This window comes from Impatiens glandulifera, chromosome 1 (assembly GCF_907164915.1).
Source record: "Impatiens glandulifera chromosome 1, dImpGla2.1, whole genome shotgun sequence".
Taxonomy (NCBI): Eukaryota; Viridiplantae; Streptophyta; class Magnoliopsida; order Ericales; family Balsaminaceae; genus Impatiens; species Impatiens glandulifera.
The window spans coordinates 49,204,803-49,276,891 of record NC_061862.1 but is presented as its reverse complement, the minus strand read 5'-3'; the positions used below and the strand labels follow the sequence as shown (position 1 = coordinate 49,276,891).

General features: G+C 35.3%; 4 protein-coding genes across 4 annotated transcripts in view; 3 read left to right on the top strand and 1 right to left on the bottom strand.

Annotated features, from left to right (window-relative positions):
• LOC124922380 (receptor-like serine/threonine-protein kinase SD1-7) overlaps positions 1-1,104 on the top strand; it is a 4,616-nt gene extending 3,512 nt beyond the window's left edge. The window contains 7 exon segments of the mRNA XM_047463116.1: positions 1-60; positions 63-147; positions 222-267; positions 269-349; positions 351-374; positions 681-752; positions 754-1,104. The exon segment at positions 1-60 is cut by the window's left edge and continues 6 nt beyond it. Of these exon segments, the coding sequence (XP_047319072.1) occupies positions 1-60; positions 63-147; positions 222-267; positions 269-349; positions 351-374; positions 681-752; positions 754-858 (473 nt within the window). The 3' untranslated portion in view covers positions 859-1,104.
• A 13,000-nt stretch (positions 1,105-14,104) lies between these two features.
• On the top strand, positions 14,105-16,167 carry LOC124922369 (G-type lectin S-receptor-like serine/threonine-protein kinase SD1-1). The gene is made up of 7 exons (XM_047463105.1): positions 14,105-14,336; positions 14,433-14,578; positions 14,667-14,824; positions 14,925-15,135; positions 15,216-15,453; positions 15,536-15,686; positions 15,765-16,167. The coding sequence occupies exons 2-7, from the start codon at positions 14,476-14,478 to the stop codon at positions 16,080-16,082; spliced, it is 1,179 nt and encodes a 392-aa protein (XP_047319061.1). The 5' UTR covers positions 14,105-14,336; positions 14,433-14,475; the 3' UTR covers positions 16,083-16,167.
• Positions 16,168-49,313: 33,146 nt separating this feature from the next.
• Positions 49,314-49,688, bottom strand: LOC124927274. The gene has a single exon (XM_047467668.1). The coding sequence runs from the start codon at positions 49,686-49,688 to the stop codon at positions 49,314-49,316; it is 375 nt and encodes a 124-aa protein (XP_047323624.1).
• Positions 49,689-64,481: 14,793 nt separating this feature from the next.
• LOC124927264 lies at positions 64,482-65,515 on the top strand. The gene is made up of 2 exons (XM_047467657.1): positions 64,482-65,049; positions 65,442-65,515. The coding sequence occupies exons 1-2, from the start codon at positions 64,482-64,484 to the stop codon at positions 65,513-65,515; spliced, it is 642 nt and encodes a 213-aa protein (XP_047323613.1).
• Positions 65,516-72,089: the final 6,574 nt, after the last annotated feature.

The window sequence follows — 72,089 nt, the reverse complement described above, 5'->3', positions numbered from 1 at the left end:
CGCGGTTTAGGATTATCCATAGAGATTTGAAAGCAAGTAATGTATTGCTTGATAAAGATATGAACCGAAAATATCAGACTTTGGCATGGCAAGAATCTTTGGCACTGATCAAACTGAGGCAAATACTAGGAGAGTCGTGGGGACATAGTATGTATATTAACCTCCCCAATAATATTATTTAGTATTAATCAATCTTATATCGTGCCTTTATGAAACTGCAGCGGTTATATGTCTCCAGAATATGCGATGGATGGACTCTTCTCAGTAAAAATCTGATGTTTTTAGTTTCGGTGTTCTTGTGCTGGAGATACTAAGTGGGAAGAAGAATAGAGGATTCTACTATGAAAATCAGCAACTTATTACTCCTTGGACATGTAAGTATCACTCTTTGTTGAGATTGGTGTTATTTGAATCATCTCTAAATAACTCACATTCTTTTCTTAATTATTATGATTAAATCATTCAAATCAAATAACTTATATTTCTTTTCCTTTTAAATTATCTGTATACATTATATCTTTCAAATCTTTTACTCAAATAACTCAATTTTTCATACCCTCAAATGAACAAGGATTGAGGGAAAACTGTAGTATTAAATAAAGTACAAAGAACAAAAAAACAGATGTGATAGTGTTAGCTTAATTTCTCCAGTATTGTTAATATTGTGTGGAAAAATGCAGGCTTGGAGGCTATGGAGAGAAGGGAAGGCGATGGAACTGGTGGATTCTTCAGGTCCGAGATTCTTATTTGGAACAAGAGCTAACGCTAATGCGATGTATACAGGTCGGGTTACTTTGCGTGCAGGAACGAGCAGAAGATAGGCCAACCATTGGCAAACGTGGTCCTTATGTTGAGTAGCGAACAACGTTGTTGCCTCAGCCAAAACAACCCGGCTTTTGCCTTGGAAGACAATACAACCAGGGTCAAGCCGAAACTTCTTCGAGTATGATGGAGGAATCATGTAGTTGTCAATCATGTTACAGTTACAATCCTAGATGGCAGATAGTTAGTTAGTTGTCAATTAAGTTATATAAAATGTTATAGTAAAACACAATTTTTTTTGTTGTTTGTACATTAATTCATAGTGTCTTGTTGTTTGCTCTTTATGTTTCTTACTAATGAAATTAATTTTTTTGTGACCCCAAAATTGCATATCTTGGTCCTATTTGAAAGCTTTTGTGTACTTCTATTTTTTTTATTAATTTGATTCTTAGATTGTGATTAGAAAGTTGTATGTGAATATAGATTGGACAGAAATAGATGATGATTAATTACAATCTAGGTTACGAAATCGTCCATTCACCTCTCAAAGGTGATAATGATTAAAAAAGTAAAAAAATATCACATTTTTATATGGGCATGTGACTAGATTCAATATGCAGGGACAAGCTACGGGTTGAGGTGGACTTAAGCCTACCATACCTCATTATATATATAAAAAAAATTATATACATACAATTTAGAGGGGAGGCTGTTGAGTTACCTATGCAATGAGCAATTAGATGTTCTTAAGCAGTGTTGGAAAGAGGGAAAGAGAAGAGAGTTATATATTATATATATATATTGTTTTATTTGAATGATTATTTAAATTTTAATTATATTTTAAAATTTATTTAGATGAGTTGTAGTATTTTTATAATTCATGGTATTTTTTATTTTTTAAATTTATTTATTTATTTATATTCAAATCATATTTATAATAAATAATTATTTTATTAAATAATTAATAGTAAAGTAATATATTTCAATCTTATAAAAATAATACTAATATTATTATTTACATAGCTACTCTGAATTTTTTTCCTACTTTGGAGTTTTTTTTATTATATGTTAGGATTTTTTTTAATTAGATATTATTTATTTATTTTTTTTTTTGAGTAATTCTAAATATTATTTTTTATTTTTCTATAAATCCGTCCTAATGATATATGTATGAACTCGACGTTTAATAAAAACATAGGTAAGAAGTTTTTTCAACTAAAAATTAATTATTTTTGTGATAATTAATTATTATTTTATTCATTAATATTTAATAAACAAATGTCTTGTTATAATTATATTTAAAAGGTGGGTACGTAGTCAGCTTTAGTTAAAATATAGAAAATTTAATTAAAATTTTACTTTATTAAATTTATTTGGATTTTATAACCTATATTATTTGATAAGTTGTAGACATTTTATTATTATTATTTTACCGGTTATAAATTAAATTTGAAATATTTTTATTATATTAATTATATAAAACTTAATTAAAAAAAAACGTTTATTAAATTTATTTCAATTTCATAACATATATTTTTTAATATTCTTTATATGAATAATTCTCTATGAGTTTAACCAAACAAAATAAATACTTTTTTTATAGTAGAAAAGGGACATAGTTATTAAATTATTTATTTATTTATTATTTTCTTTTAAAAATCTAAAAAGGCTAAATTCATGTTCAATCCTAATTAAATTTATAATTTTCCTCATTGTTTTAGTCAGCCTCATCAAAAAAAATTAAATCCATTTTAATTTTTTTTTAAGTATACCTTAACCGTAATTTTTTTCCCTTCCGTCAATATGGCAATAACTACTTGAAAATAATTGAAGTAATTCATCACTGCACTATATAAGGGTCAGGAGTTATTGTGAAACATCATGAAAAGCTTAGATCGGCCCATTTTATTTTGTATTTTTTCTATTTGGTCAAGGAACGAAACTAGAAATTAGAAGTAGGAGAGTTTAAACTAATTTAATAAAAAAAAAAAATCTAAAATGGGCTTGAAACGTAAAAGTAATTTCTAAAATAAAAATGCCCTAAGAAAAAATTGAACACAGGCTTAACCTGTAACTTAGTGTAAAAGAAATTTCAAAATAAAATTTTGATGTAGACAGATTTTTTATTTATTTTTTGGGTTCTCCTACATATATCTGTCATTGATTTGGTCAATGTATTTGTTCTATTATTATTATTATTATTATTATTTTTTTTTTTTCGTTTTTGCTAAGGAAATTGTTTTGAATGAAATGAACATTTGCTTAAAAAATTACAATCACTTAAATTCAGTTTAAGCATAATTTATGTAAAATAAAGGGCAGATGCCTGGTAATATGAAGAAGTAAGCCATACAAAAAAAAAAAAAATTCAACTCATACTGGACATACCCTATTATTTTTTCCTCTTTCCCAATCATAACTAAATTCCACTATAATTGAACATAGAACTCCAAATTTGTTGCATTCTAGACCATTATTTTTTCCAGAAAACTATGTTCCTTTTTTAATATAATAAATATATATTAAACATGTAAAAGGGAGGATTTTACCTAGACTATCTTTTCCAAGGCTTTCACAAGGGCCAGTGTTGATGACTGATTAGTTAGGATATGGCCCATAAGTCATCCCTTCTAGAAAGACTTCATTTTTTCTATACAGATTTTCCACAAACTGTAAATAGATATATGTAATGACTTGAAAATAAGTTTTTCCCCATTTTATAAAGAAAAATCAATAACCATCATTTGCAATTTCCAGACCTTAAAGTAGTCACATGGTATATTTTCTTTATTTTTTGGATTTTTAATATTTCTTTTGGACTATTTTGGAAGTGACAGGTAAGAGTGTGGACTCAAACATCCTATATACTATTTTGTTGCAATTGTTTAGGCCACATGTAGCCAAATAAATGTACTAGTAGTATTGCTTAAAGAATAGAAAAATGAAGCCAAAAAATGTACTAGTACAGTGTTCAAAGACTAAGAAAAAATGGGAGTATAGATTAAATAAACTTAAATTAAGAGTTTTGTTTTTTTATGTTTAGTATTTCTAGAAAAATATTATTGTTTAGGGGTTGAATGAGAAAATTAAGAGATTTGGATGGAAAACCTATTTAATATGCATAATAATTTATTTTGACATTTGAAGAGTCAAATACTCATGCCTATAAGATTTGTAACAATCCATTGAGATAAATAAAAGAAATATTTTGTCCTCATTGTTACAACAAATTGGTATTAGAGTCATTGTGTGTGAGGTGAGCATGAGAGAACCTGCCAGCCTAAAAAAAAAGAATACCCCGATGTGCGTTGACCGAGAGAGAAAAATGAGTGACCGGGAGCTTTATGAGGTGTGTGTTAAGTGTAACATTTAAGAAAAATGGCAGGTCTAACCAATGACATCCCGTTACCCAAGTTGACAAAAGACGTCAACTACGACAATTGGAAGGTACAAATGAATTTTCAGCTCCAAGATAACAGGGATGTGGTCGAGACTGGGTATGAGGAACCAACAAACACAAATGGGTATTCAAAATGCCCAGTTGAACGCGTTGAAAGCCGTTCGAGCTAAAACAAGACAACCTTGTATCTACTATATTGATTCGTCGACGAATCTGGCTATGAGAAGATAGAGACGCAAAATCCTCCAATGTAGCATGGGATGCCTTGAAATAGAAAACAAAGGAGACGAAAGGGTGAAGCAAGTCCAACTTCAAACCCTTAGGGGGGACCCTAGAAACATGAGGATGAAAGATTCTGAAAGCGTATCTAAGTTCATTACTCGAGTGAAGACTGTGGTGAACAAGCTGAATCGGAATGGTGAAAATCTTTCATCAAACTGAATTGTTGAAAAGATGTTGAAGTCATTGACAATTAATTTTGAAAATATCATGTGCACATAGAGGAATCCAATGACCTATCAACCCTCACCCTTGAAGAGTTTGTTGAGTTCATAGAAGTGCATGAGTAGAGAAGGAAAATAAGAAAGGGGAGTCCCTTGAATATGTTCTCCAGGCAATGTGACAATAAAAGAAGAGAACATGCTTTATGCTTAGAGTACCAAAGGTAAAAGAAGTGACAAAGGCCTATGTGGTAGAGGAAGAGGAGGACGAGAAAGTGAGCAAGTCGGCCAACAAAACTAGCATGGACGAGGTAAAGCTCGGGATGGTCAGACAAACACAAACAACAATATTTAATGTTATAACTGCGGGAAGTATGTATATGTTGCCAATGATTGTTACTCGATAAAATGCTACAACTGTGGAAAACTTGTTATATTTCCAAATATTGTAGGTCCAAGAAGAAAAAGGAGGAATTAACAAACTTCTTTGCTAAGAAAGAAGAGGAAGAATTGTTGCTGGTGACAAAAATTTAAGAAATCGAGATCAAACCGATTTTTTCTAATAACTCGTTTTGGTACATTGGACACTGGTGCAAAGTACCACATGTGTGGTGACAAGAGGTTATTCAAAATACTCTTAAATGTGGAGTATGTTGTGATCGGGATTAATAATAGAGACGGGGGTCTAACTATGTTGAACGCTTACACACATTTCGTTTGATATTAACTCTGTTAGAAGTTAATATTTGTTTCTATTCTACACAAGTCTTCACAACTCTTGAACCAAGTTCAAGTGCGGAATAGTTTGTTTAGACTTGAAGCATATATGAATGAGATTGAAAGAAATGAATACACGAGACAAAGGATTTTATGGATGTTCAGAGTACAAAGCTCCCACGCCACCCCTTTTCTCAACTTTGAGAAGGATATTCATTAAAAGACTTGGTTTAAATACAACACTTGTACAAACCAATCGAACAACCAGGACTTAGTTAGTGCCTATTTTCGAACTCCTAACACAATCACTCTATTGAACAGAAACAAATTTTGTCAACTTACAACATTGAATACTCACACAAAATAGGCAGTATGTAATACAACTTTAATACTCTAGAAAACTTGAAGGCTTTTAGGACTTTTAGAGCTTGAGAGAGTTGTGAATACAATTGGTATTTTTGCTTGTAAAATTGATGATGGAGTTGATAAAGCTTGGTGAACACCCTTGTAAAGCAATTGTCTTATGTCTTCTTAGTATGCAGCTATAACGGACAATGTAACAATCATATTTTCTTCATAGGACCCTAGTCCTTGTTTGATTAGCTGAGTTCCAGAATGGTACATCAATGAGGATCTTTTTTTGATCTACTTGGGATGATAATGAGCCAAGAATTTATTAATGGAGCCTGTTGTACCTAGGAACATTTAGCTTATCCGATTACCGATTTGAAAGTACCTGAGTCATTAATTACTGATCTCATTAAATAATGAAGTCATTTAATATCGGATACACCCTTGCAAACTACCAGACTCACACATAATACCCGATGTGCCATTGCAAACTACTAGACTCGCCTACGTGCCCTTGTAAAGCAAATTGTCTTCTTTCTTCTTAAGTATGCAAGCTATAACGAACATGTAACGATCATATTTCTTCATAGGACACTAGTCCTTGTTTGATTGGATGAGTTCCAGAATAGTACATCAATGATGATCTTTTTTGATCTTGTATGTACTTGGATGATAATGAGCCAAGAATTCATTAATGGAGCCTGTTGTACTAGGAACATTTAGCTTATCCAGATTACCGATTTGAAAGTACCTGAGTCATTAATACCGATCTCATTAAATAATGAAGTCATTTAATATCGGATACGCCCTTGCAAACTACCAGACTCCCACATAATACCCGATGTGCCATTGCAAACTACTGGACTCGCCTACGTGCCCCTTGTAAAGAAAATTGTCTCTTTCTTCTTAGTATGCAAGCTATAATGAACATGTAATGATCATATTTCTCATAGGACACTAGTCCTTAATTGATTGGCTGAGTTCCAGAATAGTACATCAATGATGATCTTTTTTGATCTTGTATGTACTTGGATGATAATGAGCCAAGAATTCATTAATGGAGCCTGTTGTACTAGGAACGTTCAACTTATCTAGATTACCGATTTGAGAAAGTACCGGAGTCATTTAATACCATCTCATCAAATACTGAAGTCATTTAATATCGGATACGCCCTTGCAAACTAACAGACTCACACATAATACCGGATGCGCCATTGCAAACTACGGGACTCGCCTACGTGGCAATTTTGGTATTTGCTCAGCTTTCCCTAAATAATAAAACTCCAATTATTATTTGCGCTTGGTGAGATTCAAATCCGGGTCACCCGTGTGACAGGCGGGAGTACTTACCATTATACTACAACACCTTATTGTTATATTTAAATATATTAATATACTTGATATGACTTAGCAATTATATAATATAATTTAACTTAGTTTTATCCATTCATTATCCAAACCATTTCATAAATTATAATCTAACAATTTCTCCCTTTTTGATTATTTAAACTAAAATTATCATACCAGTGACTTCGTTCTAACAAGTTAGTATCCATTTCTTTCGGAGATGCTTCAAAGTAGTCGGTAAAGGTCGAGGACGATCTGATATCAATAGAGAAATGAGGAATTAAAGATTAAAGATGTTTACTATGTACCTGATCTCAAAGCACATACTAAACATGTGACATTTGATGGAGAAATGATACTCGACTTTGATGAAGGACCGAGAACTACAACTAAAGGATAACTCAAGAGGATCTTTTCCTAGGTAGAAATGAAGAAAAAATCACATGCAAACTTGAGCTTAAAATAGTTCAAGATAATGTATGCAACTTGATTCTAGAGGATGAGGCCATGAAGTGACATTATAGGTTCAGTCATCTTCATCTTGGGGGGTTGACCAAACTGTTAAAAAAATAGATAGTGTTTGGACTGCCTAATATTAAATTCGAAAAGAGGTTATGTGAAGAATGTGTGATCGGGAAGCAAGCGATGACTTCTTTCCTAAGAAGTTCTGAATACCGAGCAAAGGAGCAACTCAAACTGATCCATACCAATTTGTGTGGGGCGATAACTCTAGAACCATTCAATGGTTAAGAGATACTTTGTCTCTTTAATGGATGATTCTCAAGGAAGACTGTATTTATTTTCTGAAGGAGAAGTCAGAAGTGTTTAAAACCTTCAAAATTCAAAGTGATGGTGGAGAAATAAATAAGTAAAGTCATCAAAGTAATCCAATCTGACAGAGGAGGTGAGTTCACTTATGATGAGTCCAACAATTACTACGAGGAACATGGGATCAAGCATTTCTTGACAGCGGCCATAGTTCTTCGAAAGCAAAATGGTGTAGCAGAACGAAAGAACCAAACTATTCTCGATATGGTTCAATCTATGTTGAAAGGAAAGAATATGCCGAAAAAGTTTTGGGAAGAGCGGTGCAGTGCACAGTCTATGTGAAAAATAGACGTCCACATGCAAAGTTAGGTGAGAAGATGGCCTCAAGAGATTTGGAGTGGTATAAAAGCTGAGTGTCCTTTCATCTAAAGGTGCTCGTAGCGTGACCTATGGGCAAGTACCAAGTTAGCACATGACCAAATTAGAAGATCAATCAAGAAGTACATATTTATCGGGTATGATGAAAAATATAAGGAATATAAATTGTTTGATCTTATTAACAAGAAAGTGGTGGTGAGCCGAGATGTTCACATGAAGGAATTAATGACATTGAACTAGAGTAACCCCGGTTGAGGAAGAAACAAATTCGAAGGTTGTTATGCCTTTGATATTAATAACCACCGAGCTTTCAAAAGATGAATTTGAGCATCAACAACCCATAATGAGAAGTCTGTGGGAGATATATGACACTACAAATGAAGTCCATGTTGTATGTCTCATAGTCGACTAAAATTTATTTTTTTGAGAAAGTTGTACAAGATTAGAAAATGGAGATCAATTATGGATGAATAAATCAAGGTAATTGAATGCAGAAAAACTTGGGAGTTGGCCGACCTTCCCGAATGATCTCATCCATTGAAGTAAAATGATGTACAAAAAAAGATGAATGTTGAGGGGAGAAGTTGAGTGTTATAAGCCTCTACTTGTGGTGAAAGGTTATAGACAAAACGAGGGAATCAATTATGATGAAGTCTTTGCTCAATGTCACGAGAATAGAATCAATTTGACTTTTGAATCTCGTTAGCTACTTAGAACCAATGACCGATTCTACGATGGATGTGAAGTCAGCCTTTCTAAATGGGAGTGCTAAAGGAGGAGGTGTAAATCGAGCAACCACTCTAGTATATGAAGAGAGGGGATGAGAAAAATGTGTTGAGATTGAGAAAAGTTCTCTACGGCTGAAGTAGGCTCCTTGTGCCTAGAATGAGAGAATTGACGAATATTTCAATAAAAACGGTTACGAGCAATGTCCGTACGAGCATGCCTTGTACACAAAGAAATTAGAAAATGATATGATGTAGTCTCTCTTTTTGTGACAAACTCATATTCACCAGAAGCAACACAAAACTAATTAAGGAGTTCAAGGAGGTAATGAAGAAAGAGTTCAAGATGACAGACTTATGTTTGATGAAATATTTTCTTGTCCTACAAGTGAAACAATTGGAAGAAGGGATTTTTATATCCCAAGAAATGTACGTGCTTGAAATCTTAAAGAAGTTTAAAATGGAGGACTGAAACCCAATTTCCACTCCAACGTAACCAAGCATTAAACTCGCAAAGTTTAATGGAGGAGAACGAACTTATGTTAAGAGATATCGAAGCTTAATCGGAAGTCTAAGATATCTTACAAGAACGAGACCCGACCTAATGTTGAGTGTTGGGATAACAAGCAGACTCATGGAGGATCCAAGTTATACACATTGGAAGGCCTTGAATAGAATTCTAAGATATGTTCGAGAAGCCCTTTCACTTTGTCTTTTCTATTAAAAATCAGATGACTACCGATTGGTGGATTACTTGGATAGTGATTGGTGTGGCTATGTTGATGACTGGAAAAGTACTTCAGGTTATGTATTCCTACTCGGGAATACGACTTTTACTTGGCTGTCAAAGAAGTAGCCTATTATAACTCTATCGACCTACGAGGCAGAGTATGTGATGGCCTCTTGGAGCGTGTGTCATTCAGTCTAACTTTCAAATTTACTAAGACATTTGGGAGGGATCCGAGACAAATGAACTGTGTTCCGAGTTGATAACAAGTCGGCGATCGAGTTGGTAAAGAACTTAGTTAATCACGGAAGGAGTAAGCACATCGACGTCCGATTTCATTTCATCCAAGAACAAGTTAGAGAAGGAAATGCCGAGATGAAGCATGTTGAAAGTCAACCTCAAATCACAGACGTATTCACCATGCCATTGCCGACCACACTACTGGAGAGTTGTAAAAGGCTAATTAAAATTAGAGATATGAAGAGTATTTAAATTTAAGGGGGAATTTGTTGAATAAACTTAAATTAAGAAGTTTTGTTTTCATGTTAGTATTCCTATAATAATATTAATGATTTTAGAGCATCCCCATCCTTGTACTCATACATAGGTACAAATATGTGTGCCACATCACAAATAAATTATACCTCTCAATTTATACCTCTATTCCCCATCCATCTCAAGTACACAATTGTGGTCCCACCATCCACATCATCTAATTCATACAATATTTTTTAATTCAAGTAATCTTGTTTTATTTTTAATTATATTAATTTGTTTAAATTAATAAAACTAATATTTATAAATTATATTAAAAAATAAAAAAAAAATCAATAATTTTTTTAAATAAAAAATTAAAAAAAAGCACATGTTAACTTTTTAGAAAAAACGGTCATATTTATTTTTAAATGTTTATTTTTTAAAAATTTTAAATGTTTATTTTTTTTGCATAAAAAAGTGGGGTGAGAACCACTTTTTTTTGGCTTTTTCTTATTTGTACCCGGTAGCAAAACTTTGATACTCATCTTTCTCTCTCCAGATTTGTACCCATCTTCCCATTAGTGTACCCATGTACAAATTCTGTCCACATCAGATTTGTACTTACCGATGAGGATGCTCTTAGGGGTGAGTGGAATAACCAAGAGACTTGGGTGGAAGACTTATTTAATATGCATCATAATTTATTTTGGCATTTGAAAATGTGAATTGTCAAATACTCTACCTATAAAGATTTGTAACAATTCATTTAAGATGAATAAAAAGAAATATTGTTTCTTCGTGTTACCAACATTATATCTATAAATTGATTCTAACACACTAAATGCAAAGTCACAAAACAAAAAAAAAAATCAAATGAAGAAGTGAGACAATTGATCAATGGTTGTGGGGGGAAAGAACTGAAAACACGCCTAATAATTATAAAGTCTTATTAACTTAGTTGGTTAAATTATTTTACTTATTTTATCTCTTCTTCTAGTCTAGCGACAAAAAATGGGTAGATATTTTTAGCCTTCCCGAGGAGAAGCGGAACATAACGTTCACAAAAAAATCGCACTAAAAGGTTTTTGTCTTTTCTTAAAAGAATTATCATTAAATCATTTTTTCTATGAAAATTCATCCTTTAAAAAAATTGGAAGTGTACACTAATGGTATTGATTCTGAAAGATCGTGGTCAAATGTCTTGTCATGAATGGTTAAAGCGATAAATTAAAGATTGTGATATCTATAATTGTATAACATTTATCAAAGGTTGACAAATTTATTATGCACTATGACAACTACCTAGTTCTTAGAGAGAGTTGTCTCTCTGCCTTAAGACATAGTGCTCGAGTCTTTATGACTCCAATAGGCAAGGAGACCAACTTTTGGACTGACAGCTTAGCTACTCTTACTATTCCTATTTGAGCAACTCTCGTATTCTATAGATTCCTCTTTACTAGTAATTGCTATATCTATGGATTGAGTCAGGGAAGTTATGTTAGATATTGACCGAGGAAAGATGTTTTATATCTAATTAATTGTCTTTCAGCTGGCTCTAACAAAAAAAAAAATACCATTTATTTTTGTAAACTCAATTGAAAAAGGCTTAAAATAATGTTCATTGAGAATTCATCATATTTGTGAGGAGACATATGGGCATGCCAGAAAAATGGATTAGTTGAGATTTTATATAATTTTTTCTGTCAAAATATAGTTAATGTTTCCACCACTAGCTTCTTTGAAAATCCAAGAATCTTTCGGGATCTTTGTCTAGTCAATTATTTGTGAAAGCAAAGGCAAGTGGGTTAATTAGACTCACTTTGTATGTTCAAGGCAATTAGGATTTAGGAATGGTATGAAGAATATGATGGACATTCTTAATATTTTCTTTAAAACGTCTTCAAGTTTGAAGATTAACAAAGAATAGTCTAAACATCCTTACTTCAATTTATCACCCAAGGTATTGATTCAATATAGAACATGAAGTTCCAACTCAAACCAGCATATATATATATATATATATATATTAGGATTTTGAAATGCTAATATTTCTTTGAATTAATTGGATCAAATCATACACAAGGAGTCAAAAGATGTTATCTAAAAGAAAATGAGGCATTATGTATCAAATACTTTAAGGAGGTCCCCCATAAGGCTTTGTTATCTAAAAGATAAAATATGTTGAAATTTTTTCATTATGAGGCATTGTTTCCTTACAAAAAAAAAGGGTTTAAAAATGGTTATTAGCATGAAAACATATATTATGAATGGGTTTTAATTAAAATATCAATAAGATAAGAGTAGAAAAACATGTAAAATGGGGAAGATAGAGAGAAAATGGGGATTGAGTGCAAAAGTAGGTAATGATGAAAAAAAGTCTTTTTGCATAAAAGAAGGAGACCGACAGATCCATCCATTACACAAAAATAGAAATTTAAATAAAAATAGAAGGCCATTAAAAAGTAGCCGTGGAAAAAAGATGGATTAATAGTCCAACCTTGCTGGCTGCATCTGCACGCATGAGCTTCTCTTGTTTTAAACAAATTATATAAAATTAATAGGGATCTGTGGTTGTAAGTTGTAACATTTTTCCCTATTAAATGTTGATCTTTCTCTTTTCCAAAACAAAATTAAATTTATAAATTATAATAATATAAAATATAATCTAGATTATAATTCAAAAAAATTATCATTTATTCTTTCCTGATTTTGGTAACTGATTTTTTTTCTTATTTAATTTATGATAAATAAATAAAATCAACATTATGTTTATTAAAATTATAATAATTTAGAAAATAATTTGATTGGTACTATAATTTATCATAATTTGACACTATTTAGAGATTTCAGATTACATTATTGTAATCTATATTATAGTCAATACAATCAAAGGAAAAAATCCACTTCCAATTATTGTTTTGATGAGTGTCCCTAATTGTATCGATCATAATAAACTTTCCATTTATCGATCATAATAAACTTTCCAAATATTGTTTTGATGAGTGTCCCTAATTGTATATATCATAATGTAATTTAGAAAATAATTTGATTGGTATTATAATTTATCATAATTTGACACTATTTAGAGATTTCAGATTACATTATTGTAATCTAGATTATAGTCAATACAATCAAAGAAAAAAATCCACTTCCAATTATTGGTTTGATGAGTGTCCTAATTGTATCGATCATAATAAAATTTCCATTTATGCTTCCTCGTCTTCTCATTTTCTTTTTATCATAATCTTTTAAGCTAGTAGAATTAAAATTTGTAAGTTCTCTTCCAAATATCCTTAAAAAAACAAAATCAATAAATCATTTTAAACTATTGTGAGGAGAGAAAATTTGAAAATTCACTAGCATGAATTTTATTTGACAGTGATCTTAGATTCCATAAATAAAAGTCACTATTAACATTGTGAGGTAATTTAAATAATAGAAATCTAATCTAAACAATAAAAAATATATTTTTTTTCACTAATAACACTTGAGTTGATTAAATACCTTAAAAAAAGTGAAAAAAATAATATAAAGATGTTTTAGTATATTAATCCCAAAATACTAGTTTTAAATTTTTTTTATCAACCCAGTTTTTTAAAAACCCAAAAAACCATTCATCGAAAGAGCTCTAAATTCAAAAATAAAATTAAAGATTATACAAAGTAACTAGTATAAAGTAGTTTCATACCAACCACCCATTTATTACCATCATTCAATAAGCTTGATTCTATCATCAAAAATTTTAATTAACTTACAAGTTCATTAATTATACATCAATAAATTCATCGATTAATTACTATTTTGCATGGAGAACATGCAATTTTAATATTATATAAACTATTATGCATATGAAATCGCATGATTGACGGAAATTGATTGGAGTGCTGGCCTTTCACATTTTTACCCTCATAAATACTAGTAAATACGATCATACCCCTGCTTCTTTTCAATCTAACGATTAACTGTGAAAGTCTTCATCAGTCGCTTTTGTTTATTTTACAGAGAAAGAAAGTCCCTTTTTCAACAACCCACACCCATTTTTCCATTTTACTGACCACCACCCAAATCTCTCTACTCCCTTCCCGGCGACCATCTCCTTCGCCGCCCATGGAAGACCATCCATTTTTCAATTGCTTGACTTGTTCATAAGTTGTATTTGTATATCTACTGTTTTGTTTCATTGGATTTGATCATTAGCTGGAAACACTGATTGAAGTTTCTGGGCTGTGGTTGGATTTTTGTGGGTATGTCACATTTTTTTGTTTGCAGACAGTAGCAGGACATACTAAGAACCCTAAATCATAATCTCTTTGAGTAATTTTGTTTTATTGGTAACCCAGAACTCTTTTGCGGATGCTAAGGTACGAATAAAGGAAGCGGGTAATGGCTATGATTGTGATAATCATTGTCGTGACTATTTTTGGTATGATCTTATCTGGTTTGGCTGGCTATTATGTTTGTCAATTGAGGAAGGCGGCTGTTAGAGGTATGTGTTATATAAGAGCGATTTCAATTCAAATGGGTTTGTTTTTTTGTTTGATTGATTAAATAAAACAAGTTCTTTGATCAAACAGCTCGTTTACAAAGCAAATCATTTCATGATTCGAGTGGTGTTTGTCAAAGTGATGATCTTGAATCACGTCTTTTCGATCTGAGCACGATTATTTCAGCTACCCAGAAATTTTCTTCTGTAAATAAGATTGGACAAGGTGGTTTTGGCCCTGTGTACAAGGTAGAAATCTGATGGGCATGTTTTGATTTATGTCTTGTTTTTGTTTTCCTTTGTTGATTGGTTTTCTGTATTTGTTTGTTTTGCCGAAACTTATGAACAGGGTGAATTGGCTGATGGAAAAGAAATTGCAGTGAAGAGGCTTTCACAAGGTTCTGGACAAGGTCTTGAGGAGTTTAAGAATGAAGTTGTTTTGATTGCTAAGCTTCAACACCGCAATCTTGTATGCCTTCTCGGATGCTGCATTGAAGGAGATGAAAGGATGTTAATCTATGAATACTTACAAAACAGAAGTTTGGATCACTTCATCTTCGGTTTGTGTTGAATCATTTGTCTTTTTTCAAAGTTTCTTTTTTCGGGTTTGAAGTAAAAATGCTGATATTTGAATTTGCAGATAAAACGAAAAGGAAACTTCTTTCGTGGAAGAAACGGTTCGATATCATAATGGGCATTGCTAGAGGATTGCTTTATCTTCATGAAGATTCTAAACTTAGAATCATTCATAGGGATCTCAAAGCAAGTAATATTTTGCTTGATGATCAAATGTCCCCCAAAATATCAGACTTTGGCATAGCTAGAATTTTCGGAGGGGAGCAAACAGAGGAAATGACGAAAAGAGTGATGGGAACTTTGTATGTTTCGAATCCATTATCCTCTGTCTTTTCATTTCCTTTCCTTTTCCCCATTTTTCTTATATTACATTCTACAATGCAGCGGTTACATGTCTCCAGAGTATGCCATGAGCGGTCACTTTTCAGTTAAGTCTGATGTATTCAGTTTTGGTGTTCTAATATTAGAGATAATCAGTGGGAAGAAGAATTGGGGATTCTATCACCCCGACCACGACCTTAATTTGATCGGACATGTAAGAAAAGAATAAATGGTTTTCTTTTTCTTTCTTTTTCTAGTGTTGTCTCATTTGTATTGTATTGAATGAAATCAGGCATGGAAAGAATGGAATGAAGAGAAGCCATTTGAATTGGTGGATAAAGAGATAATTTTGGAGGATTTGTCTAAATCGGAGGCAATTAAATGTGTACAAGTCGGGCTATTATGCGTGCAGCAGAGGCCAGAGGATCGGCCTGCAATGTCGTCTGTTGTGTTCATGCTTAGTCACGAAAACGCGAATTTGACAAATCCTAAAGAACCCGGGTTCTGTGTGGAAAATTTCTCGATTAAGATTGATCAATCGTCGACTTCAACGGGAGAAACATCGAACACATCTAATCATGTTACCATCACTGCCTTGGCTGGACGATAACAAATTGTGATGTTTTGTTTATGTTTTCTACTAGGATGAAGATTTTTTTTAATATGAAAATAAAATTTGGTGTATTAAATTTGGTGCAATCTGTTGGAATAAATTTGAAAAAAAAAAGAAGTGGGATAATGATACAAAAGATTGTTCTTTTGGGTTTGATTATGTTAGTCAAAGGAAAAGGGTGCTCATGCTTGTATATTTTCTTTATATAGATTTCTTTTTTTTTTGTCTTGTTGAATCAAATTTTCAAACAAATTATATTCAATCATCTCATTTAATAATTCATTTTGAAATCATGCTTTTATTTTATGACAAGACTAATTTTTTTTTTTTTAAAAAAACATACGTCAAACAAGCTATAATTAATTTAACACATTACTATAACTTAAAATAAGAAAATAATATATAAAAGATATGTTGAGTCATGGTTCTAGATTATGATATAAAAAATAGAATCCAAAACTAGATATAAAATACAAAATTGCAAATATGAGGTGTCTATAAGATGTCCAAACCTAAGCATGTGCATTTTCTCAAGCCACACACACTTGTTTGATTTTAAAATTCTAAGTAAATAATAATAATAATAATTTTTAAGAATAACATAAACTTAACCTATTAATTTAGTAATGTTAATAAATGATAAATGACATTTTTTTTTTAATAAAAATAGTTCTCATTTAATTAAAAGAGTTACATATATAAATTTAATTTATAAATAATATTTAAAAAACAAAAATTTAAACGTTAAATTTTTTGACAGATTTATAAAAAAAAAAAAATTTAATATTCTTATAATTTCTGATGGTAACCCCAAAATAAACTCTTTTATTATTTCTGTAACATTGTGTGAATTAAGTAAATTGAACAAATCATATAGGAAAAGATGTACGATCAAAATTGATTCTCAAAGAAAATGAGATTTTTTTTAACTGCTCTTTATTTATGTAATTGAATAAGGAACCAAATACCCTATGTTTTGGAACACATATGAATACTTTTCCAGATTAAATTATTTCTTTTTAATCTGATTTTTTTCATTCAAATTGCACACGTGTTTTTGATATATGTGTTACATTGTGAATAATGCAAACATAAATGATAAAAAAAATGATAATGGTGACAGAAATAAACTCTTATATATTAAACTGAATTATTTAAGTCTATAAACACACTTAAAGATGCAAATAAACTCTATGCTACAATAATTTAGAGAAAAAACTGAATGTTGTAAATAATAATAATAAATTGAATCAAGTTATTCCAAAAATAGTTGTTAGTGGACATTTGAATAAAAAGCCACCAACCGGCTTAAAATATCATCTTCATTGACTGAGGCAAAAGGACCATTACAAGTGGCAAAAGGACCACAAAATAATATATATATATATATATATGATTAGTGTGGACTTAATTCTTTGACTAATCACATTCAATTAAATAGAAAGAAATACTCTCGGTTAAGAGATGTCTAATTTCTTTTTTAAATTAAGATTCCTGAATTCATTTTTTGAAATACTATAATTTATCGTTATATATGTTGGGATTAATCAGTTTAATGAGAATAAAAGGTGACATGATATAAACGGTCAGGTAATAAAGTGTCCTACGGTTATATATATATATATATATATATATATATATATATATATATATATATATATATATATATATATATATATATATATGTATATATATATATATATGTCTTAGACTTTTAAGTTAAGTAAATGGATCATTAATAATTATATAAATTAATATTAAAATTTAAATTCATATAAATCAAGGTTGTTGTGTTCCGTTGGCCTACCATGATGAAATTTTCTTATTTGGTTATACAATTTTCTTATATGAATTCATTTATGTTTTCGGCACCGTCAATAATTGGAAACATCTTAATTTATGGTGTTGCCCTTGTCACATCAAATTAAAATATATATTTATCACTTTTGTCCAAATTTTAACTAGAATGTAGATCTAGATTAGCCCAAGTTTGGTAGGATTTGCATTGTAAGTTTAGTTAAAAAAAAAAATACAATCATACAAAATTGAAATCTGTTAAAATAAAAAATCTTAAAAACTCATGTAATGCATTTGAGTTGTTACAAATAAGTGACTTAGATTTATTATAACCTTAATCTATCTCTTTTTATTTATAAATTTTATAATAATAAAAATACATGTTTTATCAAGACAAAATTTGTGATTTTCTATTATCATAGTTAATTAAATAAAGATTTATTGAGAACTGATTCCCAATATTATAATTATGGTATGTTAATAAAATAAAAGTAGAATATTAAATAAAGAAAATTATATTATATTTTTTATGTATAATATTGACACACAAAAATAAAATTAAAATAAAATAAAATAAAATATTTTGTTAGGTTAATATAATTAGGAAAATACAGTGACCAAATTTTGGACAACATATTTGTTTGTATTAATATAATTGAAACTTATATAAACATGCAAATGATCATTTTAAAAAGTTAAATTTTTTGTTTTAGAGTTGTGTATGAGCTTAATTGTAGGAAATATAGTAATAGTTGAATAATATTCTTCATAACAGAAACTAGCTATTTTTTGTGTGTGTTTGGAAGGTGAATATTGTAGGTCTTTTTCTTTGTTAACCATTATTTTGTTGATTTTTATTTTGAATTCCTTATTGTTTTTTTTTTTGAATTATATTATCTCCTATTATTCCAGTAATATTTAAGAGTAAAAAATTCATTGATTTGGATTAGAATGTTCAATTCAGAAAGTGTTTTTTTTATAAGATTAAAAGTATTTTAATAACATTATATCATTTTATACATTTGATAAATAAGTTTGGCCCTATTATATTTAAAAAAATTGAGCTTAAATTAGAAAAACAAATTACTACAAATAATTATTTATTTATTGAAAAAATTAATAATATATAATCAACTAAATAAATAATTAATTTGATTATAAATATTATTTATATTAAAAGAGAAATGTGTTCTTAATAAATAATTTATTAATATATACAGGTGCATAATTTTATGTTGAAACAAAATTATATATTAATAAAATATATATTATTTTATACAATTATCATATTTTAGAAGATGTCTGAAGGGAAATTTGACGAAATGACCCTAAAAATTGAGATATTTGACCTCGTGGTCATTCGATAATTTAAATTGCTCTCGTGGTCACTTTTATTGTTTTGGACGAAATTACCCTTGGAATTTTTTTTTATATAAATCTAAATTTTTTTCATTTTGTTATTTTCTTTCTCTCTCTTCCTTCTTCTCGCGACGGCGGAACCACGACAGCAAAACCCTAAACGAACATATTATACAGATCGACGACGACGAAACCGTTCTAATATCAGGTGATTGGATTGATTTAGGTTCTTATTTTCATTATTTTCATCTTCAAAACCCTAAACCATGAGATTTTCTTATGTTCATCTTGGTTGTTGATCTTGGTTGTTCACCTTGTCAATGATGAAGTTGATGATGCTCTAATTCGGTTCCGTTTCAGAGAAGATTCATTTGATTCTCGCGACTTCACGTTTCGCGAAGGGCTTCACGTTTCGCGAAGGGACTTCATGTTTAGCGAAGCGGCATGATCGGCACGCGAAGCGGCACGGTCGACACGCGAAACAACACGGTCGTCACGTGAAGGCACATCGCGTTATGCGAAACGACACATAGTTGTAATTAGATTTGTGTAAAACATCAAATTCTTAATAATACTGCTCTGAATTTTTGTTCCACTCTTGCAAAATATATTATATATGTATGAGAAAATTTTTAATGATATTGCTCTGAATTTTTGTCTAAATCAAAACCTTGGACTTCCTTGGTGTAGAAATTTTTTTTATAGAAGTTCAATCAATTTTTCTTACCAGATAAAAAGGTAAAGATAAAGAGATCTTCCATTCAAAGTGGTCAATAAAAGTGGTTTCTTGATTGATGTGAGATTAAAGATAAAGAGATCTTCCATTCAAAATGATCAATAACAAACAAGTCTATGTAAAATCAGTATCTTCTTTATAAATGGTATCCAAGATCTGATTCATAAAGAAAATCTTCTTATTTTTCTCAATTGCATGACCATTTAATAAAAAAAAATCAAGTGTTTTAAACTTAACTTTTCACTTAGATTTCTAATCAACTAAGCTTTAGCTTACAAACACAAATATCATCTTTAATCAAACTTGCATTCATTACTCACACCTTAGAGAAATAATAATAGTACAAGAAAGGAAAATACATCTGCGATATACTAAGAAATAAAGATACCCACACCAGTAGGAATCAAATTTTATGTTTTACACAAATATAAGTACAACCCTGTGCCGTTTCGCGTAACGCGATGTGCCTTCGCGTGACGACTGTGCCGCTTCGCGTGTCGACCGTGCCGCTTCGCGTGCCGATCGTGCCGCTTCGCAAAACGTGAAGGCTCTTCGCGAAACGTGAAGCCCTTCGCAAAACGTGAAGTCGGGAGAATCAAATGAATCTTCCCTGAAACGGAACTGAATCAGAGCATCATCAACTTCATTATTGACAAGATAAACATCCACGATCAACATCCACGATCAACAACCAAGATGAACATAAGAAAATCTCATGGTTTAGGTTTGAAGATGAAAATAAGAACATAAATCGATCCAATCACCTGATATTAGAACAGTTTTCGTCGTCGATCTGTATAATATGTTCGTTTAGGATTCCGCCGCCGTCATCGCGAGAAGAGAGGGAAGAGAGAGAAAGAAAATAACAAACTGAAACAATTTGAAAATTTATATAAAAAAAATTCCCTTCGCGAAACGCAAAGTCCCTTCGCGTTACGCAAAAAATGTAATTTCGTCCAAAAAAATAAAAATGACCACGAGAGCAATTTAAACTATAGGGTGACCACGAGATCAAATACCTCGATCTTTAGGGTCATCTCATCAAATTAGACCATTTAAGACATTTTACAAGTTAACAGAGATATTTTAACTAAAGAAGTCTGTTAATAACAAGCCTCATATATTAAGAAAATTCTTGTAAAGCATCATTAGTCAATTTCATTTAATCATATATATATATATATATATATATTTTGAGGAGGGTGAGTTTCGCTTTATTTTTGAGTGCGACTAATTTCTGTGGGTTAAGCACACATATTCCACAAACACACTTAACTATACACAAAATTTATTGCCTAATATGCTCGAACCTAAGACTTTAAAGAGGTCAGTGATATCCAAATTTTGTTATTTTGTTATTGCTAAGATAGACGAGGAAACGTGTTGTTTACTTGAGTTGATCATTATTGTCACTTAAATATCTTGATCAGTTATTGAAAATAATTTCTAGACCTAGAAAAAACTTGGCTTTATCTTAGATATTTTGATAAGTTAATTAAGAAATCATGAAAGTAATATTATGACTTAACAGAACTGCAATAATCAAGTTCAATCATGCAAAATACATATAGGATTGGTTCTCTGATGGCACCATAATATAGGGAGTAGAAATCTATATATTGACCGAACTATAAAATTTATTAATTCAGTATATTAACAAAATGTATTTTTTTTTATTTAAAATAAATATTTATTATAATATCATTAAATATATATAATAAAATTCCTATATTATAATTTGGTTATTAATTAAATTATATTTATAATTAATAGTATAAAATAATAAATTAATTTGGTAAACTTGGTTAGTACAGTTATCATTATAAATGAACTTAAAAAAAATTATATTTTAATAAATAACATGCAAATATATATTATAAATATTTTTATTTATTTAAAATGTAATAATTAAAAGTACTAAATAATAATAATATAGTATATAATGTAAATAAATTCTAAAAATAATAATAAAAATTTAAAGATTAAATTCAATTAAACTACTAAAATTAAATAAAAGTAATTTTATCATCACTTTATTTTAACAAATATATATATATATATATATATATATATATATATATATATATATATATATATATATATATAACCCGAATTCAGTAGTGGGGTGGGCTTAAAATTTTTTTAGGATGAGTTAAAGTAAAAAACGAGAAAATTTTAGATGAAACGGATAAATAAAGATAAGTTTTACCATTTTTTTTAATAATTAAATAAATAAAATAGTGAATTCTATTGAATTTTATTTTTCGGGATAGGCTTCAGCCCGCTCGAGCCCCTATATAGAATCTATCTGTATATATATTAAACTAATTACATCAATAAAATATAAATTTTATATCATTTTTATACTTTATACTTTACATACTTTAAGCAATCAGGTTATGTAGGTGAATGAGCAATTATTTGGGCTAGTTACAAAAGACCAAATTAGAAAGGTAAGAGTTAGGTTATGCTCTCTTAAAGCTCCAGGCACAATTTTATCACACTTTGTATAAAGTTTAATCGAAGATGACAATTTTATCACCCTTTGTATAAAGTTTAATCGAAGATGACGTGTTTATAGTATTACATGAATTTTTATTTTAAGGAGTTTTCATCTCGATCATACTAAAAACGATTAATATATATGTTTTCAATTAAAAAATATCAAATTTCTTTTCTAAGTGCGTATATATTCAAATATAATCACACTTAAATGAAAGTGTATATATCTAAAATATTAATAATTGGATCCGATCTAGATTCATTAACAAAAGTGTTTTTTAATATGTTTTGCTTCTTCCTATAAGTCAAATTGGTAGAGTATTTTCACCAACATAGACCTTATAGGACTAATAAAACAAATCATGTTTGCTTAATCCTAAAAGTCAAACTTATAAAGTATGTTCATCGATGTAGACCTATAGGATATTTTTTAATTTAAATCAAATATAAGATTTTTGTATATACAATATTTTTGGTGAAGATAAGAGAAGTAGAACCAATGTTTGTGATTATTATTTAAAAAAAAGAAAAATGATATATATCCTTTGGATTTTTACTTTTCATTATTGATTTTTTTTTATTTGAATAGGATATTTTGTTGGCCTACCATTCTATTGATGTTGATATAAGAATGGTATGAAAACTAGATTTTCGGACAATGCAAACACGGATAAAAGAAAATTATAATAGATTTAAAATATGTAATCAATGTTTAACTTAATAAATCACGAATAATATATTAAAATAAAAAATAAAACACTCTCATTCCAAATTTTATTTATTTCGGTAAAATAATTTATCTTTTCACATATCTCATCACATATTTTTTCCCAATGGACAATTCATATCTTGACCTAACATTTTCACTTTGGTCAAATCAAAAATCTCAAACATTACCAATATGTTTTTTACCCTCACTTTAACCCATTAATGCTCAATCGAGCTATCATCTCGTGACCTTAAAACACTCCGACTGACCAACCATTTCATTCCATTTTTATCTACCAATTCAAATTGAAGTTCTCATCTCGTAACCTTAAGTTTCACTTCTTTCAAACAACTAATCTTCTCGCATATTTTAACCATCAATATCAATTTCTTTCCCAATCGACCTCTATCTCTTTACCTAACTTTCACTCCGACTAATCAAAAATCATCTCATTCCACATTTATCCACCAATCACAATTAACTTTTATTCTCTCGAAGACCTTACTTTCATTTCATCAAACAACCATTCTTCTCACATATTTTATAATATACAACTCGACATTCTTATCCTCACTTCATCTAACCATACATCCCATTCAACATTTATCCACCCCAACCTACCTCTCATCTCGAGACTTTAATTTCACTTCGTCAAACAACTCACATCCTAACATATTTTACAATATACAACCCGACATTCTTTATCCTCAATTCGGCTAACCATCCCATCTCATTCTACATTTATCCCCCCAATAATTGACCTTTCATATGTGACCTTACACTTTCACTTTGATCAAATCAACCATCTCCAACATCACCAATCTCTTTTACTCTTCACTTTGGTCACCAATCCCCAACCGACCTCTTATCTCATGACTCATTTTCTCACATATTTTACAATATACAACATGATTTTTTATCTTCATTTCAGATAACTAACCATCTCATTCCACGTTTATCCACACCTTAATCAACCTCTCATATTGTGTGACCTTGCAAAATTTCATTTTTGTCAAATCAATCATCTCCAACGTTACCAATCTCTTTTACCCTCACTTTGACCCATCAATCTCCCAGTCGACCTCTCAATATGTGACATTACTTACTTCGATTAACCAACCATCTTATTCTACATTTTATCCCACTAATATTAATCGACCTCTCATCTCGAGACTTTACTTTCATTTTCATCAAACAATCCATTTCCTCACATATTTTATAATAAACAACCCGACGTACTTATCCTCACTTTGGAGTGACCAACCCATCTCATTTCATATTTATACATCCTAATCAGACATGACCTTAAACTTTCACTTTGATACATTACCAATCTATTTTACTCTCACTTTGGCCCACCAATTCCCAATCGACCTCTCATCGTGTGGCATACTCACTTCGACTAATAAACCATTTCATTCCATATTTTTACCAATCTCTTTTACCCTCACTTTGGTTCACAAATCCCCAATTAACCTCTCATCGTGTGGCATACTCACTTCAACTAACCAACTATTTCATTCCACATTTTTATCCACCTCAATTGACTTTTAATCTTGTGATCTTACACTTTTACTTAAGTCAAATCAATAAACAACAAACAATATCATGAATGTCATTTACCTAACCACCAATTTCATTGCATATTTTAACTATCTATCCCAATCGACCTCTAATTTTGTGAATGTCATTTACCCACCCACCAATTTCATCGCAAATTTTAACCAATATCATTCGCATCCAACCATCCCCTCACTTCAATAAACCAACGTTTTTGTTTCACATATTAACCATCAATATTTTTTAGTAGTTTAAAAGTTTTTTTGGAAAAGTAGTTTAAAAGTTGTGGTTAAAGGAATTTGAACCATGATCTCTATTATGTAACATTAACACTTCAACCATTAGACCACTTAATATTGTTGATTTATATTTATAATTTTGTGCATGTATATATAATTTATATGACTAACAATTAACAAATACTTATATATATAATACTTGTATTTTTAAATTTAATAAATATTTATTATTTCAATATATTTAAATTAAATTTTTATTTTTAAAATTTATTAATTTTTTCATTAAGATTTATTATATATATATATATATATATATATATATATATATATATATATATATATATATATATGAAAGAATTATTATTATACTGTTTAAGTAAAAATAGTTAATTAAGTATAAGTACTATTTAACTATTAAATAAAAACTTAATCGAGTTAATTTAATCATATGCAGATTAAAGAAAAAAATGCTCGGTAGTTAAAAAAAATAGTCTTTGATCAAAGTTTGGCATTATTTGGTATTATCTGCAAATTGGCTTCTTACAAGATCGCCATTTTATGAAGACGTAGCCGATTATTTATGAAGTCGGCATTTTATAAGATCAGCTTTTTGAAGAGACATATCCGGTTATTTGGCATCTCGACATTTTATGAAGTCAGTAGTTTATAAAATTGGTATTTTACAAATGCGTCCGGCTTTTTGGCAAATCGACATTTTGCAAAAACACGCGTCCACCTTTTTGGAAAATCGGCATTTTTGCAAAAGCACACGTCCGACTTTTTCGAAATCAGCATTTTGCAAAAGCACGCATCCACCTTTTTGGCAAATCGGCATTTTGCAAAAACACGTCCGACTTTTTGGCAAATTAGCATTTTTGCAAAAGCACGCGTCCTCCTTTTTGGAAAATCGACATTTTGCAAAAGCACGCGTCCTCCTTTTTGGAAAATCGGAATTTTCAAAAGCACGCATCCGACTTTTTGACAAATCGACATTTTGCAAAAGCACGCGTTCGACTTTTTGGCAAATCGTCATTTTGCAAAAGCACGCGTCCGACTTTTTGGCAAATCGGCATTTGGAAAAAGCGCGCGTCCGACTTTTTGACAAATCAACATTTTACAAAAGAACACGTTAGACTTTTTGGCAAATCAGCATTTTGCAAAAGCACGTGTCCGACTTTTTGGCAAATCAACATTTTGCAAAAGCACGCGTCCGACTTTTTGTTGAAGTGCTTCCAATTTTTCATACATCCTACAACTTACCAACCTCGGTAATATATGAGGACATTTCCGGCTTTTGTAGGTGTCAACTTTATACTTCCCAGAAAATCGTTTCATTTTTTGTGCAAAGACTGATGAAGATCTCTCTGCAACATTAGAGCTATGATAAAAGAATCAAAGAGGAGTCAAACATTCTGAGATACATATCCTTGGAGATTGAAATCACATTAAAGAATATCTTGACTTATTATCATCCAAGTACAATCTAGTGAATATCCTTCTCGAGGTCTAGAAGAAGGGTGACGTATGAGCTTTTATTCCGAACATCCATAAACATCTTTCGTGTTGCGTGTTTTCCTTTCTCTCATTATCTTAATCCCGTTGTGTTGCTTCAAGTAAAAAAAAATCTTTCCGCACTTGAACTCCGTTCAAGAGTTTTTGACGGCTTGTGTAGAGTAGAAAATAGATAATCAACCTCTAACAGGGTTATTATCAACCGAAGTGTGTGTAAGCGTTTAACTTTGTGAGACCCCAGTCTCTATCGTCGTTCTCTATCCTAACAAGCGGTATCAGAGCAAAGTTTTCTACTCTCAAGCACAAACAAGAATCTGAACCATGTCTATGGAGGTCACTACCAAGGTTCCCATGTTCTTAGAAGAAAACTATGTTGCATGGAAGGCAAGAGTCCAAGCTCGTCTTGCTTCCATAGACGATGACATGTGGTTTGTCATCATCAAAGGCCCGATAAAGATTGAGAAGGATAGATCTGAGTGGACCAGTGAAGATAAGAGAAAGAACAACCTCAACAACCTGGCCAAAAATCTTCTTTACGGAACTTTGGATGACAACATGTTCAACTACATCATATCATGCAAAACTTTCAAAGAAATTTGGGAGAGGCTGACTCGACTTTGTGAAGGGAATGAGCAAACTAAAGAAAACAAAGTCATGATTTCCACACAACAATACGATAACATTAAGATGCATCCTAGAGAAACAATGTCCGAATTCGATGGGAGATTCAAAAGATTATCACTACTCTTTCTACATTGGGCATGACTTACACAAACCGAGATGTTGCAATCAAAGTCATGTGTGCTCTTCCTAGGGAATGGGATATCAAGACTGTAGCAATGAGGGAGTCAAAAGACCTCAACAAGATAGAGCTCTACGACTTGCTAGCTGATCTAAAAGCCTATGACTTCGAGATGAACTCAAGAAATAAAGATGAGCCATCATCATCGAATGTAACTAGGGAATTGGTGTCATCTATGGATCCAGCAGTTTCTGAGCCTATCAAGTCAGCTAAGCAGTTCAACGAAGATGCAATGACCTTAATCGTGAAGAAGTTTGACAGATTCATGAAGAAGAATTAATCCAACTCATCTTACCACAATAACAACAACTCTAATGTCTATAAAGCTAACATTCATTGTTTTAATTGTCATACTTTAGGTCACTACAAGTCTGAATGCCGAAAGCCAAGGAGAGACGACAAGAAGCCAGCTGATCAAAAATCCAAGGATCAGAAGGCAATGGTGGTAGAGGAGAGAAAAAGAAAATGGGCTCAAAGTGATTCTAATAGTGATGATGAAGAAGTCAGGTGTTTTATAGCCAACAATGAAGAGGTATTTGATTTTTCCTCTTAAGAGTTCACTCGAGACGATCTAGTTAATGCACTCAATGACATGGTCATTGAGTATAAGAAACTATCTGTCCTTGTCTCAACTCAACCTAATAACACAATCCGAGAAACATATGAACTATCCTCTAAGAACGAGAAGCTCAAAGAGACAATTCAACTACTAACCAAAGAAAACGAGTAAACTAACTATGTGATTTCTACATGGACTAAGTCTGGGGATGTAGTCAACCAGATGACAAGTCATCAGAGGCCTGCCAACAACAAGTTTGGACTAGTATATGACAATAGTAACCCAGACAAGTAATGCAAGGAGTTAAAACCCAATAAAGACAAATTTCCTTCCATAAATTTTGTCAAGGGTATTTCAACCGACATTCAAGCAAGTCACGATGCAGATGAGTCAGTAATTACAAATAAAATAAAATATGTGGAGCCAACTGATAATTCACGGTGGCTTAGTTCTGAGAGAAGGAAAGTCAGCCAGTCGGCTGAAAATAAACATGACAAGCGTTCAAAGAGGTATTATCTAAACTCACACTCAAAATATTATGACTCATTTGAAGGAAGACAGAGAGATGTTAAGCCTAATGTAAGTAGACTTATTAAGACTAACATAGGGAGATTCATCAAGATCACACAAGTATGGATCTCCAAAGGACGAATCAACTGTGGACCCAATTAAATGCGGGTACCAAAAAGGTGTAAATAGTCTTATTTTGTAGGGAAAACAAATCAAATGTTTGGAGGACTCAGAATGGTACTTGGATAGTGGATGTTCAAGGCATATGACCGGAAATAGCAAGCTTCTCACCAACATTATGAAGGAATCTAGATCAAAGATCACATTCGGTGATAACTACAAGGGTAAGACTATGTGAAAGGGTAAGATTGTTTATGGTAACATAACCATAAACAATGTACTACTTGTTGAAAATCTGTGTTATAACCTACTTAATATAAGTCAAATGTGTGACATAGGCTATACTGTTGAATTCCATAAGCAAACATGTCTAGTTAATGATCAATATGGAAGTACCTTGTTGACAGGGCATATGTAATGTAACGTCTATAAAGTTAACTAGAAAAACAAATCACCTAATCCTATTTGCATGATAGCTAAGAATGATCAAAATTGGCTTTGGCCTAAAAGATTGCATCATTTAAACTTTAAAACTATTAACTCTATTTGTTTTAAAGAGTTAGTTGAAGGTATTCCTAAAGTAAAGTTTTCAAAAGATAAAGTTTGCTCTGGTTGCCAGATGGGTAAACAGATCAAATCAACCTTTAAAAGAAAAGGCAACACTCAATCTGAAAGATGCTTAGAACTTCTACATATGGATCTTTTCGGTCTAGTTAAGGTAACAAGTTTAGGAGGAATGGAATATACCTTAGTAATTATTGATGACTATTATAGGTTTACTTGGGTTATCTTCTTAGCATATAAAGACCAGGCTACTCCTAACTTAATCAAAATGCTGAAAAGAGTAAAAAATGAAAAATCAGTGAGTGTTAATAAAATTAGAAGTGATAGGGGTACTGAGTTCATTAACAAGACTCTGTCTTCTTACCTTGAGGAATCCGACATTAGACACGAGTTGTCTAGTTCCAGAACTCCACAGCAAAATGGTTTGGATGAAAGAAGAAATAAAACCCTTAAGGAGGCAGCTAAATCAATGATAACTGATTCCGGAGTGGTTCAGAAGCTTTGGGCAGAGGCCATTAACACATCATGTCATACTCAAAACTAGTTAATGATTAATAAAAGATTTAATAAAACGCCTTATGAAATTTATCATGGCAAAGTTCCAAATGTTAAAAACTTTAGAATTTTTGGTTGTAAGTGTTATATTCATAATAATGTCAAAAATTATTTGACCGTTTTTGATGCCAAATCTGATGTTGGTATTATGTTAGGATATTCTACAGTAAGTAAATCTTATATAGTATACAATAATCGTACTCTAACTGTTGAAGAATCATCCAATGTTGTTTTTGATGAATTTGTCGAAAGTAACACTTCTATATCCATTGATTTGTCTAACAGAATGAAGGATGTTAATCTCCAACCTGATAGAAAAATGAAGTTCAGGGGTTCCGAAATATTGCTTCTGACTAGACGACTGAGAATGTTGAAACTCAACAAGATCAGACCACAAATCAACATACTATTGAAAGTATGGATAATGCTGAGCAAACTGGTCGGTCAGATCTCGATCAACCAACTAGTGAATCAAATATTGACCAAATAACCGGTCGGTCATAAAATATTTTGGAACCAAACTTCAAATGGAACAAAAATCATCCTCCTGATCTAATAATAGGTGACCCCTCTTCACCTCTTAGGACCAGACATGAATTGTTAGATGAATTTGAGAACTCTACTTTCATCTCACAGATTGAACCTAAGAAGGTTGACAAAACACTGCTTAATCTAGATTGGATCCTTGCAATGCAAGAGGAACTAAACTAGTTCGAAAGAAACAAAGTATGACATTTGGTTCCAAGGCCAGCTAATCAATCTGTCAATGGAACTAGACGAGTCTTCCGCAACAAACTAAGTGGAGATGGTTTGGTCACGAGTAATAAGGCTAGATTAGTGGCCCAAGGTAATAAACAGGAGGAAGGCATTGACTTCGAAGAGTCATTCTCTCATGTTGCAAGACTTGAGGCAATTAGAATTTTTTTAGCATTTACTACTTTCAAAAACTTCAAAGTTTTTCAAATGGAAGTTAAGAGTGCCTTTCTTAACGGAATAATTAATGATGAGGTTTATGTCGAGCAACCTCCCGACTTTAAAAATACTGCTTTAATAAGTCATGTTTTCAGATTAGACAAAACATTATATGGTCTTAAACAAGCACCTAGAGAATGGTATGATACCCTTACTAAGTTTCTATTTGATCATGATTTTACTATAAGATCTGTTGATAAGACATTGTTTAAATTTGAGAAAGATACTCATATCTTACTTGTAAAAATATATGTTGATAACATTATTTTGGGTCAACTAACCCTAATTTATGTGAGAAATTTTCTAAGATGATGACAGATAAGTTTGAGATGAGCATGATGTGGGAGCTAAGCTTTATCCTAGGCCTTCAAGTTCGCCAACTTGAAGGAGGCATATTCTTAAATCAAGAAAATACACAAATGAGATGCTAAAGAAGTTCGACATGGAGAGCTGCTCCGCTGCCTCAACACTAATGAGCTCATCAATCAAGCTTGATAAGGATGAAGATGGTAAAAGTGTTGATATAATTGCCTATCGAGGGATCATCAGATAATTGCTCTATCTAACAGCAAACAACCATACATTCTATTTGCTGTTGGTGTCTGTGGGAGATTACATGCTAATCATAAACAATCTCATTATGTAGCTGCTAAAAGAATTTTAAAATATCTTAAGGGCACTCAAAATGCGGGACTGTGGTATCCGAAGGATTCCAGTTTCAATTTGATCAGCTACTCTGATGCAGACTATGTAGGTGTAAGGTGGACAGGAAAAGCACCAGTAGGACATGTCAATTACTCGGTGACCGACTTGTCTCTTGGTATAGCAAGAAACAAACCTATATAGCAACATCAACGGCTGAAGCATAGTTCCTTGCTGCTGGAAGTTATTGCGCTCAGCTGTTGTGGATCCAACAACAACTAAAAGACTTCGGTATCCAAGATGAGGACTCCCCAATTTTCTGTGACAACACCAACTCCATTTCTATAACTTACAATCCGGTGTTGCACTCAAGGACCAAGCATATAAATATCATACACCACTTCATCCGAGAGCATGTGGCACAGAAGCATATTCGGTTGGAATATGTCTCAACCAATCAGCAAGTGGCTGATATCTTCACCAAGCCACTCTAAGAGACTACATTTTCTTATTTTAGAAATATTTTGGGTCTTGTAGACCTTGACTAAACATTTTAAAAACCAGGCATGCAATTAGGGAGAACCTCCCCCTTTTTCAAAATATTCTCATGCATATACTTTAATACAAAACCGGACATGCATTAAGTTAGAAGCTGTTGCTTCTCAAAAATACTGATGTTTAAAATGTCTTTAATAAATACCATGCATAAATTTAGGGAGAAGCTATCGCTTCTCAAACATGTTTCTATTACATGATTTCATAAAATACTTATTTGCATAAATCTAGAGGGAAAATAAATTGATTATTTATCCAGATAAATAAAACTGGACGATTTTCTTCCTTTGAAACCGACCAGATCACTCTACTAAAATAACTGTAGATAAACCGAACAACTTAAGCAAACTAGATATTAAGCCGATCGATTATTTATAAAGTTGAACAAATACAGCTTTAATCAGAAGTGGCTTTTCTTTAAAAACTAAATAACCGATCCCTTAAACTCAGGATTTATAGATAGTTACTTTGGTTATTTATGCAAAATTCTCGGTAGTTTCATCCTTGAATCAAAATGGGACAACTGTCAAGTTTTGTCATTATTTGTTTGAATGTATTCCCTCTCAGAAATCAAAATGTCATTCCTCAAATAACGTGAAGATCTGTGTCTCTCAACGTTTAAAAATATGACCAACATACTTGTAACAGTCACTTTCTTCTGCCCAATGGAACTTAGGATGAATCCTAAATAAATACTCTTCTATTTAATGATGTATTCATTGAAGAAAAACTATCCATCTGAAGCGTTTCAAAATCTCCTCAAAAGGACCTGAGTTTCCAGTTTCCATTCTCGATCGATCCATAATCTCCTCTCTCAAACAAAAGTCCTTTCTTCTCTCGAAAATGTAGAAATGAATCCTGATTTTGCTCAAAACACTCTAGTCATCGATTTTGACTCTGCTCTGTCTTGTGGAGATGAAGAAATAGTCTCCATGATTTAATCTCTCGAAAACTCGTGACTAAGAAAATTTCTCGAAGGTTCTCCTCCAGTTCTCGAAGATGCCGTCTTTGAATTCTTTGAAAATGCGAGGGTAATTAATAATTCAACCATCACATCAGAAATTGAAGGAAATGAATTTTCCTTTTCCAAAGAAGTCTTTGCTCGCTATTTCGATCTTCCTATGAAAGGATTCTCTGAATTTCCTCTATCCCCAAGTGACATCATTTATGAAATGTCACTACATTTCTCAGATTCCTCTACTGCGTTTGTACCTATGGGGTTAAATCTTTCCTAAAAATCAAATTTCATATCCTCAACGACATCATCACCAAGTCCATTCTAGTAAAAGACTCCACTCACATCTACTCCAAAAAAAGTTTTCGAAATGATGGTTTCCATAACCAGGGGTATTCCGATTAACTGGTCGAAGGTCATTTTCATAAATCTGAAGAGAATGATCTCCTCCCCCAAAATGCTGACCGATTATGTCGCTTAACTTGGCTCCTTCTTCTTCCATATCCATGCCCATACTGAAATGGGACCAAACTTCCAAGCTTCCCAGATCTTGAACTAGAACAAGATCTATAAATATATCGATAGGATAGAAACAACAAAGGATAAAAAAGAAATGATCTTAGGGTCTTCAAGCAACTAGATCTATTGTTAATCTTTTCATCGTCATAATGTTCGGATTAGTAAAATGTAAACCGGTTATTTTGTGTCCTAAACCGGTCATTTAAATATATATATATTTATGAAATTATTTTCTATTAAGTAAAATTTGCATTTATTTAATTATAAGTGACATCCTTAATTTATGACCGTTATACATCTTTTATAATTAAATATTAAATCATAATTGTATCTTGGAAACATATTTTTTCAAATTGGCGCCATCTTTCCTCTTTTAATAGTGTTTGAGAATACGCGCTATTAAAGTGACAGTTCAATTTTTGGTAGTATGAAACACATTTAGTAAAATCGTTTTTAAAATGAAGTGCATGCCGAAATTTTGGGTTACACTCTCCTACAAAACCTAAATTTGTCTTTCTCTACCTTCTCTCTAGAACAAACTTTTCATCTTCATCCGTTCATCTAATACTACCTACATGGCTAAAGAATCGACTTTTTCTATCAATATTATGCAGCTAGATTTCGAATCTATTTATGAATCTGGAACTCCAGAGATGGCTAATATTTTCCGTTGTACTGAGGTGTCCGACCTCAGAACATTCTTAGGAGGGTCGTTCATATGTTATGATGATGCAGTACGGGATTTCTTCAAATCGGCAAAGGTTGTCGGCGAGTACATTTCTGCTGAGATAGATGACACCGAGTTGACTATTATAGAAGCAACATTCGCCTATATTCTGAAGCTTCCAAGAGAAGGTCATAAATTCTCTCAGGCGTTTCTGTAATACCGATTTCCCCTAGTCTATGTCCCGTTCCATAGCTTATCACGTGTTTGTGAGACACATGGCAATATGGAAGGACTATTGCGAGGCAACTCGAGGTTCAATGATTTCAACCTTGGTTTGCGTGCCAGACATATTTTAAAACGAAACATTTAGTTTTTTTAAAAGATTTTGAAAATACCTGGAGCGGTAAGAAATTAATTCTGTAAAATAATTAATCTTTTATTCAAACATTAATAATCTAGGAGGCTAAATAACAATTTAACCTGGCCCGATTTAAATCAATTAAATATAATCAATTTAAAGATTATTCATTTGAAAATCAGAGTCGCCAAGAGATTTTATGAAAATTAATAAAATGATTCGTGTACAAACGTATTTATACTAGAGTTCTAAAAAATGGTTCGTTGTTTGATTACACTCGGGAAAGGTCTTTCACGCTATGTACTCTTTGCCCGCCTAAGGACGGTTTTCTAAATCCTTCTATAATAGACAAAATCTAGCTTCTATAAATCTAATTATAACATTCCTTATCTTTAATTAGTAGTCTAGGGGTCTTAAATGAAGATAGACTTTAAATAATTGTACAAAATTATTTAAAGAAGGTGTGTACCTGTTGCGTTGATGTTCAAATTTAACAAACCTTGAAAATATCAGAAAAAGGTGTTAGTGAGTATAACCAAACAAGGCCTTAGCAAAAACATTTGTTTTGGGAAACATCCCGTAAATTTTGAGAATTGATTTCTGACCTCGGGAATACTATTTTGAGAAAATGGGGTTTGGTTCTAAAATAGTTTTGGTTTTTTTGAAAGTTGGAACCAAACTGGCCCAAGGATTAAATCCTAGGTTCGAGTTCCGATCTTGTCAATCTGGGCTTAGCAGGGTTTGAGAGGTTCAATCTTGTGTGAGGGTTCAAATAGGCATAAGGATGGGGTTAAGCGTAACGGTCTTAGGTTAAGTGGGGATTTGATCCTAGGCTAGGGCTAGGACTTGGCCTAGGCTAAGATGAGGCTATGCTGAATTGGTGGTCCTAGGTTAGGTGTCAAGGTCAATCCTAGGTCAAGTGGCAAGTTCAGTCCTAGGTTAATTTGGTCTAGGTTAGTTTTTTCGGTCCTAGGTTCACGGTCCTGGGCAGATTACCTCGGTCATAGGTCAATTTCCTCGGTCCTAAGGCAAAATTTTTGGACCTAGTGTTCTTGTTTTGGTCCGAAATTTCAGAAGGCCATAACTTTTGATTGGGATGTCCAAATCACAATCCGTAAGTTGCAGTAGGTTCATATGACCATGAATAACAAAATCCTTAACATAAATCATGATTTAGAAGAGCTTAAGAGGATAAATTTCAAAAAATACTATTTCTAGGTCAAATTTTGGGATCTTTTATATAATGCCATTTCAAGGCCTGATTTTTATTCCATTAGCTTTGAAATGATGAATATAGTTAATACATACCAAAACAAGAACATCATTACTTCATTAAAATGGTTTTGGAAGATTGAATCAAAATCTAACTTTTTTCAAAAACCAAATTTGATCAAACATGATCAAAAGGGTGAAACAGTTACATGGAATTTATCCCTACATGTTAAGAATAATGTATAACTACTAATTGAATAAACAAATCCAATTTAGAAGCAAGAACATGAAATTTCAAAAATCCAGGTTTTTAACATTTTTTTTCCAAAATTTCAATTTGATCAAACATGATCAAAACATGATTATAGTTATTTAGAAATCATCCAATCATGTATACAAACATGTAATACAACTAATTGAACCAATAAAATCAGATTAAAAACAAGAATATAGAATTTTAAAATTCAAATTTTCAAACTTTTTTTCTCAATTTTTAGTTTGATCAAACATGATCAAAACTTGATTACAGTTGTATAGAAATCATTCAAACATGTATATAAACATGTATAACAACTATCTGAACCAACAAATTCAGATTTAAACCAAGAACACAACATTTCAAAATCTAATTTTTAAACTGATTTTTGCAAAATTCTATTCTAGGTTGAGTTGATCGGTTTTCTTTCAACAAAAAGCTTATACATGATATATATAATGTTTCTCTACAAAAAAATCGAACAATCAAGCATAAGAACACGGCCAAAGTGATCAAACAAGAAAATTTGAAGAAATTCAGAATTTTGAACTACAAATCGAAAATGAAGTCTTCTAAAATCATACCAACAGCTGGAAAACATTCCTAGGAAGTATTGTAAGTGATCTAGAAGCCTCTATCGAAGCTTGGCTCATCGGAGAAAGTTTTGCAAAAAATTGTTCTTGGCCGGAAATTGCAGGTTTTCGATTGAGGCGATTTGATGTGTAATTTGCAATTATTGTTTGATGGATTGGTAGTAGAGGGGTAAAAGACTATTTATATTGCTCGAAGGTCGGCTGTAGAAAGCCAATTTAAGTCATCTTTGATCGCTGGCGTTCTTATCCCTAATTTGTGGCAGTCTTATCCCAGGGAAGATAAGGTTTCTAGAAAAGGGGGAAACGTAGGTGCTGACGAGGGAATCACGTAGGCGAAAAAATCAACAGATTTGATCGCCTGTGGAAGAAGCTAGAGCTTCTAGAAGAAACACATCGGCGAGTTATGTCTGGTTCCATTAGCGGTCAGCCTGGTTGACTAATGAGGTTAGTCTATCCTGTTAGTTGATCCGGTGCGGGCGCACACGCGTGGTTCCGCTACAGCTGAATTTCTGGCGCGCTCTAGGCTGTCGGATGAGATCTGGGCGCTCATATGATGGTCCAGGATCTTGCTGCAAAGTTTAAACATAAAAACAACAACACAGGATTATGCAATTTTAAATTTTATTTAAAAGGTTATTAAAAATCGAATTTAATTCCTTTTAAATCCATTTTTTCACCAATAATTTCACAAAAAATATTTCTAGATTCATAATAACAATTATGATAATGTTTTATTTTTTTTTTTGGAATTTTGGGGTATTTTATTTAATTGATTTAAGTCATGAATTAAACATAAATCATGAATAAATCATAATTAAATATTTTAACACCTTCCTTGTTCTAATTTGGGTAAAATATATACAAATATTTTATCCTCAAATTAATTTTTGAATTTTAGAAAGTTTCCTTAATTAAGGTTTAATTATGACAATAATTAATCCTTAATTAGTTTTAATTCCTTCTTTTAAGTTATTTTGAATATAAAAATCCAAAATACTATTTTAATATTATTAAATATTATAATATTATTTTGCAAATAGGGTAAGTCAAAATTTCATGCTTACAGAATGCCCCTTTCGAAACGAGTTTGAATAAAACAATATTAGTTTTTGGAAAACGTTGGTTAGAGGTTTGATCATAAAAATTTGCACCCTAACCTACAGTGAGGTAGAAGGATAAAACCTGGATGGCAATAGCTGCTAGTGGGGAGTCATCACAATGACTCATGGTTGGGGAGATTACGTGATCTTCCTTTACCTATTGTTTTATGTCGGGGATAAACTATCACAATAGTCTTATCATGTGCCGGGAAGATCACAGGGTGTTGTTGGGGGTGAGTCATGACAATGGCTCATTCTCTTCTTTGTTGAATCTTGCATAGGATAAACTATGACAATAGTCTTATCTTGTTGGGGAGTTAGCAGGGACTCCAACTAGGGATGGATTACTACAATAATCCTATCATAACAATGACTGATGGTGCCTATCAACAAATAAGACTCACATGGGGATTAAAAAAGAACTCTTTGTGGGGAGGAGTCTCTTGCTAGTAAGACTACCTATCGGGAGGTGGACTCTCCTGAGGAATGCTCTCTTGGGAATACAATCCCACGGGGATAGAGGTACAACTCTCGGGGGATAATGATAACAGTCATACAACGTCCATCAACAAATGGAATCCGCTACTAGAGAGTAGTCATTACAATGACTCTCGAGGATGCCTGTAATATGATAAGAATCACTGTAGGAGATGATATCCACAACTAGGAATTTTCTGGGGAATGAAGAGAATTCTCCATTGAGGATGAAGGAAAACATTCTAGGTGACGTGACAACAATCACGTTGGGTGGTAATAACAATCACACTGTTTTGTAGCAACCGTCGCTCTATGAGGATGATTACAATCGTGCTGAGAATATAGGTTATAATAATAACATATGGTCAAGATGAGTGGCAACAATCACTCTAGTAGGGAGTGGTCATGGAAATGATCGATACGGATACCTATCAAGCAATAAGGCGTACTCTTGCTGGGGATATGTGAAAATATTCGCTCTGAGGGGAATGGGTTATAACAATAACCCTGATGGTCGCCAACCTATTGGGGATGGGTTATAACAATAACCCATATGTGGACGCCGATCTGTTGGGAATAGGTTATGACAATAACCTATATAGATGCCTATTGGAATAGGGCTTTAAGAATCATAACAATGATCTTATGTGCCTATTAACTAGGGCTTTAGATAGGTCTTGTACGGAGTGACCTTCACATCTGATTGAACCTCTTGCGTCTGCTGGGGATTGTTTTAGAGAGGAGTTGTCCTGATCGACAACTTTTCTTTCTTGAACCTGAAAAAGTGTCCTTCTCAACTAGATTAAAACCGTTGACTCCGTGGGGATTTAACACTTAGGAAGCTTCCCATAGAGTTTTTCTTTGGCCTTGCGAAGGGTCCTTCACAACTAGGTGAAATTATCGACTCTTTGGGAAGTTAAGGGAATGGTTTAACAATAACTTTTTCCTTTTAGATTTACAAAGTGTTCTTCATAACCTGGTTGACACATTAACTAGTTGATTTTATCACTCTATAAGGTGGAGAGCTTTAACAAAAGCTATTCGGGGAACGAACTATTCTTAATTCTGTCTTAGATAAGGTTTGAAAGCAGAAGAAACCCTGGTCTTACCCATGTAATAGGGTGACTTAGATTCAAAACGTGTTCTAGGCTAAGACACGAGCATTCTTGTGTTGAAAGGGATTGTCTCGTTTCTGAAAGATCCCGAGCTCCTTATTCTCCTATGTTAAGATATGGATGATAAATTTGATTTCGTGCAAACGATTATCCAAGATATTGACTTGCGGGGAAGGTGACCATGAGAATCATGTTTAGTTATATTTTTGGTTGCTTTTTCCGTGGGCCGCAATTCTTCAAAAGTTCGATTATTTTGGGTATCATCATAGAGAGAGTTCCAACTTTTTGGTTGGGGAATTTTTCTCCTCTTTTTGTTTTTGACTACCGAGTATATCTAGTGGAATCGATACGTTTTGCTCTTGCGATATACATCGGAACAGTCGCCCGAGTGAGCATAAACAGTGATTTCAACACCTCAACGTACACAAGAGTGTTTTATATTTTATTTATTTTTTGGTCCCTGAGGGTGTCGGGAAAATGACATGTTCAACTCTTGCGATAGTCATCGGGACAGACGCCCGAGTGAGTATGAACGATGACTTCAAACTGGAAAGTAACCGATAGAAACCGAAGATAACTTAGGCTAAACCGAAAAGAACAAAGATAAAACCGAAATGATCATAAGGGTGTTGAACAGAGATACACCCGGTGCGTGCAGCAAAATGACCGGGTGTAGGAAGGAGTGACCTAATATCCGCTTGAGGTGGTGTGACCGTTGGAGTGACGGTTCCTCCTCTTCCATGCCTTCTCAAACCGCTCATAGAAGGAGTCGGTTATTTCCTTGGTTAGCACTTGAGCTTGATTGAGCCCTTCACCCGGGCATGTTGGAACTCCAAGTTCCAGAAGCAGACAGCTTATTTGAGGGATGAGACCGACTGATTGAACACCAATCATCCAGACTAGGACGTCGAACAGTACCCTCGACCAATTGACCGGTGTGCCAGTAGTTATAGCAGCCATCATGTTGAAGGCAGCGGTGCAGTATGTGTTGGTCACATCCCTTCCCAAGATGCCTCGACCGACTACATCATTGAGGAGCTGGTATTCAGCTTTCAATAGTGATTTAGCACCGTGGTCATCCACCGGATGGCTTGACCGGGAAAAAGCTAGAGAGATCTCGACTTTTAGTTCAGCCGGTATGTTAAGGTCAGTTAGCCCCTGCTTTGGGAGGTTAAAGCATCTGGCAAAGTCATTCTCGGTAATGTCAAAGACGATACCTCCTACCTTTGACTGGATGTGGGTGTCAAAGTGTGGAGTACCGCGAAAGACCCTGGCATTATAAAAGAACTCCAGGACAGACTCAGAATAGATGACATGTTTGTCATCTAGAAAGTGTTGAAGGCCGGTGTCTTCAAGTGATTTGATCATTTTGAAGATCTCATAATGCTCAGTACTTTGAGCAGAGCTGAAATCCACTTGAAGGATGTTTGGGAACTGAGACATTTTGTCTTAGTGAGAGAAGGAGGTATATAACTTGTGATTCTTTTGTTTAAGGTATGTTCAACTTATATACTAGTGGAGAGAGAAACCTATTATCCAGGTATCACAGGTGATAACGTCTATTAACCATAAGATAAAGAGTTTTGCATGAAATAGGCATGTCTGCAACCTAGGATGTTGGTCATAGACCTAGACCATGAAAGATATCAGATCTTCACGTCTTTTTTGGTGCGACCATTTTACTTTGAAAATGAAATGTTTCAGAACAGATAAGTTTAAACGCAGATAATTATTCCACTTTTGTTTGAAGTTTAAATAATCTAAGATAACCTATTTCCGAACTGGTAAGTTATCAGTTGTTCATCCCGATGCAGTTATTTGGTGCAAGCACTGAATAACCGGTCGGTTTACTCTGTCTGATAGACCAGGCGGTTCTTCCATAGATACCTTGAAAATTTGAAGTTCAACAGTTTAGGAGGAATCACCGGTTTCATCTGTCCGAACCGATTTCCCTTTTAAGCATCCTTAGGGAGGATCTGACTAATGTCGGTTAAACCGAGAGTAAGTCTGAATTGAGAGAACTTAGCTTCCTGTAGAGGCTTGGTGAAGATATCGGCTACTTGTTGATCAATTGGTACGTATTCCAACCGGATATGCTTCAGCATGACATGTTCCCGGATGAAGTGGTGCCTTATGTCAATTTGCTTGGTTCTGGAGTGTAGAACCGGATTGTAGGTGATTGCTATGGCACTTGTGTTGTCACAGAAGATCGGAGACTCTTCGGCTATGACTGAAGTCCGTCAGTTGTTGTTGGATCCAAAGGAGTTGTGAGCAACAGCTTCTGGCCGCCAGGTATTCAGCTTCTACGGTTGATGTGGCCACCGATGTCTGTTTCTTGCTATGCCATGAGACAAGCCGGTCACCTAGAAATTGGCATGTTCCGCTGGTGCTTTTTCTATCAATCTTGCAACCTGCATAGTCTGCATCCGAGTAGCTCGTTAGGTTAAAAGATGAATCCTTTGGATACCACAGGCTGACATCAGGTGTTCCCTTTAGGTATTTCAATATTCGCTTTGCGGCTGTGTAGTGGGATTGTTTTGGATTGACTTGGAATCTTCCACACACACCAACTTCAAATAGAATATCCGGTGTACTTGCTGTCAGGTATAGAAGAGAACCGATGATGCCCCGGTAAGCGATCTGGTCTACCGATTGACCCTCATCATCTTTGTCCAATTTAACCGATGAGCTCATTGGAGTAGCCGCTGAGGAACATGTGTCCATCCATAATTTCTTTAGAAGCTCCTTGGTGTACTTAGGTTGACTTATGAACGTTCCTTCTTCGAGTTGTTTAACCTGAAGACCTAGGAAGAAACTTAATTCCCCCATCATACTCATTTCAAACTTGTTAGTCATTAGGGTTGAAAATTTATCACATAACTTAGGATCGGTTGAACCGAAGATGATATCATCTACATAGATTTGAACAAGTAGGATATGTTCCTTCTTTTCAAATTTAAAGAACGTTTTATCCACCGAACCGATTGTGAAGTCATGTTTTAACAGAAATACGGTTAGTGTGTCATACCAGGCTCTAGGTGCTTGCTTTAGACCGTATAAAGCTTTGTTTAACCGATATACATGGTTTGGAAATTCAGCACTTTTGAAACCGGGTGGTTGTTCAACATACACCTCTTCACGTAAGTCACCGTTCAAAAATGCACTTTTAACATCCATTTGGAAAACCTTAAAGTTTTTGAATGCAGCAAAGGCTAGAAAAATCCTAATAGCTTCAATCCTAGCTACAGGGGCAAATGATTCTTCAAAATCAATGCCTTCTTCCTGTTTGTAACCTTGTGCCACTAATTTGGCTTTGTTCCTCGTGACCAAACCGTCTTCATTGAGTTTATTTCTAAATACCCATCTTGTTCCTATGACCGGTTGATCTTTCGGTCTGGGGACTAGGTACCAGACTTTGTTACTCTCGAACTGGTTTAATTCTTCTTGCATTCCCAAGATCCAATCCGGATCTGACAATGCTTCATCTATTCTTTTCGGCTCAATCTGGGATATGAAGGCGGAATTAAAGTATTCCTCCAGAATTTGACGCCTAGTTCGAACAGGTTCTGAAGGGTCACCTATAATTTGCTCAGGAGGATGTTTAGTGTTTCTTTTGAAATTCGGTTCAGGGATGTCTACCAAATTACCGTTTGCTTGATCAAGGCTAGACATATCAGTAGGCTGAACAGGATTGTGAGACCGACCGATTTCCTCGATTTGGACCGAGGTGTCAGCTTCTTGTCGTGGGACAGCTTGATCCGGCTGGGTTTTAATATTACCCATTTGGTCATGGACAAATTGCCTGAAAACCGGAATTTCATCTTCACTATCAGAGTGGATATTGTTGTTTTCTAATCTGTTGTGTAGATCAAAGCATGATGCAGTATTACTTTCAACCGATTCATCGAAAACAACATAAAGTGATTCCTCCATGGTTAAAGTTCTATTGCTATACACTCTATATGCTTTACTCACTGCTGAGTAACCTAACATGATTCCAGTATCGGTTTTTGCATCAAAAGCAGAAAGGTAGGTTTTACCATTTATATGAATGTAGCATTTACACCCGAAAATCTTAAGGTACTTAAGGTTGGTAACCCTGTTAAAACAAATCTCATACGGTGTTTTGTTGTGAAATTTGTTGATCAGAGACCGGTTTTGTGTATAACATGAAGTGTTGATAGCCTCAGCCCAGAATTTCTGAGCAATGCCCGAATCGGCTATCATGGACCGTGCGGCTTCCTTGAGAGTCCGGTTTCTTCTCTCGGCCAGGCCATTTTGTTGAGGAGTCCTAGCACTAGAAAACTCGTGTCTAATACCGGATTCATCAAGAAATGCGGTTAAAGTACTATTGGTGAATTCGGTACCTCGATCACTTCTAATGCTATTAATGCGAGTTGATTTTTCATTTTGCAAACGTTTAATGAGTGTGATCAAGTTTGATGCGGTTTCTCGTTTAGATGGTAGAAATATTACCCATGTGTACCTAGAATAATCATCAATAACTACCATGGTGTAAAGCATACCTCCTAGGATAATGACCTGAATCGGTCCAAATAAATCCATGTGAAGAAGATCTAAGCATCGACTAGATTGGATATTTCCTTTACTTTTAAAAGTTGACTTAGTTTGTTTACCCATTTGACATGCTGAGCAAACCTTATCCTTGTTAAATACTATGTCAGGAATACCTTCAACTAGCTTTTTACCGCGAATGTAGTTTAAGGTTTTCATGTTCAGATGGTTTAATCTCTTATGCCATAGCCAGGTTTGATCAGTCTTAGCTATCATGCATACAGGATATTCTACTTTAGTTTTCCAGTCTACCTTGTAAATATTTCCTAGCCTATTTCCGGTTAGTAGTATAATACCTTGTGAGTTCTTAACTAAGCATGCATGTTTAAGAAATTCTACCGTGTATCCAGCATCACACATTTGACTAATGCTTAGCAGGTTAAAACGTAGGTTTTCAACTAAAAGTACATTATTAATTGTTAGGTTACCATGGACAATCTTACCCTTGCCCACAGTTCTACCTTTTGAGTTGTCACCGAAAGTGATTAGTGCACCGGTTTTTATTCTGATGTCGGTTAGCAGGTTGTTGTTCCCGGTCATATGCCTGGAGCAACCACTGTCCAAATACCATTCAGAGTTTCCTAGTCATCTCTTTAAATCCTGCAAAATGTACATATTTACAACTGTTTGGTACCCACATTCACTTGGGTCCACATGCGGTTAGTCCCTTGGGCATCCAGACCTTGACAATCCGGACAGCTTTCTTTGCTAAGGTCTTGACCGTCTTTTTGGCACTAGGTTTTGGATATCTCGGTTTTTCCATGAAGGTTTTAAATGAGGGTGGTCTTTGGTTTGTCCTAGGCGGTTGAGGATTGGCTTTCCTATTTTTGAGCAGGTCGGCTTTTCTTTTCTCAGGGTCAAGCCACTTCTCAGAGTCGGTTGGACCTACATAGTTTAGTTTTTCTGCCGTATAGTATGCGGTCAATTCCTCTTCAGCGGTTAAGGAACTTCTGATGAAACTTATAAAAGGAAGGTCATTCTTTGAGAGCCTTACTTTCTCTGTGGGTTTTTGGTCTTTGGATCTATCCTTTTTGTATCCTAAGCCGAACATGCAAAAAGGATGTCTGTAATGACTACATATTTTCTTTACCATGTCACTGGATCTCTTATATGCGGCCATTTTATATTTGAGTCGGGCATTTTCTTCCTCGGTTAGCTCTCGAACTGGTTCACTAGACTGTCCGGTCTTAAGTGGTGGTTCAGGTTCTAACTCGGTTTCTAAGGTAGGAGTTTCATCAGGTTCTATGATCTCTGGTTTGGTTATAATGGGTACTTCTGGTTCTATCAGAATGGGTACTATAGGGTCGGTTCTAAAGTTGAGTTGCTTAGGTAACATGGCTAGTAGGTTCATATACTCTTCTACCATATCATTTAGTGCATTATATAACTCATCTTTAGTAAATTCTTCACAAGGAGAGTCAAATACCTGTTCCTCATTTTCCATAAGGCATGTGAGTTCATCATCACTGTCACTGTGAGCCCATAAGCTTCCTCCATCATCGGCTATCAGTGCTTTCTAAACCTCACTTCCTTCACCAGTTTGTTGGTAGTTATTTCCGTTATTTTGGTTGTCCGGTTTCCGGTCATCCCTCCTCGGTTTTCTTCATTCCCACTTGAAATGTCCCAAACAGTTACAGTTATAGCATCTTACATTGGATTTATCACCATAGTTGTAGTTGGTCGGTTGGTTTCTTTTCATGAACCTCCCAAACTTCTGTGCAAGCATTGCCATGGCATCCTCGGTAAACTTTTCGATGGTTCTGATCGGTGTAGGTGCAGGTGCATGTGCAACCGGTTCTGTGGATGTGATCAGTGCTCTGGTTGAGGTTGAGGCCGAGACTTCTTCTTCAGTCCTAGATCTCATTTCGAACTCATACGCCTTAAGATCTTCGAATACATCATGTAACTTCATCTTACTTAGGCAGTTTGATTCCCTCATCACCATTGTCTTTATATCCCATGCACTTGGAAGAGATCTTAAAGCTTTGATGATGACCTCCTTGTTGTCATACCTCTTGCCAAGAGTTGCTAGCTCATCTAACACACCAGTGAACCGGTCACTGTACTCCCTCATTGTTTCTCCCGGTTTCATCTTGATGCTTTCAAACTTCTGAGTAGCTACCATTACCTTGTTTTCCTTAGTTCTTTCATTTCCCTCATGGATCTGAATAACCGTGTCCCATGTTTCCTTTGCAGTTTTGCAGTCTCTGATCTTGTAGTATGTGTTTCTGTCCACACTATTAGAGATCCAGTTTCTAGCATGGTTGTCCAGGTTATTTCTTCTCCTATCTTCAACTGTCCACTCTTTTCTGTCCTTATCAATGATTATCGGTCCTTCGGCCAGAATGAACTCCATCTCATCATCCAAGGTGATTAAGTGTAGGTGCATGCGTGCCTTCCAGTTAGCAAAGTCATCACCTTCTAGAATTGGTGGCCTATCGAAAGACATGCTTGCTTAAGTATTGAAACTAACTGCTCTGATAACAATTGTTAGGTTCTAGGTCGCGGCTGGAGGACCGGGGTTGGGCCGGTTAGCGCGTCTCACTCAAAGGGTGGTGATTAATCCGGTTAGAGATTAACACCGGGGTTTCAATACTACACAAAATGTCACAAACCCTTGAACCAGGTTCAAGCGCGGAAGAGGTTTGTTTCAGGTTGAAGCAGCACACTCACGAGATAGGCAGAACCGGTTCTGGATGATATAAGTTTGAAAATTGATGGGTTGGTTTTTGTAACCTGATGATTCGGTTTGGATAGTGTAAAGTCAGTCAAAATGGTGTAGGTCGGTTAGAATGTAAAACCAGCAGAAAGTAAATAGCAAGACAGGTTTTTTATGGATGTTCGGAGATAAAACTCCTACGTCACCCTTTCCTCTCGAAACCGCGAGAAGGATATTCACTAAGGAATACAAATACAATCCGATCGAGACTTATTTCCTGCTCGATAACACCCTTACAATTTACACCGAAATTGTAAAATACACACTTCAACTTTAGCACTTAGGCTTTTTCTAGAGAGAACACTCTTATCACTTGTGGATTGCTTGTTCACTATGTTTCCCTGTGTTCCGTTTCTTGTCCCACTTATCGCTCTTGTCCCCCTTTTACTCCTCTTCAGCTGCTCCTTTTATAGGTGAAATATGCCAATGGTCATATTTCACTTTCTTGAATCTGATTGGCTGAGCAGAGGTTCAGTGATTCAGACCTGGCGGTCATCTGTTCAGACCTGGCGGTCAACTCTACAGACTTTGCAGTCTGTTCTTCCGGTGTGTAAGACAAACCTGCTAGGTTTGTCTTTTACTTAATGTGGTAACTGTTGGTTAGACAGTTGTCTGTACTTGGAAGATTACCTTTCTGATTTATCCCGAAGTGGAAAGATCCTGTATGACGGTTTTCTGCAGCCTGCAGACTGTCCTCAGACTTGTATGAATATGGAAATGTTCAGTCTGTTCCTTTGGTATCATTCTCAACAGATACCCGAAGTATCTTCTTGTGCTGGTCGGTCATTTGACTTTTCACCGAATGGCTTCCGGTGTAATTGGTTTAACCGGATTGCTTCCGGTTATTCCTTTGCCTTGTAGCTGATTGGCTGTCTTGTTTTTTCCGGTTCTTAGCTCTGGCCGATCCTTTCTTTGTGCGGTCATGTTTCGAATGTTCCTGGTCGGTTTAATAACTTGACCGGTTAATCTTCTTAGCCGGTTCATTTGTTTGACCGGTCCGGTTCCTTGTTCCTGCATGGAAGGTTTATGTGTTAAGTTCTGTGAACCGGTCTAATTTTATCTAACAAGGAGTCTTCCAGAAACTCAAGGTTTTGATTCGGGAGATCAATCATAGTTTGATTAAAGGAAATGCCCTTAACTTTCGCCCTTACTTATTTCCTAAAATCCTTATCACCAGTTGGTGGAAAGAACCAGGGTTCCCACTGTCCTAAGATCCTGTGGGGGATAGAACTAGAAATAGTTAATTTATTTTGAGTTTGATCATCTTGAGATTACTAAGCTTCTTGAGCTTACTGAGCTTCTTGAGTTTACTGAGCTCATTGAGACCAAACCTGTATAAAGGCTGCCTACATATCTTCCATTTGTTCTTGATATATTCTTTTATTTTTTTTGGAAGAATCAGGTCTCATGTAGTTCTCCCATTGTTGAAGATGACGTAGTTGTACAAAACTAGAGGTCGACAAGTCCATTCAAAGTTGAGAACTAGTTGGGGATTTCCAACGTAGTAATACAATACTAGAGGTAGATTAGTCCACTCTCAGATGGGGACTAACTGTTAGGGAAATGCCTAACAAGGTTAGAGCTTCGATTAGTCCACTCCTGGTTGGGGACTAGCTCTAAGGGATTGACATATCGTATAATACTAGAGGTCGATTAGTCCACTCATGACTGGGGACTAAATCTGGGGGATTGTAATATGGTTCTACAAGACTAGTGGTTAGATTAGTTCTTTAGAGGTTGGGGACTAATCCTTGAGAATATTGACATAGTCGAACAAGACTAGAGGATAATTAGTCCACTCTTAGTCGGGACTAACTGATGCGAATTATGACATATACATACACCATTGGAGGTTGGTTTTTCCAAGAGGACTTAATCCTGGTAAGGCTGGATCGGAAGCCGACGTGATCTTACTATGACTAGATTAGAGCTTTGGTAATCCTGCTAAGGCTAGATTAGAGCCGTGGTAATCCTGCTAAGGCTAGATTAGAGCCGTGATTGCGAAACGATATTAGACATAATATCGTTTTAGGGCGTCTAGATTGCTTGGAGCAATAAATTCTTTGCCTTCAACTATCGAAAGGCGAACCACACCTCCAAAGAGGATTTTCTTGATGAGGAAGGGACCTTCCCATCGTGGTCGGAACTTGCCCCTAGGGTCTAACAGTTCATAGATTAATTTGAGCACCAGATCACCTTCTTTTAGGCTTATGGGTTTGACCTTTCTGTTAAAGGTATCGGCCATTCGTTTCTGGTAAGCCTGGGTTTTGCATAACGCATCCAACCTGTGGTCTTCTATCAATGTCAACTGGTCGTATCAAACTATTACCCAATCTTCTTCAATGACATGAGATTCCAATAGGACTCTTAGTGTGGGGATTTCAATCTCGATGGGTTGTACGACTTTCATACTGTAAACTAGTGAATAGGGAGTCTCGTCTATCGATGCTCGAGCAATCGCACGATATCCCCATAAAGCGAATGGAAGCTTTTCATGCCAATTCTTATATGTGTTGGTCATCTTCTTGATGATCCTTATCATATTCTTATTTGCCGCTTCAACCGCACCGTTGGTTTGAGGTCGATAGAGTGAAGATTTGTGATGTTCAATCTTGAATTCTTTGAGAAGCGATATAACCTTTCCTTAGAAGTGTCTTCCATTATCCGAGATAATAGCATGAGATACTCCGTACCTAGCTATGATGTTAAAACGAATGAATTTTGCTACCTAAGTAGACTTGAGGATCTTATAAGATGATGCCTCGACCAATTTAGAGAAATAGTCGATGACTACGAGTATGAACTCATGTCCATTGGAAGCATGGGGATAGATTTTCCCAATGACATCAATGCCCCATGTCGAAAAGGGCCATGGTGATGTCATGCAGTACAACAAAGATGCTGGAGTATGCTTTAGATTAACATAGATTTGGCATTGGTAACAACTTTTCACGTAGCTAACACACTCTTGCTCGATGTTTTGCCAATATTATCCGAGATAGAGTATTTTCTTGGAAAGGACTAGTCCATTCATGCGTGGACCACACGCACCTACGTGTACTTCTTCTATGATCCGTCGTGCCTCGGGACCATCAATGCAGAGCATGTTTTGACCATCAAAAGTTCGTCTGTATAACTTGTTAGCTATCCAAGCATAGTTTGTGGAATACTGGCGTAGGGCTCTTCGTTCCTTAACTTGGAAGTGGGACGGATATTCTCCATACACAATGTAGTTTTGAAGGATATCGAACCATGGTTTGGTGGGCACTTGAATGGAGGCTACCACTCCGACTTTGAAATTGGATTTCTGTTTCTGACGGATCTTTAGAGGTTTGACCTTAATTCCAATAAGAATTTGGGTCATAGCTGTTAGCGTGGCCAAAACATCAGCAAAACAATTTTGGCTTCTTGGTACGTGTACAAAAGACACATGATTGAACTTGTCGATGAAACATAGTATACAAGTGTGATAGGGTTTGAGATTTTCTCCTCGTACTTGCCATGTCCCATTAACCTAGGATATAACCATATTAGAGTCACCAACTACGTTTAGTTTAGTTGCTCCTCTTTCATATGCGAATTTGGGACATGAGAGACATGTTTCGTACTTAACCTCATTGTTGGTTACAGAGTATTCTAACTTAATAGAGATGGGGTTGTAGGTTCCCTAGGGATCTATTAAGAGAATTCCAATTCCGTAGCCATGTTTGGAGGAGGCTTCATCAAACATTAACTTCCATGTGTCTGAAGAGATATACATTATAGAGTCATCAGGAAAGTCGATTTCGAAAGAAGGCTCTGCTATGATAGGTTGATCTTCTAGGAAGTCTGCGACATCGTTTCCTTTAAAAGATTTTTGAGCCGTATACGTGATGTCGTATTCGGAGATCATCATCATCCATTTAGTGAATCTAGGCAACAGTAGTGTTCGCTGAAATAGATAATGGATTGGGTCAAGCCAGGACACCATCTTGATGGGGTGGGCTTGCATATAATGTCTTAGTCTTTTGGTGACCCATGTGAATGCCCATCACACTTTCTCGGGTGTTGAATAGTTCAATTCATACCCAGTCATTCTCTTGCTCAGGTAGTAGACGAAAATCTCGAGTTTATCCTCATTTTCTTGAGTCAACAGGTTACCCATAGCCGAGTCTGTCATTGTGAGATAGAGAATTAAAGGAATACCGGGCCTTGAAGGCATAAGGACCGGTGATTACTTTAGATAGTCCTTAATTTTGTCAAAAACTTGTTGAGATGTGTCATCCCATTGGAATTTCTTATTCTTTTTCAGTAGCTTGAAAAGAGGATCACAAGTAAGAATTAGTTTGCTGATGAACCGACTGATGAATTGGATTTTGCCGAGGAAGCGTCGGACTTCTCACTCATTCTGAGGCGCAGGCATAGCCGTAATGGCCTCAATTTTGGAGGGATCAATTTATATTCCACGTTTGGTGATGAGAAATCCTAGCATCTTACCAGCGGTAACTCTGAAAGCACACTTCTTTGGGTTCAACCGAAGCCGATACTTTCGAATTCTTTGCAAGAATTTGTCTATGTTGGGAATATGACCATGTCAATCCTTAGACTTTACGATCATGTCGTTTATGTAGACTTCCACTTCTTTATGGATCATGTCGTGTAAGATCATCGTTACTGCTCATTTATAAGTAACTCCAATGTTTTTGAGACCGAATGGCGCGACCTTAAAACAAAATGTGCCTACCTCCGTGATAAAGGTAGTCTTCTATTTGTCTTCTTCCACAATCAAGATTTGGTTATATCATGAGAATCCAACCATGAAAGACAAGAGCTGATTTCCAACAACATGATCGACCAGAATGTCAATGTGGGACAAAGGAAAGATATCCATAGGACTAACTTTCTTCATATCGCGATAGTCTACACACACGCGCATTCTTTTGTCCTTCTTCAAGACGGGAACCACATTGGCTATCCATGTGGGGTAGTCCACAGTTTCAAGGAATTTCGCTTCCAATTGCTTCTGGACTTCTTCTTTGACCTTGGCAACAACTTCGATTTTCATTCATCTTAACATTTGTTTAACGGGTTTCGCCTCTGGATAAAGAGGAATCTGATGTCGAATGATTGCAGGTTCCACTCCGGGCATATCCTTGTAAGACTAAGCGAACACGTCTTTATTGGTCTTTAGTAATTCGATCATCTTATGACGCTCATCATCACTTAGGCTTTGTCCAATCAACACGATTTGAGGATCGTCCTGAGTATTGAGGTTTACTTCGATTGTCGTTTCGGTTGCGGAATCAAAGAAGTTTTTCATTTCGAAATTAAATTCAGACTTGAATGAAACATCATCATTATCTGACATATATTCGAAACTGTACTCTGACGTTTTATTAGATGCTTTATTAAAAAAAGAAGATGACATCTCATCAGGATTGTCATTATAATCTTCTTTATTTATTACAACATTAGACACTATTTCACAGTCCAAAATGGGTGTGATGTTGCTATCAACACTCAGGCTGATTATAGGAGCTTTATCAACTTTCAGAAGGTTTATGGAGTTTATCTTACAAGAGTCTTCATCAACAACCACGTTCTCGTCCGTCAAAGAAAGATCTCTGACAAGCTTTTCCAGGGTTTCATGCCAACAAGCAATCCTTTTCTTAATCATATTAAGGGATGAATTAGGATCAAAAGAACAATCTAGAAAGATTTCGAAACCTAGAGAGCGAGTTTGTAAAATTCGGTTGAAGAAAGGTTTGGGGAAATCGAAACACAGTGTGGTTTCTCTTTCTCACACAAACTGTCCATTTAGGGTTTGAGGAATAGGTATAAATTGTTTAGAGATTTTACCTTTCCTAGATTCCTCTCTCTATGTCATAGCATAACCGACACCGAAGTTATCTGAGTTGTAATAAGACCAGGGGAAAGAAGTCATACCGGTAGCGTTCGACCTTAGACCCATCCCTGGGAAATATTCTATTTTCTGCATGAGACGCATGGAGATTGCGCTGTAGGGAGGGAAGTCAGGAGTGGAAGATGAGTCTTGACCTTGCCTAAATATAGGACAAATGTCGAATCCACTTAACTCAATCTCTGGGTTAGTGGAATGAGTTGAACCGATGAAGGTTTTGACGTATTTCTCACCTTATATGGTGACGAATTTGCCGTTAACCATGAAGCGAATTTTTTGATATATGGTGTAGGCAAGAGCCTTAGCCTGATGCAACCAAGGTCGTCCCAAGAACAGGTTGTACGATGGTCGCATGTTGATTACGCATAATGTTAGAACATACAAAACTGTTTATAATTTTCCTCAACTTTTTCAACCGGCCAAATAAATACAACTTCTTTAAACCGGACAACAATTACGAGTTTTGAATATTTATTCTAAATAATCAAAAAAGGAGAAATTGTTAAAGATATATAATTGTTAGAACTTATGAAAAGTTTAATGAATAAGATAAAACTAAGTTCAAATAAATATATATGTTGGGTCAAATAATTTTGACTAAGTGTTGAAATAATTTAACCATTGAGATTTTGATGATGAAATGACTTATGAGTTTTGATGCAGGTGTATTGAAATTATATTTTATAAGACTTGACTCTAATGAGGGTCATTAGACCGATTTTGGCATTAAATGCATGGAATTATACGTACAGTCTAACTCAACGGAGTTAGACGTGTAGTCAAATAATGCATAGAATTAGACGTACAGTCTAACTCAACGGAGTTAGACGTGTAGTCTAATGAATGCATAGAATTAGACGTATAGTCTAACTCAACGGAGTTAGACGTGTAGTCTAATGAATGCATAGAATTAGACGTACAGTCTAACTCAACGGAGTTAGACATATAGTCTAATGAATGTATAAAATTAGACGTGCAGTCTAACTCAACGGAGTTAGACGTGCAATCTAATGAATGCATCGAATTAGACGTATGGTCTAATAGATATTCGGAATTAGACGTGCAGTCTAACTCAACGGAGTTAGACGTGCAGTCTAATATAGTTGCAATTAGACGCAAGTCTAATGTACACGGAATTAGACGTGCAATCTAATATATTTGCTATTAGACAAATAGTCTAATATGTGCGGAATTAGACGTGCAGTCTAACTTAGCGGAGTTAGACGTGTAGTCTAATAGATTGTGAAAGTTAGACGTGAGTTTAACTCCTTCAGATTAGTCGAAGGTAGAACCGGAATTAGACGTGCAGTCTAACTCAATAGAGTTAGACGTGCAGTCTAATGGTTATTGGATAATTAGACATATAGTCTAATTAAGTGAAAGTTAGACGTGAGTTTAACACCTTCAGATTAGTGTGAGGTAGAACCGGAATTAGACGTGCAGTCTAACTCAGTGGAGTTAGACGTGCAGTCTAATGGTTATTGGATAATTAGACGTGTAGTCTAATTAAGTGAAAGTTAGACGTGTGTCTAACTCCTTTAGACAAGTTTGAGGTAGAACCGGAATTAGACGTGCAGTCTAATGGTTATTGGATAATTAGACATGTAGTATAATTCTATTAAACCAGGCGGTCTAATAGACTCTGTTATTAAAAAGGGATGTTTGATTTCATTAGACTGATTTTCACAATCCGTCTAACTGAAATACGTCTAATGCTCAGCTTAAGCAGTATGCTTGAAGCTAGAATTTATCTACCCATGTGCTATAGCCGTACCCTACTCCTGCACCACTTTCTAGTGAAGATCTGTACATCAACTATATGCATCCAACCAATGAATGTAAGAGAATTTTCCTCACATTACTTGTTTTGCAGGTACATCCCTGATGGAATATTCGGCGCACTACTAGTGATGTATGGCCACGATCCTTGTGCTCAGAACTTGCTGTGTACAATGGAGGCTTTCCAATGGAAGAGTGCCACGTATCATTCTAAAAGATTCGACCGTTAGCTCCTGCTCAGTATTTAACAAATCTCAAGGACAACGGACAATTTGTCTCACGAACTGCCTTAAGAGAACTGCTAACCTTACGAATTTTCCAATCTTGAGAGAATTCAAGCCTTTGAATATTCATACTATGAAGCTGCTTTCTGATTGTACTGTGTGTGAATCAAGAGAGAGCTAGAATAAAAAAACACCTTTAGCTGAATGATATTCTTTATCTTGTAATTGAACAGAAAGTGTTATGTTCAATAGTGAGCTAAGTGTGTGTAAACTGTATTTGATTCGAATCATATTATAGTGAATCCTTCCGGTGGTTGGAAGAAGGGGTGACGTAGGAGAGTTTCTCCGAACATCCATAAACAAACTGCTGTGTTCTTTCATTTCTGTCATCTTTTCATATTTATCTTGTGATTCAAACCCAAGTAAACAATTCCTCCTTGAATCTATTTCAAGTGTTTATAAGTGTTTGCGTAGAATAGAAAGCGAATTAAATCCCTAACAAGATTTCTTTCAAACCATTTTTCATAAGCCTTCATCCTTAGCCAGACCCCCACCTCTATCGATTAAGCTGATCCTATCAATTGGTATTAGAGCACTTGTTTCTATTCTCAAGCATCAAGAACCTGAAGCATGTCTATCATCAATGAAATTCCTATTTTGTCACGGGACAACTACGAATATTGGATGATAAGAATGCAAGCTCACTTGGCTGCTCTTGACTATGATATGTTGAGCGTTATTACTGATGGCCCCATAAAGATTTCGAAGCCAAGAAATGAGTGGACTACTGAAGATAAGATGACCAACAACCTGGATAATGTCGCTAAGAATATTTTGTACTAGTTGATCAACATGAATATGTTCTGTGAGATCAAGTCCTGTTCCACTACAAAAGAGATATGGGATAAGCTTAATCAGATCTACGGCACAAGCACTCAAGCAAAGAAGAACCAGAAAGCGTTCATGTGCAGTGAAAACAAATCCAGATGGGCTAACAGTGATTTAGAGGAGTCTCTTGCCGAAAAAGAGAACGAAGCTGTTACTTGTTTGATGGCAGATGACCAATCTAAGGTAAACGATATCTCTGCACCAGAATTTACGAACAAGGAGTTAACTAATGCACTCAATGAAATGGCTATTGAGTATAAGAAGTTAACTAACTCTTTTTATGAAATGAAAGTCGAATATGAATCAACTGTTCTTTCCTTCAACAAAGAATCTGAATCAAACGTTTTTGATGAAAACTTAACAGAGATCTTTTCTGAGAATGAGATGCTCAAAGAACAGATTCAAATTCTTTCATCTGAAAACAAGAGATTAAACTATGTAGTCAGTGCATGGACAAGATCTGGAGATGCTGTCAAACATCAGATTAGTATGTTGAAACCACCTGAATCTAGATCCGGATTGGGATATTACAGCATTGACCCTAATCTGTCCTGCAAAAAATCAAATTCTCCAACTAACAAGTTTAAGCCTATAAACTTTGTCAAAGGAAGTATGACTGACAATGAATCTGATCCTATTCATGAAGAAGTTGCTTTCAAAAATGAAATAGCTTATGTTCCACCGACTGTTAGCTGGCTTAAGAATAAGCTAGAAACAACTAACAAGTCTGGCAATCTAAAACCTGACTCTAAGTCAAGGAGTTTTAAAATAAAGTCTTCTTCAAAAGCTAAAGGATCAGTGGCTAACAGAAAGTCGTCTGTTAAGTCAAAAACATACGCATTAATTACAGCACAAAATGGGAAATCCATCAAAATAACTTAAATATGGATTCCTAAGGGACTGATTGACCGAGGACCCAATTGAAAGTGGGTACCAAAAGATTATAAATATCTATTTATGTAGGTACAAACAAACGAAGGACTGGAGGAATCTGTATGGTATCTTGATAGCGGATGTTCCAGGCATATGACAGGAAACAGACGGCTTCTTACTGATATATCAGATTGCTCTGGACCTAAGATCACGTTTGGTGACAATATGAAGGGTAAGACCACGTGTAAGATTATCCATGGTAATCTAACTATTAATGACGTGCTGCTTGTTGACAATCTGTGCTATAATTTAATCAGCATCAGTCAATTATGTGACAATGGTTTGTCAGTAGACTTTCAAACTCATGCATGTTTAGTTAAAGACCAAGATGGAAACATTTTATTGACTGGAAGTTGAGTAGGAAACTCATACAAAATGTATTGGCAAAAAGAGTCTTCTGATCCTATGTGCATGATTGCCAAGAATGACCAGAAATGGTTATGGCATAAACGTTTGAACCATTTGAATTTTAAAACCATCAACAACATTTGTTCAAACAATTTAGTTATTGGTTTGCCCAAACTTCAGTTTTCAAAGGACAAGATATGCACTGTTTGCCAGTTAGGCAAACAGGGCAGATCATCGTTCAAAAGTAAAGGGAAATCACAATCCAGCCGTATCCTAGAACTTTTACATATGGATCTGTTTGGTCCAATTCCTGTGAAGAGTATAGGAGGAATGAAATTTTCCTTGATTGTTATTGATGATTTTTCTCGATTTACATGGGCTGCATTTTTACCATCAAAAGATAAAACTGCTGAAAACTTGATTAGAATATTTAAAGGAATTCAGAATTAGAAATCTTTAAATATTACGTGCATTAGAAGTGATTAGGGAACTGAATTCAGTAACAGATACCTATCATCTTATCTTAAGGAGACTGGAATTAGGCACGAGTTGTCTAGTGCAAGAACTCCACAACAAAACGACATTGCTGAGAAAAGAGTGAAAACTCTGAAGGAAGCAGCGAGATCTATGCTTGCTGAATCAGATGTACATCAGAGGTTCTGGGCAGAAGTCATTAGTACTGCCTACTATACACAAAACCGGTCAATAATTAACAAACGTTTTGATAAAACTCCCTATGAACTGTACTATGGGAGGATTCCCACAGTTTCTTATTTTAAGATATTTGGGTGTAAATGTTTTATCCATAACAATGGAAAGGTTTATTTGACCGCTTTTGATGCTAAAGTAGATGAGGGATCCATGTTGGGATACTCATCAGTAAGCAAGGCTTATAGAGTTTACAACAAAAGAACACAGTCTGTTGAAGAATCCCTCCATGTAGTTTTTGATGAACCTGTTGAGAGCAAATCTAATGAACCCATTGATCTTGCTGACAGACTAAAAGCGACTAGTCTTGAGTCTGTAAGTGAAGAAGAAGAAACTTTGGATAAGCGGATGGCTCTGTCTGATCCAGTGGCTGATCCGGTTGAAGTTATACCAGACGTACAAACTCCTTTTCAACAAGAAGTTGAGAGTTGGGATGTCGCGGTGTCACCAGTTCAGATGAACAATCCCCTTGGATCCAATTTTAGATGGAACATAAATCATCCACCAGAACTGATAATCGGAAATCCTTTTTCTCCTCGAAGGACAAGACGTCAACTGATGGATGAAATGGCCAACTCTACATTTATTTCTCAGATTGAACCCAAGAAAATTGGTGAAGCTACAGTTGATCTAGATTGGATTAATGCTATGCAGGAGGAGTTAAACCAATTCGCGAGAAATAAAGTGTGGTATCTTACTCCTAGACCAATTGACAAGTCAGTCATAGGAACAAGATGGGTCTTTAGAAACAAGCTTAGTGAAGATGGTTTAGTCATTAGAAACAAAGCTCGTTTAGTTTCTCAAGGATACAGACAAGAGGAAAGTATTGATTTTGATGAGTCTTTTGCACCAATTGCAAGACTAGAGGCAATCAGAATATTCCTAGCATATGCATCATTTAAGAATTTTAAAGTCTTTCAAATGGATGTGAAAAGTGCATTTTGAAATGGGAAATTAAGTGAAGAAGTATATGTTGAGCAACCACTTGGATTTGTAGATCATGTCTTGCCAAATCATGTTTATAGGCTTGACAAAGCATTATATGGTCTGAAACAAGATCCTAGAGCTTGGTACGACACTTTAACCAATTTCTTGTTTGATCATGACTTTGTTGTTGGAACTGTGGATAAAACCCTGTTTAGATTTAATAAAGATTCTCACATTCTACTTGTTCAAATATATGTTGATGACATTATTTTTGGTTCAACTAACCCCAAGTTATGCGAGAAATTTGCTAAGCTGATGTAGGACAGATTTGAAATGAGCATGATGGGAGAATTGACATTCTTCCTTGGGCTTCAAGTCTGTCATCTAGAAAACGGAATTCTTATCAAACAAGCCAAATACACCAAAGAACTGCTAAAGAAGTTTGGTTTAGAGAACTGTTCTGCAGTAGCTACTCCAATGAGCTCCTCTAGTGAATTGGATAAAGATGAAGGTGGCCAAAGTGTCGATGTAACAGCATATAGAGGACTCATCGGATCCTTGCTGTATGTAACTGCTAGCAGACCAGACATTCAATTTGCTATTGGTGTTTGTGGCAGATTTCAGGCTGATCCTAAACTTTCTCATTTTACTGCTGCTAAACGTATTCTTAAATACTTAAAGGGAACTCAAAATGTGGGACTGTGGTATCCGAAGGATTCCAGTTTCAATTTAATCAGTTTCTCTAATGCAGATTATGCAGGGTGCAAAATTGATAGAAAAATCACAAGTGAAACTTGTCAGTTCCTTGGAGATTGTCTAATCACATGGTTCAGCAAGAAGCAGATGTCAGTCGCTAAGTCTACAGCTGAAGCAGAGTATCTTGCAGCTGGAAGTTGTTATTCTCAAGTTCTGTGGATTCAACAACAGCTCAGAGACTATGGGATTGAGGCTGATGAATCTCTAATTTTCTGCGACAACACAAATGCTATCGCAATCACCTACAATCCAGTTCTGCATTCTCGGACAAAGCACATTGAAATCAGGCATCACTTCATCCGAGAACACGTCAATCATAAGCAGATTCATCTTGAACATGTTCCTATAGATCAAAAAACTGCAGACATCTTCACGAAACCCCTACCGGAAGCTAAGTTTTCTCACTTTAGAAACATGTTAGGTCTTGTTGATCTTGATTGATGTGATTACGTGCATAAATTAAGGGGGAACGCATTGTTCAAAACTCAACTGAACAGACATGAAAGACAGAGGTCTTAATTTGTCCTAAGGATTCAGAGTTTGAGAAACAAAACTACTTAACGAACGTCTACCTTAGCAGTTTCATCTTCATCTGGAATTATTGTCTTGGTTGTTATAACCTGCTCGGTTAGACGGATACGTCTAGTAGACGGATAGGTCTAATATACGTTAGACACTTTTACGAGCAAGAGGATATCACGTCTAACCATACACGCGTGTCTCACGTGGTGTTATTGCATAATTAGACGTAAACGTATAATAGACTGATTTTCAAAAGAAAGTTGAAAATGTGAAAAGGAGAATAAACGTCTAACTACTGGTGTAATTGGACTCTTCATCTTCTAGCTAGTTGGACAGTTGTCCTTTGCTTTCCTCTGCTCAAGTTTATTTTCCCGCTGAAAATTAAATTAGTCATTCCTCAAAAGAATTGAAGACACGTGTCTCTCAATATACAAAGAATGACTAATATTTCTGACAACTTTTGCTTGTACACTTAGTATTAAATGTTCAGTTTCATGCTAACATTAAATGATACGTTTATTGGGAACAGACTTTGGGTTCTTGACGGTAGGAGTAATCATTAGAAAATTCCTACACATTAGGCATTGATATTTATGGGGTTATTCATTCTAAAGATTAGAGCTCTTCCAAATCCCTCTCTCTCTTGAATTCGAATCGTTTAAACCCTTGTTCATCAAATCGATTCAAGTGGATTTTAGATCCGTATCCACTCTACAATCTCCAGTAATGCATAGGATGTTTGAGTCTCTAAAAGACTTTGGGCTGAGAAAGTTCCTCTCTCCTCATGAACTCTATCATGAACAGTTGGTTCATGAATTTTTCGAAACCGCTGACTTTTATCAGGATAAAGTTATTGCTGGGGTCGTGATGGGCCAGATGATCTGCATCACCGAACAGTCTTTCGGTATGTTTTTCCAGCTTCCAAAAGTAGATATCGATGAGTTCTCAACCACTCCGCCTGACCTAATGATTACAATGATGAAAGTCTTTTCTGATTCCCCTCTAGTGGACATTCATGGAAAGAAAAACCTCCTGAAGGTTGAATTTACTCTTTTTAGCGATATCATCTCGAAATGTCTTCTCTCCAAAGAGTCTTCTTATAAGTATTGTACGAAAGTCTTTCAGATAATGGTGGCTATCACCAGGGGTATTCCTATCAACTGAACAAGCTTCCTCTTCGGAAATCTTGTCAGAATGGTTGTTGCTCGGAAGACTATCTTTGGTTTTGATGGTCCTCTTAGCTCCCTTCTTTGTTTCCTTCTGAATGAACCCGGTAAGAGTTTTCACCTTCCCTCTAAAATCCTGAGCAACCAGAAGGTTGTTGATTACATTCAAAGGGTGGAGACGCTCAAGTCCAAGAAAAGGAAAAGAGAAGACTCCAACTCCCCTCTAACCGCAATCTTAGAAATCTCTTAGGTTGAAGTCTATCCTTTCCAGAGTAAAGTCTAGGAAGAAGAAGAAGATTATAATGGAAACTATTTTCATTTAAGATGAATATTTTTGAAAAATCTGTTAGCAATGCTTTGATGTTAACTTATTTAGGTTAATTTTTAGAACAAGTTTTTTATGTTTCTTCTGAAAACACTCACATTTGGTTGATTATTAATATGATATTTTTGTATGCTGAATTTGCATGTAAGGATTTATTTTATTTATATGATGAATGCATATTTTGGTATATGTATGCAGGTTTCCAATTTCTTCATCAAAAGGGGGAAATTGTTGGGTCAAATTATTTTGACTAAGTGTTGAAATAATTTAACCATTGAGATTTTGATGATGAGATGACTTATGAGTTTTGATGCAAGTGTATTGAAATTATATTTCATAAGACTTGGCTCTAATGAGGGTCATTAGACCGATTTTGGCATTAGATGCATGGAATTAGACGTACAGTCTAACTCAACGGAGTTAGACGTGTAGTCTAATGAATGCATAGAATTAGACGTATAGTCTAACTCAACAGAGTTAAACGTGTAGTCTAATGAATGCATAGAATTAGACGTACAGTCTAACTCAACAGAGTTAGACGTGTAGTCTAATAAATGCATAGAATTAGACGTACAGTCTAACTCAACGGAGTTAGACGTGTAGTCTAATGAATGTATAGAATTAGACGTGCAGTCTAACTCAACGGAGTTAGACGTGCAGTCTAATAAATGCATCGAATTAGACGTATGGTCTAATAGATATTCGGAATTAGACGTGCAGTCTAACTCAACGGAGTTAGACGTGCAGTCTAATATAGTTGCAATTAGACGCAAGTCTAATGTACACGGAATTAGACATGCAGTCTAACTTAATGGAGTTAGACGTGTAGTCTAATATATTTGCAATTAGACAGATATTCTAATATGTGCGGAATTTGACGTGCAGTCTAACTCAACAGAGTTGGACGTGCAGTCTAATAGATTGTGAAAGTTAGACGTGAGTTTAACTTCTTCAGATTAGTCTGCGGTAGAACCGGAATTAGACGTGCAGTCTAACTCAGTGGAGTTAGACGTGTAGTATAATGGTTATGGGATAATTAGACGTGTAGTCTAATTAAGTGAAAGTTAGACGTGAGTTTAACTCCTTCAGATTAGTCTGAGGTAGAACCGGAATTAGACGTGCAGTCTAACTTAGTGGAGTTAGGCGTGTAGTCTAATAGTTTTTGGATAATTAGACGTGTAGTCTAATTAAGTGAAAGTTAGACGTGTGTCTAACTCATTCAGACAAGTCTGAGGTAGAACCGGAATTAGACGTGCAGTCTAACTCAGTGGAGTTTGACGTGCAATCTAATGGTTATTGGATAATTAGACGTGTAGTCTAATTCTATTAGACTAGGCGGTCTAATAGACTCTATTATTAAAAAGTGATGTTTGATTTCATTAGACTGATTTTCACAGTCCGTCTAACTGAAATACGTCTAATGCACAGCTTAAGCAGTATGCTTGAAGGTAGCATTTATCTACCCACGTGCTATAGCTGTACCCTACTCCTGCTCTACTTTCTAGTGAAGATCAGTACAACAACTATATGCATCCAACCAATGAATGCCACGTAATAGAATGTTCCTCACATTACTTGTTTTGCAGGTACATCCCTGATGGAATATTCGGCGCACTACTAGTGATGTATGACCACGATCCTTGTGCTCAGAACCTGCTGTGTACAATGGAGGCTTTCCAATGGAAGAGTGCCACGTATCATTCTAAAAGATTCGACCGTTAGCTTCTGCTCAGTATTTAACAAATCTCAAGGACAACTGATAATCTGTCTCACGAACTGCCTTAAGAGAACTGTTAACCTTACGAATTTGCCAATTTTGAGAGAATTCAAGCCTTTGAATATTCATATTGTGAAGCTGCTTTCTGATTGTACTGTGTGTGAATCAAGAGAGAGCTAGAATAAAAAAACACCTTTAGCTGAGTGATATTCTTCATCTTGTAATTGAACAGAAAGTGTTCTGTTCAATAGTGAGCTAAGTGTGTGTAAACTGTATTTGATTCGAATCATATTATAGTGAATCCTTCCTGTGGTTGGAAGAAGGGGTGACGTAGGTGAATTTCTCCGAACATCCATAAACAAACTGTTGTGTTCTTTCATTTCTGTCATCTTTTCATGTTTTATCTTGTGCTTTAAACCCAAGTAAACAATTCTGCCTTGAATCTGTTTCAAGTGTTTACAAGTGTTTGCGTAGAATAGAAAGCGAATTAAATCCCTAACAGGATTTTTTTCAAACCGTTTTTCATAAGCCTTCATCCTTAGCCAGACCCCGTCTCTATCGATTAAGCCGATCCTATCAATATATGTTAAACTGCTAAGTCATATCAAGTATATTAATTAGTTTAAATTTAACAAGAAGGTTTTGTAGTCTAGTGGTAAGCACTCATGCTTATCACACATGTGGCCATGGATTGAATCTCACCGGCTACAAATATTATTTAAAGTTTTTTGCTATTTCAGGGAAGTTGAGAAAAATACTGAAATCTCTATGTAGGTGAGATCGGCAAATTCGGTAGACGAGATCGACTTAGTAGTGAATGTCGGTTTGGTAGTTTGACTGGTCAACCGACACTTAATACTCCTGAAGAGGAGATCAGTCAACCGACATTTAATGAAGCATGACCGGTCAATTAAATGCCTTCAGTTTCGGTCATAATTGAGTTACGGTTAATTATAAGCTTCCGTTAATTAAATACCTTCAGCTCCGGTTATTAAATGCCTTCAGGTCTGGTTATTAAATGAACAGCAGGTAACTGTCAGATGTCCAATTATGTTTTGTCTAAATCCAGAAACAACCTCTAGGCTTGTCTAAGTCCAGAAGCAACCTCTAGGCTTGTCTAAATCCATAAACAACCTCCAGGCTTGTCTAAATCTATAGGCAACCTCCAGGCTTGTCTAAATTCAGAAGCAACCTTCAGGCTTGTCTAAGTCTAAAAGCAACCTCTTTTCTTGACCAACCATTTAGAGACATAAATATGTCTGTTGTCATATTTCCATTATAAAAGGAGGAAGCTGGAGAGCTGAAGAACGGCTAGACGCTCCAGGATGTGCTATCAGGTTACGAAGTTATAGAGAGAAAGAAAACTCTTGCGAGATCCTTTCACTCCTGAGAACATACTTTGAAAAATCTACAAAGCTATTGAGTGATAAGAACAAATTGTTAAGTTCTGTGTATTTACATATTTGTAAAAGTATATTACAATACTATGTGAGTGTTGTAAAATGAACATCGAGCAGTAAATAAGACTCGATTGTGTGGTTGAATATTCCTTAATGAATATCCTTCTCATTGTTTGAGAAGAAGGGGTGACGTAAGAGTTTAATCTCCGAACATCCATAAAATTTGTATCTTGTGTTCTTCATCTATTTTCGGTCACCAAACTAACCGAACCGGTCTTTCCCTCATTCTAACTGACTTATCTCCATTCTTACTTCTAACCGATCCGTATGTGTTGCTTCAGGCTAAAACAAACATTTCCGCCATTGAACCCGGTTCAAGAGTTTGTGACAGTTTGTGTAGTGTTAAGACCGATGTTAATTCTTAATTAGATTAGCGCCAACCGTTGTGTGCGTGTTTAAGCGGTCTCCTTTAGTTGGACCCCGGTCCCCTATCGGTGATCCCGATCCTAACAAGTGGTATCAGAGAAACTAGTCTCAATACTCAAGTAACACAAAGCTGGCAAACATGGCTCACAACGAGAAGCCTCTTATGCTGGAAAGTGAGGAATTTGCCGATTGGAAGATTCAGATGTATCTACATCTGATTACCATGGATGATGAAATTATGACAATCCTTAAAGAAGGTCCGATAAAGATCGAGAAAGAGAAAAGTGAATGGACAGCTAAAGATAGGAGAAGAAACAACCTAGACAACCATTGCATGAGACATATCTTCAAATCTTTAGACAGAAACACGTTTGGGAAAGTTAGAGAATGCAAAACGGGAAAAGAAGTGTGGGAAAAGTTGATCCAACTGTTTGAAGGTAGTGAACAAATAAAGGAGAACCAGAAAGAGCAGAAGGCTCTAATGGCTGCTGAAAGCAAGGGCAAATTGGCCGATAGCGTTTCGGACGACTCATTATCTAGGGACAGTGATCATAAAGTTGATACCTGCTTCACGGCTAAGAAAGAATCTGAGGTATTTGATCTCTCCTTTGATGATTTTACCCGAGATGATCTAATTGTTGCACTCAATGACATGGTCATTAAGTACAGAAAACTGTCGGAATCCCTTAATCAAACTATTTCAAAAAGTAAGTCTGATAGTTCAAGTTGTTCATCTCAAATCAAAGAGGCTGATGTTTCAATAAGTGAGATCTCATTTGAGAATGAGAAGCTCAAGGAAGAAATTACAAGCTGCAATGATTTAACTTCAAAGGATGAGATGATTTATGTAAAGTCAACTTCAAGCTGGCTGAAACCTAAAAGAAGGACAATGAGTTTGTATAGCAAGGAAAAACTTGACCGAAAGTCAAGAGATGTTTACCTAAAATCATCCTTTAAAGAATCATTAGCAAGTAGATATACTATACATACACACAACGGGAAATCCATCAAAATAATCAAAGTATGGATTCCCAAGGAACTAATAAGCCACAGACCCAAAAAAAATGGGGACCAGATTTTCTATTGTCTATGAATGTAGGTAAATCAAGACAAAAGTTTGGAAGAGACATCATTGCATCCGGACAGCCGATTGCTGACGGACACATTACATGAAGGGAACAAACATGAAGTGACTAACATCCTCACAAAGCCACTTCTCGAGCCTATGTTTTCTTCCCTTAGAAATATTTTAGGATTGTTAGATTCAATAATTCCTAAACTTATTTAAATTATAAAACCTGCCTGGTTTTGAATATTTATTCTAAATAATCAAAAAGGGAGAAATTACTAAGTATACAAAATTCTTCCTCAAATAAAGTTCTCCTTACACCAAACCGATTTTCCAAAAAACAGCCAAAAAAATATAAGTTCTTTAAACCGGACAACAATTACGAGTTTTGAATATTTATTCTAAATAATCAAAAAGGGAGAAATTGTTAGAACATACAAAACCGTTTGTTAGAAAAATTAAGATAGTTAATTTACTTAAGAAAACTAACTATCCAAAGAACTTAATTAATTTTAACTACATGTGCAGGCACATTCTCAACCACACCGGCCAAACCGAATTCACCGGACAAACCGAATTCCTAAGTTGAGTTATCCCCTCGGCTAAACAGAATCGGTTCAACCACATCCGCAGAAATCCAGATCGGTTTAACTCAGGGCTGACTTAAGTTGCAAACCGACTATGTTCGACTGGCTCAATGTATTGAAGATCTTAAAAGCCAACGGGCAGATTATCAGTTATGGATACTTTGAAGGTGACGTAATAATATAAACAAATATTTCTTGGGAATATGCAGAAGAAAGATCTGAAACAAGGCATGCGGCAAAGCTAATGATTAATGATGTTATCTAAGTCCACAAGCAATCTCCAAGGAACATGCGGCCGCCTAATGCACCGTTGCCATGTGTACATAAGACAAAGCGTGCACACAACCTAATCCGAACCGGCACGGCTTCCTGCGACTAATCAACTTAAGAGAGAGAAATATGACCATTTTCATATTTCCCATATAAAAGGAAGTCAAAAGCATTAAAGACGACACAGATTTTTCATTGCTCTCTTGATCAAAAAAGTTTTAAGCGTGTTCATTTATTGTAAAGTGTATTACATCACTGTGTGAGTGTTGTAAAGTGAATGACGAGCAGTAAATAAGACTCGATCGTATTGTGTTGTGTTGTTGAATATTCCTTAGTGAATATCCTTCTCATTGTTTGAGAAGAAGGGGTGACGTAGAAGAGTTTCCTCCGAACATCCATAAAAATTTGTTTTGTGTTCTTCATTATTTCGGCTACATTATCAACCAAACCGAATCACTAACTATTCCAACCGAACCGAATCATCATTTTACCAATCCAACCGACTTTACCTTAGTCCAACCGATTTATCCATACTACCTTCTTTAATCGAACCGTGTGTGTTGCTTCAGGTTGAAACAAACATTTCCGCCCTTGAACTCAGTTCAACAGTCTGTGACAATTTGTATAGTGTTAAGAACGGTTCTAATCTTTAAACGGATTAGTGCCAATTGGTGTGTGTGTTTGTTACAAACGATCTCCTTTAGCCGGACCCCGGTCCCCTATCGGCGATCCCGATCCTAACAACATTTATAATTTTCCTCAACTTTTTCAACCGACCAAATAAATACAACTTCTTTAAACTGGCTAACAATTACGAGTTTTGAATATTTATTCTAAATAATCAAAAAGGGAGAAATTGTTAAAACATACAAAACCGTTTATAATTTTCCTCAACTTTTTCAACCGGCCAAATAAACACAACTTCTTTAAACCGGACAAAAATTATGAGTTTTGAATATTTATTCTAAATAATCAAAAAGGGAGAAATTGTTAAAGATATAATTGTTAGAATTTATGAAAAGTTTAATGAATAAGATAAAACTAAGTTCAAATAAATATATATGTTAAACTGCTAAGTCATATCAAGTATATTAATTGTTTTAAATATAACAAGAAGTTGTTGTAGTGTAGTGGTAAGCACTCCTGCCTATCACACAGGTGGCCAGGGAATGAATCTCACCGGCTGCAAACTATTTTAAGGAAAGTAAGCAAAATACCGAAATCTCTTTATAGGCGAGATCGGCAAATCCGGTAGTGGATATCGGTTCGGTAGTTTGACTGGTAGTCTGATTTCGCTCCTGGAGAGAAGATCGGTCAACCGACATTTAATGAAGCATGGCCGGTCAATTAATTGCCTTCAATCATTAATGAACTCCGGTATGCCTTAAGTTTCTGTCATAAATGAGCTCCGGTTATTAAATAAGTTTTTGTCTAAATCCAGAAGTAACCTCCAGGCTTGTCTAAGTCCAAAAGTAACCTCTTTTCTTGACTAACCATTTAGAGAGAGAGAGAAATATGACTGTTATTATATTTCCATTATAAAAGAAGGAAGATGGCGAGCTGAAGAACGGCTAGACGCTCTAGGACATGCTATCAAGTTACAAAGTTATAGAGAGAAAGAAAACTCTTGCGCGATCCTTTCACTCCTAAGAACATACTTTGAGAAATCTATAAAGCTATTGTGTGATAAGAACAAACTGTTAAGTTCTGTGTATTTACATATTTGTAAAAGTGTATTACAATACTGTGTGAGTGTTGTAAAGTGAACATCGAGTAGTAAATAAGACTCGATTGTGTGTTGTATTGTGTGGTTGAATATTCCTTAGTGAATATCCTTCTCATTGTTTAAGAAGAAGGGGTGAAGTAGGAGTTTCATCAACAAATATCCATAAAATATGTGTCTTGTGTTCTTCATCTATTTTCAGTCACCAAACTAACCGAACTGGTCTTTCCCTCATTTTAACCGACTTCTCTCCATTCTTACTTCCAACTGATTCGTGTGTTGCTTCAGGCTAAAACAAATATTTCCGCCCTTGAACTCGGTTTAAGAGTTTGTGACAATCTATGTAGTGTTAAGACCAGTGTTAATTCTTAATCGGGTTAGTGCCAACCGTTGTGTGTATGTTTAAGCGGTCTCCTTTATCTGGACCCCGGTCCCCTATCGGCGATCCCGATCCTAACACATAATTCCACCTAAAAGGTGCATCGGTTACGTATATCATTGTTAAGTAGATGCCCATAATCTCTCATCGAGAATTATCAAATCCACGAACGCACAGGTCTGAGGGAAGGACTTTATCAATAGAAATGCCGAGTTTTTGGAGAGTCTTTCAGGGACATATGTTCAATGCTAAACCATTGTCGATCAGACTCATAAGAATGACTTTTTCAGCCATCTTTACAGAAATGTAGAGATCCTTAACATGGGGTTCATCGAGAGCAGGTAGGTCTTTGTCCTCGAAACCTATCATGTTGATCTAAGGGGTTGTTGAGATGATAACAACCAATTCTGTAGGAGTCGCGTTGGCTGGTATATTAGCCTGACTTAGGTCATTCAGAACAACCTGCCTGTGTTGGATAGAATACATTAGGATTTCCAAGATGGAAATGTTGGCATTAGTCTTCTTGAGCTGAGCAAGAAGACTATCATCGGGGTTTAAAGCTCTAGGCTCGTTTTCCCTTGTCGGATCATTAGATGGACTTGGAAGATTAGCTGTAGGGGTTGTTTTCATGAAACTAGGATGGAAGTCGGCTTCTCTCTGGGTTGCTGAGACTTCTCATTGTACTATTTTGGGAGCGCTTGAAGCGGGGTTGTCAATAATCCACAAATTCTGAGGTATTTCCGGCGGAGGTGTAGCTCGTCGATCCTCCTTTTTGGGCCATTGGTTGACCATATTAACCTCTAGAGGGTTAACAAGTTCATTGGCAGAAATCAGGTTGACTCGATGATTAGGCAATGGATTGCTCGCGATTTCGGGCTTAGGAATGATTTTCTGATCAATCAGGTCTTGACACTAATGTTTAAGAGCACTACAATTATCAGTAGCGTGACCATTCATCGGATGATATGCACACCTTGCCCCTTCAAACCTTCCAAGGGACTCTACCTCTTCTCGAGGAGCTAAGAGTTTGATGAGATTCCTTTGCTGAAGGAAGGTAAAAGCTTGACTTAGGGTCATGCCTAGATCATCAAAACTTCTGGGAGGTCTTGGGACCCTTGGAATTGGCAGCTTAGGCATCATTGGGATATTTGTTTTGGCCAATACCGGTTTGCTTGGACCGGGCTTAGGAGGAATAGGCCCTTCCAGGAAGTTGTGACCTGGTGAACTTCAGTTTTGTCCTTCCTCTAAGGTTGATGAGGAGCAACATAGGCCTTCATGGTTTTACCCTCTTTCCTTTCCTTGTCAAAGATTTCGTCGATGTTACTTCCTGTTTTGAGGAGCTTCTTCATGTTTTGGAAAGTCTTGACGGCGAATCCAACAGAATATCGACCGATAATCTAGAATCATGTCGATTTGTCTTTTTTCGCTAGGCATGGAATCAATCTCTTCAGCAACCGCTTTCCACCTTTCGATAAAGACTGCGAATTTCTCGTTTTCGCCTTTCTTGACATTCTTGAGCTTCTTCTCTGGCCATTCTAAGATGAGATGCATGCTGAAATGTTCTATGAAGGCTAACGCGAGTTCTTCAATAGTCTGAAGATAAACTATATTCTTTTGGTAATACCAACGCAGGGTCGCACCATCTAAATATTGGGAAAATAGATGGAGGACTGTTGGTTCACCAAGATATAAAGGTGTCATGACCAGGGTATATATTTTGAAGAAAGAAGCAGGGTCAGTCTTGCCTACATACTTTGATAGAGAAGGTAGCTTTATCCCAAAAGAGATTATTGCTTGTTCGGCAGTTTTCATGGCATTTTTCCAATCATGGTGTTCATCCAAACTGCCTTTGGTCAATTGATTGAGCTGCTCTTGGAATTTGGCCTGGTTAGCATTCAATTGAGCCATTTGGATCTCGTATTCCATAGGAGGGATGATCGAAGGGTTTGCCCCTTCTTGGGAGTTAGGGTTGTCAACAACTTCTGGCTGAGTCCTTGCTGATCTGTAATCATCTTCAGGAGGCTCTTCATAGAGAGAGGCTTCTTCCACGCGACGATTCTGAGGATTGATCCTGATCGGAGTGGCAATAGGTGTAGCAAGTGACGGCTGTCGTGACGAGGATGGATACTCTAGGACTGGGATGGCAGGCTTAGTCATCAAGCTCGTTAATATCTCCAACTGATTAGTGACTTGCTGAAGAGTAGCTTTTATCTCAGCAAACTTAGTTGGGGATACTATGTCCTTAACGCTCTTTGGAGTTCCTTCGGCCATGACTTGGCGCACAAAACGTCCAGTTCTTGGATCTCTTTTTCGTGGGGTCGTACTTGTACGAAAGTGACTGGCGCATTGTTAAGAAGATAGAGATAGATGAATTTTTGCAGATGTAGTACAATACAAATGCAAAATGCGAGACATGAATTCAAGAAAGCAAGGATTTCATTCATGATCAAATAGACAAACTTAGAGCTGTATATAAACATACTCGCAACGTTTGTTACATAGAGACTCTCTTATTTATATTTTACAAAAGAGTGTAAATGGGAAAAAGTCCTAGATGAAAGCGAAAACTTCCTAAGTTCAGACATAGTCTGGTTCGATATGAGCATTCTCCTCTACTTCAGCTTGTTGAGCTCTCTCATATTGGTTGGTGATAAGATCCTGGTATTTCTTTCGTCTTGTCATGACATTGAGCTGGAAGGCATCGTGCCACTGACCGAGGTACTTTGCGTGGAGTATTCAGGTTATAGGTTTGTCTGTTGCAACAATAGATTCGACATGGCTGTAGCCAAACTATTTGAATAATTCATGGGTATAGTAGTAGGTGATCCATTCTAAACCCAGGAGTAGGACAAGCGCCCTGTCGTTCATCATGAATGTCATCTTCTTGATGGGGTACTAGGGAAGGATGTCCTAGGTTTCATTATCATCTAGTATCGGGATTTCATGGAGAGCTTCCATCATCCTTTGGTATTGAACAAAGGGGGATAGAGTGTTTCCAGATATGACTGGCGGTAGACGCTTGAGCTTGTCAAGCATCCATATGTATATGATCAAGGGAGATCCCCTATACTCATGGTGGGAGATCGATATGAGCTATTTAGACCCATGAGTGTTTCTGCTAGTATAATTCCAGAAGGATCTTTGTTGCATTTTCGCAACTGATGTGCCACCTCGATGATCCTTAAGGAAGAATTGTCGTTCTCTGGCCTAATGAAGTAGTGAACAAGCAAGATAAACATCGTGATTATGGATGATCCTGCTTTTATCTGGACTTCTCCGTCCTTGATCTCTAGTTCGGCCCAAGTTGGATAGTTGATGCTCCTGCCGGAGATGATGGCATTAGAGGTTTCTTCAGAGTAGTGGTACTCCTTTTGTAGAAGTCTTCCGCTAGACATCGAGTCTAGGATTGGCTTTAGGTGTATAACATTCTTGTTATCTATCATGAGAATAGCACGGAATTCTTCTATGGTGGGGCACATGATCCTACTATTGAGGACGTAGGCTCTTATATCAGGATTCCACCTTTGTTGCATTTCCATCATAGAGTTAGGATTGACTTCGTATTTCAGAAACTTTAGGATGGAGTTGAGACCGTAGTCTTCGAAGTAACATCGGTTTTCACAAAAGTGCTTCGCCTAAGGGATTAACTCAGCATCCGTCAACATAAACATCGTGGATGACTGTGCTAGTAGGAGAGAGAAGGTATTGCAAATGTAACA

What these genes read in the sequence shown, in the direction of transcription:
- LOC124927274 (XM_047467668.1), bottom strand. Translation starts at nt 49,688, where the DNA reads ATGACCCAAATTCTTATTGGAATTAAGGTCAAACCTCTAAAGATCCGT.
- LOC124922369 (XM_047463105.1), top strand. Translation starts at nt 14,476, where the DNA reads ATGGCTATGATTGTGATAATCATTGTCGTGACTATTTTTGGTATGATC. An exon ending in TTTGGATCACTTCATCTTCG is followed by an intron (nt 15,136 to 15,215) that starts GTTTGTGTTGAA and finishes TTGAATTTGCAG; the next exon opens with ATAAAACGAAAAGGAAACTT. An exon ending in ACCTTAATTTGATCGGACAT is followed by an intron (nt 15,687 to 15,764) that starts GTAAGAAAAGAA and finishes GAATGAAATCAG; the next exon opens with GCATGGAAAGAATGGAATGA.
- LOC124927264 (XM_047467657.1), top strand. Translation starts at nt 64,482, where the DNA reads ATGGCTCACAACGAGAAGCCTCTTATGCTGGAAAGTGAGGAATTTGCC. An exon ending in TAATCAAACTATTTCAAAAA is followed by an intron (nt 65,050 to 65,441) that starts GTAAGTCTGATA and finishes CTATGAATGTAG; the next exon opens with GTAAATCAAGACAAAAGTTT.